Genomic DNA, 72,089 nt, shown 5'->3' on the forward strand with positions numbered 1-72,089 from the left:
TATTTTTAATTCATGAATAGGAGGCAACACTTGTGAAGTGTTGCATTATGTAGTTTGTATTTTGAATTAAGAAATAGGAACACTTCTTGAAGTATTGCAGAATCCAAAATAGTATAACCTTTTAAACTTTTGTTGTAGGTGAAACAGTGCAATATTTGGTAAAAGTGTTGCTTTAGGTGAAACTGTATAACATTTGAAAAATATTGTTGTAGGCGAAACCGTGCAAAATTTAGCAAAAGTATTGCTGAAAGTGTGTGTTTCATCAATGGTCGCAACCTTATGAAACAACATTAGTTTGAACTATAAATTGAGCATTCTGGATTCAGAAAAATACATTCAGAAAAACCTATCCTTTTCACACAAAATTCCAAATTTCATCTTTCCTACATTCGAGTTTTTATCGGTCTTATACAAACTTGGGTATAAGTTGAATTATCCTAATTATTCACGTGTACAAACTCTAATATAATTTAGGAGTGTTTGCAATACTAAAATCGATTTAAATCGGACCGCGATTATTAACCATTAAGAAGATATGATATTAGTGTCACTCATTTGGTATTACTGCACTACATTATGCATATTTTTTGGTACAGTTTAATATAACTTACCTGCTTCACTGCTTTAAACATAAATTTAATTTGAAGTTTATTTTAAACAATAAAAATTACTATCATACAAAAATCAAATTTCATTGAACGATTAATAAGTAAATTTAAATTCTAAAATTTGCATTATGTAAACTATATTTAAATAATAGAGTATAAATTACTTATTTTGATTTAAGTATAATTTGTTTCATTTTTTTTATATTTTACTATAATTGTGTGTAAAATACTTTTGAAAATAATTTTTATTTTAAAAATAGAATAGTTGTTTTGATTAATATTAAATTATCATTTTATTATATAAAAAATGCTTATAGAAAAATATTGAAATGAGAAGTCATAAAGGATTTTTTATTAAAAAAATATAATGGTTTAATTCATGGTTTTTTTAATAAAAAAATTTAGTAACGGTTGATACGGTTTAAAATTTAAAACTGGTGCATCGAACCAATAGTTTGATTCAGTTTTGTTCCCTTTTGTATTGGGTTAACACCCCTTGTGTTTTATTAATACAAGTATTTATTGAAAAAATATTGAGCAAACTTTTGTTATAGCTCGGTTAGGTTGGATTTGTTTTTTTTTTACAAAACTGTACATGAACATTTCTAATTTACGTCGTCAACATTTTTATTTATCAATTATCTTTCTCAAAACATGAATCTTATGTCTCTTTAAATCGGAGAACATTGGTTAAACAATATTAATAATTCATGATTGTATTGAAATAATTGTTCATTTAATATTTCAAAGAAGAAAAAACAAGAAATAAAGTAAACTAAAGATTAAATATCTTTAGAATGATTACTGCTTCAAGTAACCCACACCCCGATAATAAAAAAAACAAGAACTTTGTCAGAGTTAGAACTTTATTAACACACACATTCTATTCATGATCAGTTAAGAGATTCTATCGACATTAATCACAATTTCACATCGGGTTACATTCATCACATTCAAATACTAATACCAATTACATCAACAAAATATGGAATTTTGAAGTGAGACTAGAATTTCCATGAAGAAATGAACAATTTGAATGCGAAATTTTTTTTATTTCTTAAAGAAGGAATCTTTTGCAGCCATATAAATTTTTATTTTTCATGAATGCACTAAACTCAAACACAAGAAAGAGCCATTGGTGGTTATATGGTTTAATTACAAAATAATCACATGTTTATTTTTCATAATAATAACATGGTTTAAGACGTTAATTGTACGATGATTGGACTCCTGACATTGTGGGTGCCATCTGACCAAACAAGTGACGAAGTGAACTCAGTTTGACTTGATCCTACACTTCCAACAACTGTGACGACAAATGATTGTTTCTCATTTAATGATTTGAATGAGAGGAGATTTGGCGCCACGATAATCTTGACATTTGGAATTGGAGTGACAATAGCCTTATAGGTTGCAGTAGGAGAGCCAACATTGGTAACAGTTCTAGGAAACTTGATATTGAATTGTTTTTTCGGTACAACAGGAATCACTAGTGCAGGATAATTTAGATCTTTTACTAATGATGGGTTAGAAGTTCCACGACATCTTGAGTTTTCGCCACTAATTTGTTTAATTTTTTCATCATTGTAACCATAATTGCAAAGCATTTGCACATAATCATCCTTTGTGATGTTATAAATAAGTCCCGGGTTAACTGCTAGTGGCGGATTGGCATTCCCTGATCCATAAGAAAACTCCCCGGCCAAATTATTATAAGTACCATTCACAGGTTTTGCTGTGGTCATGATAGCAGATTTGATAGCAGCGGGTGACCAATTTGGATGAAATGATTTCACATATGCAGCGATTCCGGCAATGTGAGGACACGACATGGAGGTTCCAGATTCTATATTATAACTAACCTTTCTGGTGTCATAAACACTAGAAGAAGGTGGGGATAGAGGTGAAAATGCAGCCAAGATATCCACTCCTGGGGCACTTATATCTGGTTTCATTATATCTGGAACCACTAGATTTGGACCACGAGAAGAGAAAGAAGCAACTCTAGGCGCAGTTGTGTCATGTAAGATCTCACTCTTCAAAATTTCACCTTCAGGGGATCTAGTGGAATTTATGTAAGATTGAGCAAGTTTAAAGTCTTTTGAGTTCAAGTTAGTTGAAGGCATACTAGAGACAAAAGCCACGTCATTCAGAGACTCTTCAACATTTGATACTAAACCATATGCACCATTTTGAGAAGCTGGAGCTTCGAACCCCGATAATTCGCACAAAACAATCTTACCTTCGACCAATATTGTATCTAAGCCTTTAGAGCAAGTGGTCTTAGCTATTGGAATTTTTGTGCCATTTGAGGGGAAAGGATTAACTGAACTACCAAGGAAAGTTTTTCCATTTCCAAGAATGAGCTTACTAATGAATTTGCGATCTATGGTAGTTGCTGCAACACTAAATAACCAAGGTGCTACACTTGAAGTAGTACTCACGTCAGGACCAGAGTTTCCTGCAGAATGTGATGTGAGTATTCCCTTCTCCATGGCATGAAAAGAAGCAATGGCAATAGGATCTTTCAAAAAATCTAGTGCAACTTGACCCCCAACAGAGAGTGAAATGATGTCAACACCATCTGCAATGGCATCATCAAATGCACCTAATATACTAGCACTACTGCATGCACCATCTGAACCACATATTTTATACATAGCAATCCTTGAAGATGGGACTCCACCTCTTGCGGTGCCTTTTGCAAGATCAAAAAAGCTCACACCTTGCACCTCTCTTCCACCTGCAGTTGATGATGTGTGAGTTCCATGACCAGCCTCATCTCTTGCACTATCTGTGTTACCATAAAATCGTGCTCCAATGAGTTTGTTGTTGCAAGTGAAGTTAGCACCACCTTTACAAACTCCCTTCCACTTTTTGGGAATGGGACCAAGACCTGATCAATCATAAAACTCAACGGCTTTAATAAATAAATACACTCAAATATATAAATATTGTTACTCCTCTTATCATTTATTATTTCTTCCTACCATATAAACAATAATTTTGCTCAATGTTCTAAGTTACAAAAACAATTTATAAATATGAAAATGTAAAGTTGGCTTAATAATTGAAACTGAGCAATGTTCTGGAATCTGGAAGAGTGATAAGGAAGTTAATGGTTAATCTTCATTCAATAGATATATACCACTTATAATTGCTAACATCTAAAAAAAATATACATTGATAAACAAATTTGCATACAATAGGAACTAATTAAATATAATAATTAACATATAAAGATAATTATACTAATATGTTTTAATTTGACTGATAAAATATATACCTTTGTCATTGAAACTTTGAGACTCTGGCCATATTCCGCTATCTATGACTCCAACTATCAAATCACTCTCAATAATCGGATCTCTTTTGATTGTTTGAGGTAATCCAATAAAATTCCAGGATCTCGTCGTTTGTATGTGAAAGTTTTGATTTGGAAAAACTGAGACAACACCTTTCATGCTAACAATTTTTTCTCTTTGTTGATCATTGAGTATCGCAACAAAACCATTGAAACTTCTCTTATAACTTCTAATTAAGAAATTTTGTATGTTGCCACCATCAAAGACTTGTTGCAACATGTTCAAATGATGAGAGGTTGGAGAATATGATTTTTCTTTAGGAAGTGAGCCCATGTATACAATGTATTCATTACCATTTTGAGTGGCATCACAAACCAAAAAAATTATAGACACACAGAAAAAGAATAGAAAAATATTATGCTTAGACATTGTTTGTAATTTTGAAATGATGAATTGTTAGCTCTAACCCAAATTATTATATACACGTAGAAAAAAGACAAAATTATATTTTATAATAGTAATTTATGTAAAATCTTATCTTTAATATAAAATTACCAATTAAAGAGGTCAAATCTGTTTTATAATATAAATAAAATTCTGTTTAATTTGGTTAAAAAGAAAATTTTAATAAGTATTTTTGATTTCATGAGATAATACTAAAACTAAATATTATAAAATAGTTATAATAGCTATTTATGCTATCCTAATTTTTATTGACAGTTGTATCCTAAATCTGTTAAATATGATTTAATAAATAAACAAATATTTAAAATCTAGGAAAATAAATAAATACTTACGTATATTGGGAGGTATATTTAGTAAAATCTATATTTTTTTTAGACATATAGTTGTTAAACTCTTTATATATTTTTGAAAAATATTAAAAAATAATTTATTGCCTAATATATAACAATTTTGAGTTAAAGAAATATTTGTGATTATTAATTATTTAAAACCACAAATATAAAATCCACTCCCAAATCGTATAATTATGTAACAAGATCCAAAATATATATATCTAACTTCAAATTCAAAGATTTCAAATTCATTACATGCTATAGCTTTATGAACATAAAATGTTTTTAGAATCTTAAATATCTTACTTTTAATCCAAAGATTTTTTTTCTAATATTACACTACATTTTGAATTCTCACGTCACAAATTATTAAAATAGATATCTTTGAAAAATTATCGTGTCAATTAAATCAGATTTTCTTAGCTGTTAAAAAAAAAGCTTTGAATGTCTTTATTTCCGCCAAGTAAAGAAAATTTTAATTAATTGAAATTTATTTTTAATTATTTTTATATTTAAATGACTTTTTATAATCTTTTTTCAATTTTTCTTTATCCGTAAATAAATAATGTGATTATATTAACAAATTTAAATTATTTTTCCATTTCGCTGTAACCTTTTGTTTTTGATCTATATATAAACATAATACAATCATATAAAATAAATATGTTATTTTTTCATTTAAAAAATATATAGACAAGATAAAATGTATATTTGGCTTTTATATTAATTTTTTTTTTACTCATTCTATCATAATCATAAGTTCTAGATTAGAATTCAATTCAAGAAGTACTATGATATAATCCAAGTTAGTTAGTTAGTTAAGCGGATTGAGATAGACATTGAGAGAGAATGAAAAGTAATTATATTGATTGATTGATTCTCAAGTAACTACCATAATAAACTAACTTGTTAACAAAGTAACTAACTAACTTAGATTATATCACAACACACCCCTTTATAATTCAAGTTGTAGAACACAAATTAATCATAATCGATTTGAACTATTCTTAATTTCTTTCTCAAAGTCAAGAATCTGTCGATCTTCAATCCTTTGGTGAAAATGTCGGTCAATTATGCTTCACTCAAGCAATATCCCACTTCAAGTTCACCTTGATTTACCTTCTCCCTTAGGAAGTGAAATTTAGCTTCAATGTACTTATCCTTTCATGCAGAACTGAATTATTTGCAAGATTGATGATTGACTTGTTCTCTATAATGTCCCAATTTTATTTAAATTATTTTTCATAATTTAATTATGTTATAGTTGTGGTTGTGTTGTGTTGATGGATGTTTTGATGTACTCTTGGTTTCTTAATCATGAATGTAAATGAACTATGTATGAGTTAAGAAATACTCTTGATTTCTTAGTCATGAGAATGTAGATGAATTAAGAAATACTCTTGATTCCTTAATCATGAATGTAAATATGTTGAGAAATGCTCTTGACTTCTTAGATGCTATGCAAATGAATTAAGAAATACTCTTGATTCCTTAATCATGAATGTAAATGAATTGAGAAATGCTCTTGATTTCTCAGATGATATGCAAATGAATTAAGGAATACTCTTGATTCCTTAATCATGAATGTAAATGAATTGAGAAATACTCTTGATTTCTCAGATGATATGAAGATGAGTTAAGAAATACTCTTGATTCCTTAATCATGAATGTAAATGAATTGAGAAATACTCTTGATTTCTCAGATGACATGCAGATGAGTTAAAAAATACTCCTGATTTCTTAATCATGAGTGTAAATGAAATATGTATGAGTTAAGAAATACTCTTGATTTCTTAATCATGAATGTAAATAAATTGAGAAATGCTCTTGATTTCTCAGATGAAATGCAAATGAATTAAGAAATAATCTTGATTTCTTAATCATGAATGTAAATGAATTGAGAAATGCTCTCGATTTCTCAGATGAAATGCAAATGAATTAAGAAATAATCTTGATTCCTTAATCATGAATGTAAATGAATTGAGAAATGCTCTTGATTTCTCAGATGACATGCAAATGATTGGGGATGAGAGAATCACGTTCAGTTGCTCTTGACTGACAAAAGACTCTGGGATGGATCTGTTATAAGGTAACATGCACGACTGGTCTTCAGACGTTCTTCGTTGAAGGCAGACACTCCTGGGGGAATAAACGATCATATTCAACTGCTTTTGGCTAAAGATGTCATATTCAGAAACTCTTGGCTGAAACTGATGCATTCAATGATTGTAAAACAAAATAGTGTTCAGCTGTTTTTTTACTGAAACCACTGCATTCAACTGCTCATGGTTGAAGCAAAACTGGGAGATAAAAATAATGTTCAGCTGCTCTTGGCTGAAACTATTGCATAAAATAAAATGGTGTCCAACTGCTCTTGGCTGAAACTAAAGCATTCAACTGCTCTTGGTTGAAGTAAACTGCTGGGAAATAAAATAGTATTCAGCTCCTCTCGGTTGAAACTAATGCATTCAACTGCTCTTGGTTGATGCAAATTGCTGAGGAATAAACAAAATGCTTTCTTTGGTAAATAACCGTATATTCAGCTGCTCTTGGCCGACAAAAGACTCTTTTGGGGAATGAGAAGATCCCAAAGACTTGTTGGGGATGAAAAGTTAATGATATTCAAAAGGATTAACCTTACTCCCAATTATCGAACTGACAGGTCCAACCTAATGCTCCATCGCATAGTAGATCAACATGGAACACTAACTCTTCCCTGGATTGATTGAAGAAACCTGTTGGGGAATACAAGAGACTCTATGGGAAATAAACACACATGAGGCTCGCTAGAGATATACTGAGGAACATTCAGTAAAGCTTATTTGTTCATGGAACTCTTGTCCATTAGACTCATTGGGGAGATTGCTTACTTGCAAAGAGATGTCCATCTTAGACCTCTACTCCAACGAGACTTGCTGAAGATAAAACTATTGGGGATACCTTTCTCAAGGAAGCATACTGCTATGAAACTCGCTTGGGAAGTTCATGAAGTTTTGTTGGAGAAAATACAATGTTGGAGAAACTCTGTGGGGAGATATCTACTGGGGAAACCAAGCAGAAATTCCGTTGACACCAGAGTTCCAATGGGAGAACATCAATCACCTTGCTAGGGAAGAAACTCATCTTAAGAATCAATGCCAACAAGGATCAAATTCTGAAAGTACTTACTGAAGAGAATAATTGTTCTACTTCTGAGAACACACACCCCTTGAATCTTGGTTTGTTGAGGATTATATTGAACTTCCTTGAGAAGTTGCTGAATTCGGCTGAGGTTTATGCATGATCTGTTTTTGTACATGATATGCAAAATGAATGTGAGTGCATGAATATATTAGTTTATGCATTTTGTGGGTATCAAGCTCGGATTCCCCAACGCCTTGTCTTGGATAGTTTTGTCACCATGAAGATGATTTTTTTGTTGCAAAAAATTCTGATTTCTGCTTTTCCGCCAAGCGGCTTCAATGAGGACTTCTTGCTTCCGGAAGAAAATCCACTTCAAACTTGCTTTAGATTACAATGATCTAGGAAATGTCCCACGTCTTGTGAACCAGATGCATTGTTGTAAACCAACAAACGTTCCTTTTATACTTTCAAAATCAAAACAAATTAAAGTTTTCAAAAGCTTTGTCGTTTCCACTATTTTAATGTTTTTATCTTATCAAAAATAAAAAGCGACATTAAGCAGAAAAATAGAAATAATTGGTAAAGCAATGTTTAACTGAACAATTTTATTTGATGAGAAGAATAACTCATACATGGTATTCATGAAGATGTAAACCCCTCTAAGAGAAGATTACAGAGAAAGAAAGCAAGTAAATGGCAACAAAAATTTAACTGATTTTCCAACGAAATACAACTTTGCTACTTTCCCCTATGTCCTCTAGTCCTCATTACTTTGCTTTTGGAGATGGTAATTGGACTGTTTTCTTCCATCTGAGCTTTGTTGCGGTGTTGACTTGTGTCGCAGCAGTATTATGCCTTTGGATATTCCCTAACTTTTGCGCTAACTGCTCCTTAAGAGTTTCAATTCACCGGGAGATTTTACCCTTTTTTGCTTAAGTCGCCCTTTCGGGTTTTCGACTTACCGGGCTTAACTTTTTTTTTATCCCTAATTTTTGCCTGAGCCGCCCTTTCGGGTTTTCAACTCACCGGGATGCTCATTTTTTGCCTAAGTTGCCCTTTCGGGTTTTCAACTTAGCGAGCTTTTATTATCCATCTCTTTTTCTTAGGCATAATACTTTCTGACTGCGTCAGAATTGACGGGGTGTGTCAACTCTTCTCCGTCCATGTTCGTGAGAACTAAAGCTCCACCAGAGAAAGCTTTCTTTACCACAAATGGTCCTTCATAGTTTGGAATCCACTTGCCACGTGAATCCTTTTGGAGGGAGATTATCTTTTTCAAAACTAGTTCACCTACATTAAACTCTCGAGGTCGGACCTTCTTGTCAAATGCCCGCTTGAGTCTCCTCTGATATAACTGACCATGACACAATGTCGTCATCCTCTTTTCTTCGATTAGATTGAGCTGGTCAAACCTGGTTTGAATCCATTCTGCTTCTTCTAATTCCGTCTCCATCAAGACTCTCAACAATGGGATCTCAACCTCTATCGGTAGCACAGCCTTCATTCCATAGACTAGCGAGAAAGGGGTTGCCCCTGTTGAAGTGCGAACAGCTGTTCGATATCCGTGCAAAGCAAAGGGTAGCATCTCGTGCCAATCTTTATAAGTTTTCACCATCTTCTGAATGATCTTCTTGATATTCTTGTTAGTTGCCTCTACAGCTCCGTTCATCTTTGGCCTATAAGGTGACGAGTTATGATGTTCAATCTTGAAATTCTCGCACAACTCCTTCATCATCTTATTATTCAGATTTGATCCATTATCAGTGATAATCTTTCTAGGAGTTCCGTAGCGACAAATTATCTCTTTCTTGATAAACCGAGTGACGACTTGCTTTGTCAAATTGGCATAAGAAGCTGCTTCTACCCACTTAGTGAAGTAGTCAATGGCAACCAGAATGAACCGATGTCCATTTGCAGCTTTAGGCTCAATCATACCAATCATGTCTATGCCCCACATTGAGAATGGTGTTAGATGCCCAAAAGTGCTTATTTTAGCTATCAAATGTGGGCATCTTTCACTCCTTTTTGTCGTTAAAGTGTTCGAAACCGACTTTGCCTTTGATGATTTGCAATACAATGTTAAATGATCTTGGTACCCTTAATTTGTGTGTTATTGTGCAGAAATTAGGCATGAAAGAATAGAAAACAAAGGCACATGAATGATGGCAAAGGGACCAAGAAAGGAAGCATTCATCAGCATGCTCGCTAGGCGAGTGCTGTAGCGAAGTGCTCGCTAGGCGAGCGCCCAGCGAGCTTCCAGCGAACATCCCCAGAATTTTACAGTAGCAAAGTCAGCAAACTCGCTAGACGAGCACCCAGCGAAGGAGGTAGCGAACACTCCCAGACTTGGGCAAATTCACAGCTAGCACTTACTCGCTAGGCGAGCACCTAACGAGCTCCCAGCGAGCAATTCTAGTAGCAAAACCATCTAAATTCGCTGGAGCGAAGGAGGAAGCGTGGGCTTCGCCTAGCGAAGGTTTCTTCGCCTAGAGAAGATGCAAGCAGGGCTTGGAAGATTCTTCTGGCACAGGTGCCTCAGGTGGCCTATTTTGGGGCTCGCTAGGCGAACCAATCTGCTCGCCTAGCGAGCATGACAGCTCAGACAGCAGTACTATAAGTAGCAGGGGCTAATTTTTGGAATATACTTTTTAGAACTTAGATATTTTTCAGATTTTCTTGGGATCATACGTTGTAACCTAGAAACACTTTTTCTTCATTTGTCTTCATCTCTTAACATTATTCTACAAAAAGAAGGTGGATTCCCATCCAATCTCAATTCTTCGACTTGGATGTTGATCAACCTTCAACCGAAACTTGTTGTACAAGCTACCATGAAAATGAGTAGCTAAGTCCTTCATTTTGTCAAGGTTAGATGTAGATGATCATAAGCTTTGTGTGTATATGGGATGATTTTCATTTGTAAACTCTTTAATGATGAATATATGGTGAAAACTTTGTTTTACGATAACTCTTTGTGTTGGTTTATGATCGAGAGATGTTTACCAACTCTTTACCTAGGTTTTCATCGAATCTTGTTTGTTAGCTAGAGATAGTAATGAATGATTTTGTTCACCATAAAGTTGAACCAAAAAGTTGTCATTTTGATAGATTATGTGAGAGATCAACAATGGATCAAAATGGGAAAACCCACAATGTGTTTTAGAGATAAACACATTGGGAGGACTTTGTGAAATAGTTTATCATCTAAAGGAGATTATAAGTTTTGTTGATCGAACATATGCATGCAAAGTGATCGTCGAACCCTAACTTTGACAATCTTTCTCAAATAGAAAAACCAAAACTTTTATCGCCTTTTCTCACACTTTTATGCAAGCTACCGTGACTAAAACCAAAACCCCCCTTGTTACTACGAGTTAAGAATTAAAACAACTGTCGAACGGCGGCGATATCTCACAATCCCTGTGGAGACGATAACAAAAACCCGACATACCAACCCTATTCCAACAAAATGGCGCCGTTGCCGTGTGGTTGGCAAACTGAGCTATGAAATGTGGGCATCTTTCACTCCTTTTTGTCGTTAAAGTGTTCGAAACCGACTTTGCCTTTGATGATTTGCAATACAATGTTAAATGATCTTGGTACCCTTAATTTGTGTGTTATTGTGCAGAAATTAGGCATGAAAGAATAGAAAACAAAGGCACATGAATGATGGCAAAGGGACCAAGAAAGGAAGCATTCATCAGCATGCTCGTTAGGCGAGTGCTGTAGCGAAGTGCTCGCTAGGCGAGCACCCAGCGAGCTTCCAGCGAACATCCCCAGAATTTTACAGTAGCAAAGTTAGCAAACTCGCTAGGCGAGTACCCAACGAAGGAGGTAGCGAACACTCCTAGACTTGGGCAAATTCACCGCTAGCACTGACTCGCTAGGCGAGCACCTAGCGAGCTCCCAGCGAGCAAAACCATCTAAACTCGTTGGAGCGAAGGAGGAAGCGTGGGCTTCGCCTAGCGAAGGTTTCTTCGCCTAGCAAACATGCAAGCAGGGCTTGGAAGATTCTTCTGGCGCAGGTGCCTCAGGTGGCCTATTTTGGGGCTCGCTAGGCGAACCAATCTGCTCGCCTAGCGAGCATGACAGCTCAGACAGCAGTGCTATAAGTAGCAGGGGCTACTTTTTGGAATATACTTTTTAGAACTTAGATATTTTACAGATTTTCTTGGGATCATACTTTGTAACCTAGAAACACTTTTTCTTTATTTGTCTTCATCTCTTAACATTATTCTATAAAAAGAAGGTGGATTCCCATCCAATCTCGATTCGTCGACTTGGATGTTGATCAACCTTCAACCGAAACTTGTTGTACAAGCTACCATGAAAATGAGTAGCTAAGTCCTTCATTTTGTCAAGGTTAGATGTAGATGATCATAAGCTTTGTGTTTATATGGGATGATTTTCATTTGTAAACTCTTTAATGATGAATATATGGTGAAAACTTTGTTTTATCGATAACTCTTTGTGTTGGTTTATGATCGAGAGATGTTTACCAACTATTTACCTAGGTTTTCATCCAATCTTGTTTGTTAGCTAGAGATAGTAATGAATGATTTTGTTCACCATAAAGTTGAATCAAAAAGTTATCACTTTGATAGATTGTGTGAGAGATCAACAATGGATCAAAATGGGAAAACCCACAATGTGTGTTAGAGATAAACACATTGGGAGGACTTTATGAAATAGTTTATCATCTAAAGGAGTTTATAAGTTTTGTTGATCGAACATATGCATGCATAGGGATCGTCGAACCCTAACTTTGACAATCTTTCTCAAATAGAAAAACCAAAACTTTTACCGCCTTTTCTCGCACTTTTATGCAAGCTACCGTGACTAAAACTGTAACACCCTTCTAAAATACCCCAAAAGTTTAATTAAAATAACAACATATATCAATCAGAGTAGATATGCAATTAAGGGTGTCACACAATTACTTCACACCATTCACCATGATAACTGTCATGCTCTTTTATTAATTCAAAACATAAAGCATTTGCACAATACGCAGCGGATAGAGATTAAATCAATCATGCAAAACATGTAGCATATTACATGTAAACTGGTTCACAACCAACAATAAACATTTAAAACATCCCATCCCGATGTTACATCTACCAGAGCATGACCCACTAAGGAGCTACACTAGACTCCAAGCACTAGCTCCTACTCAATTACTGCTCGTTACCTGAAAAATAGTTGTAAGGGTGAGTTCCTCAATCGATATAATAAGCATTATAAAGTATCATGCAATGTTAAGTAATTTAACACATTTCATCACCCTAATCATAACACACATTCAGTAACGGCACATCAACTCAAGCATCATACTCAACACCAACATAAAGCACACGTATAATCTCAATTCATACTCAACACCAACACAAAACACACGTATAATATTGGAATACATCCATTCATATTATACGTCATACATACATTATGCAATGAGACTCCATGCATGCGGTACCGACTATTCGTGAACATATAGTTCAACTTTATCGACCAAATCCAGGTACGGCTACCAAGCTCACTAGTCCCACTCATTTGAGACCTAGTGACTCACATCACTAATTCCTCACCATGGGAATTAGCTACCACCCCAAGGGCCATGCTATGCACGCTAATCACCTAGCATGCAAACATCAACAACAGTCCAAAATGACTAACATCACTAATTCCTCACCATGGGAATTAGCTACCACCATAAAGGCCACATTATGCTATGCCAAATCACCTAGCATGCAACATCAACAACAATCCACAATGGATATATGCTCACACTTTAAGCCATAAAACAGTCCATCCACAATTACATACATAATATATACATTCACAACATTATGCATATTTTCACACATCATCAGCATATTTATCACATAATCATATCATGTCATGCCAAATAATTCAATCACAGTATTAGCACACTCTACTAATACCTATCCTACTCAAAACAACGGGAAATAATCCTTACTATATCACACACCGATATAGGCCAATCACCAATTATGTTCACAACATTAAAATATCAATTTTTCCAATTTCCAACAGTGTTAACCGGTTAACGCCCTGGGTTAACCGGTTAACGCAACACAGAACACGCTTTCTGGCAAAACTCAACAGTGTTAACCGGTTAACGCCCTGGGTTAACCGGTTAACGCAAGCAAAACAACAATACTTCACAATTCCTAACAGTGTTAACCGATTAACACCCTGGGTTAACCGGTTAACGCAAGACAGAAAGCTGTTCCTGCGCTAACACGAAGCAGAATGCAGAATTCTCCGCATTTTCCGCCGTTGGAGGACTTCCGGACCTCCGATTTCAATTCCGTAAAAAGCTACACTTTCGGGAAATCAAGACTCATCCAATTACAGAGTCAATTACAGCTTTAACACAACTTATCCAACACCATTTTTCAGCATTCAACATCCCAATTAGGGTCAAATCAATGGCTTATCACTACCCATTACATGTTAACCCATAATACCCATTAAACGACGATAAACCCCCTTACCTGAGTTAATCCGGCGAATCTTTTAGCTTCAAGCTTTTCTCTTCTCCAACCTTCTTCCTCTTGCTCTGTCTCTTTGCCCTTTTCCTCTTTTCAGCCGCTTCTCTGCTTTTCACGTGAAACCCTTTCTTTTTACCAAATGGGACTCTTTTTCTTATTTCCAACTTATATATATTTTCCAATAATTATTATTCCAATAATTATAATAATAATAATCCAATAATTCCAATTATTTAATTAAATTAATAAATATAATATTAACTTAAATTAAATAATTATCTTATTTTTTTATCGGGGTGTTACAACTCTCCCCCACTAAAAGAGTTTTCGTCCTCGAAAACATACCTCAAGCGAATAACTCCGGATAAGACTCCTTCATCTGACTCTCAAGTTCCCAAGTCACATTGCCACCTGCTGGTCCTCCCCAAGCTACCTTTACCAAAGCAATCTCTTTACCCCGCAACTGCTTCAACTCTCGATCCTCGATCCTCATAGCTGATGTTTCAACAGTCAGGTTATCTCTCACCTGTACATCATCTATTTGGACTACATGCGACGGATCAGGAATGTACCTCCTCAACTGAGACACATGAAAAACCTCATGCAAATTCGCAAGTGACGGCGGTAAAGCGATACGATAGGCTACCTCCCCTATCCTCTCCAAAATCTGATAAGGACCAATAAATCGAGGTGTCAACTTCTTCGACTTCAAAGCTCGACCAACTCCAGTTATCGGAGTAACACGGAGAAACACATGATCCCCCTCTTGAAACTCAGGTGACTTCCTTCTCTTGTCGTGATAACTCTTCTGACGACTCTGAGCAATTCTCATCTTCTCCTGAATCATCTTAATCTTTTCCGTAGTCTGTTGAACAATCTCCGGTCCAACCACAGCGCTCTCACCGGACTCATACCAACATAAAGGTGTCCGACATCTCCTACCATACAAAGCTTCAAACGGTGCCATACCAATGCTCGAATGAAAACTATTGTTGTAGGTAAACTCAATCAAAGGTAAATAACAATCCCAAGTACCTCCCTTTTCCAAAACACAAGCCCTCAAAAGATCCTCCAGTGTCTGAATCGTCCTCTCAGTCTGACCATCAGTCTGCGGATGATATGCAGAACTCAATCTCAGCTTAGTTCCCAAAGCCCTCTGCAAACCTTCCCAGAACTTCGATGTAAATCTAGGATCTCTGTCCGAAACAATACTCGAGGGAATACCATGCAAACTTACAATCTTCTCAATATACAACTCGGCTAATCTCTCTAACGGATAATCCATTCTGATCGGAATGAAATGAGCCGATTTTGTCAATCTGTCGACAATCATCCAAATAGCTTCAAAATTCTTAATTGTCCTCGGTAAACCAGAAACAAAATCCATACTGATATTATCCCACTTCCACTATGGAATAGCCAACGGTTGCATTAGCCCAGACGGCTCCTGATGCTCAATCTTTGACTTCTGACAAGTCAAACAAGAATAAACAAAACTCGCAATTTCTCTTTTCATTCCCGGCCACCAAAATAACTTTTTCAAATCATGATACATCTTCGTAGCTCCAGGATGAATACTCAGGCCACTACGATGTCCTTCCTCAAGAATACTCTTCTTAAGTTCGGTAACATCCGGAATACACACCCGATTACCAAATTTCAAAACACCATTCTCATCAACTCTGAATTCACCACCTTGACCTTGATTTACTAAAGTCAACTTATCAACCAAAAGCACATCGGATTTCTGACCCTCTCTAATCTCATCCAGAATACCACTCGTTAACTTCAACATTCCCAATTTAACACTATTGTGAGTACTCTCACACACCAAACTCAAGTCTCTAAACTGCTCAATTAAATCCAATTCCTTAACCATTAACATAGACATATGCAATGATTTCCGACTCAATGCATCAGCCACTACGTTTACTTTACCCGGATGGTAATTCAAACCAAAGTCATAATCCTTCAGAAACTCTAACCATCTCCTCTGTCTCATATTCAGCTCTTTCTGATCAAACAAATACTTCAAACTTTTATGGTCACTGAAAACTTCAAATCTTGACCCGTACAAGTAATGCCTCCATAACTTCAGAACAAATACCACAGCTGCCAACTCTAAATCGTGTGTCGGATAGTTCCTCTCATGAACCTTCAGTTGTCTCGAAGCATAAGCTACAACCTGCTTATTCTGCATCAACACACCACCCAAACCCAACAATGAAGCATCACAGTAAACCTCAAATGGTTCTGACGGACTTGGTAATATCAGAACAGGAGCAATAGTTAACCTTCTTTTTAACTCTTGGAAACCTTCTTCACATTTTGAGTCCCAAACAAACGCTTGCCCCTTTCTAGTCAACATCGTTAACGGTAACGCCAACTTAGAAAATCCCTCAATGAACTTCCTATAATAACCAGCCAAACCAAGGAAACTTCGAATCTCAGCAACAGACTTCGGAGCTTCCCACTGAGATACCGCTTCTATCTTAGAAGGATCAACAGCAATACCACCTCTTGAAATCACATGACCAAGAAAACTAACTTCTTCTAACCAACAACACCGGTGCACCCCACGGTGACACACTCGGACGAATAAATTTCTTATCCAACAGATCTTCCAACTGACTCTTCAATTCAGTTAACTCAACAGCAGACATACGGTACGGAGCCATTGACACCGGCCTAGTACCAGGTACCAAATCAATCGAGAACTCAACTTCACGCTCTGGCGGTAATTCGTTCACTTCTTCCGGAAACACATCAGGAAAATCGCACACCACGGCTAGATCGCAAATCACTAGTTTATCTTTAGCCTCCAAAGTCGCTAACAGCATAAACAACTCTGCCCCATCTGCTACTGCCTCATTCACCTGCCTTGCTGACAGAAACAAACTCTTTCCTTCCTCAATCTCAGGAAAGATCACAGTTTTATCAAAACAATTGATATAGACTCGGTTAAACACCAACCAGTTCATACCCAGAATAACATCAATCTGCACAAGTGGAAGACACACTAGGTCCATCCCAAAGTCTCTACCAAAAATACTCAAAGGACAATTTAAACAAACTGAAGTAGTAGTCACTGAACCCTTCGCAGGAGTATCAATCACCATACTTCCATGCATCTCAGATATCTCTAATTTAAGTTTCACAGCACAATCCAAAGATATAAAGGAATGAGTCGCACTTGTGTCAATAATAGCTACAAGAGGAAAGCCATTAATATAACACGTACCTCGGATCAAACGATCATCTGCATAAGTCTCAGAACCCGGTAAAGCAAAGACCTTGCCTCCCGACTGATTCTCTTTCTTCGGCTTAGGACACTGTGGACTGATATGACCCACCTCTCCACAGTTGAAACAAGTCACAGTCTTCAACCGGCACTCTGCAGCCAAGTGACCACCTTTGCCACATTTGAAACACTTCCTCGCAGCACTGGTACACTCATGGACATGATGTCCAGCCTGACCACATCTGTAACACTTAGCAGGGGCACTAGAGTCTCCCCCACTAGGCCTCTTCATCCCACTCTGTCTCTGAAAACCTTTGCCAACTGCATACGGTTTTCCATGGTCATTCTGATTCTTGCCTTTCCTATCAACCCTCTGCTGATAGCTTTCCGCTCTGGCCTTGGTATCCTGTTCAAACATTCTGCAACAGTCGACCAAATTAGAAAACACTCTAATCCGCTGATACCCAATAGCCTGCTTGATCTCGGGACGTAACCCGTTCTCAAACCTCACGCCTTTTGAAAATTCTCCAGTAGCCTCATCATAGGGAGTGTAATACTTCGACAGCTCTGTGAACTTAGCAGCATACTCAGTAACAGACCGGTTGCCTTGCTTCAATTCTAAGAACTCTATCTCTCTCCTTCCTCTGACATCCTCTGGAAGGTACTTCCTCAGAAATCTCTCTCTGAACACCGCCCAAGTGACCTCAGCACTCCCGGCAGCTTCCAACTCAGTGCGGGTAGCAACCCACCAATCATCTGCTTCCTCTGACAGCATATGCGTACCGAACCTGACCTTCTGGTTATCGGCACACTCAGTCACTCGGAAGATCCTCTCGATCTCCTTCAACCACTTCTGAGCACCATCTGGATCGTATGCTCCCTTGAACATTGGAGGATTGTTCTTCTGGAACTCACTCAGTTGACGAGCAGCTCCCATTCCCACAACATTCGGATTTCCCCCAAGTACTCCAGCTAGCATACCTAGAGCCTCAGCAATCGCAGCATCGTCTCTACTTCTTCCAGCCATCTCTATTCTGAGAACCCAACAAGATAAAACAATAAGTACTGATAGGGTTATACAACACCTATCCCGTACAGGGGAAACAGAATAATTACGACTCGACTCGACCGACTATGCTCTGATACCACTTATGTAACACCCTTCTAAAATACCCCAAAAGTTTAATTAAAATAACAACATATATCAATCAGAGTAGATATGCAATTAAGGGTGTCACACAATTACTTCACACCATTCACCATGATAACTGTCATGCTCTTTTATTAATTCAAAACATAAAGCATTTGCACAATACGCAGCGGATAGAGATTAAATCAATCATGCAAAACATGTAGCATATTACATGTAAACTGGTTCACAACCAACAATAAACATTTAAAACATCCCATCCCGATGTTACATCTACCAGAGCATGACCCACTAAGGAACTACACTAGACTCCAAGCACTAGCTCCTACTCAATTACTGCTCGTTACCTGAAAAATAGTTGTAAGGGTGAGTTCCTCAATCGATATAATAAGCATTATAAAGTATCATGCAATGTTAAGTAATTTAACACATTTCATCACCCTAATCATAACACACATTCAGTAACGACACATCAACTCAAACATCATACTCAACACCAACATAAAGCACACGTATAATCTCAATTCATACTCAACACCAACACAAAACACACGTATAATATTGGAATACATCCATTCATATTATACGTCATACATACATTATACAATGAGACTCCATGCATGCGGTACCGACTATTCGTGAACATATAGTTCAACTTCACCGACCAAATCCAGGTACGGCTACCAAGCTCACTAGTCCCACTCATTTGAGACCTAGTGACTCACATCACTAATTCCTCACCATGGGAATTAGCTACCACCCCAAGGGCCATGCTATGCACGCTAATCACCTAGCATGCAAACATCAACAACAGTCCAAAATGACTAACATCACTAATTCCTCACCATGGGAATTAGCTACCACCATAAAGGCCACATTATGCTATGCCAAATCACCTAGCATGCAACATCAACAACAATCCACAATGGACATATGCTCACACTCTAAGCCATAAAACAGTCCATCTACAATTACATACATAATATATACATTCACAACATTATGCATATTTTCACACATCATCAGCATATTTATCACATAATCATATCATGTCATGCCAAATAATTCAATCACAGTATTAGCACACTCTACTAATACCTATCCTACTCAAAACAACGGGAAATAATCCCTACTATATCACACACCGATATAGGCCAATCACCAATTATGTTCACAACATTAAAATATCAATTTTTCCAATTTCCAACAGTGTTAACCGGTTAACGCCCTGGGTTAACCGGTTAACGCAACACAGAACACGCTTTCTGGCAAAACTCAACAGTGTTAACCGGTTAACGCCCTGGGTTAACCGGTTAACACAAGCAAAACAGCAATACTTCACAATTCCTAACAGTGTTAACCGGTTAACACCCTGGGTTAACCGGTTAACGCAAGACAGAAAGCTGTTCCTGCGCTAACACGAAGCAGAATGCAGAATTCTCCGCATTTTCCGCCGTTGGAGGACTTCCGGACCTCCGATTTCAATTCCGTAAAAAGCTACACTTTCGGGAAATCAAGACTCATCCAATTACAGAGTCAATTACAGCTTTAACACAACTTATCCAACACCATTTTTCAGCATTCAACATCCCAATTAGGGTCAAATCAATGGCTTATCACTACCCATTACATGTTAACCCATAATACCCATTAAACGACGATAAACCCCCTTACCTGAGTTAATCCGGCGAATCTTTTAGCTTCAAGCTTTTCTCTTCTCCAACCTTCTTCCTCTTGCTCTGTCTCTTTGCCCCTTTCCTCTTTTCAGCCGCTTCTCTGCTTTTCACGTGAAACCCTTTCTTTTTACCAAATGGGACTCTTTTTCTTATTTCCAACTTATATATATTTTCCAATTATTATTATTCCAATAATTATAATAATAATAATCCAATAATTCCAATTATTTAATTAAATTAATAAATATAATATTAACTTAAATTAAATAATTATCTTATTTTTTTATCGGGGTGTTACAAAAACCAAAACCCCCCTTGTTACTACGAGTTAAGAATTAAAACAACTGTCGAACGACGGCGATATCTCACAATCCCTGTGGAGACGATAACAAAAACCCGACATACCAACCCTATTCCAACAAAATGGCACCGTTGCCGTGTGGTTGGCAAACTGAGCTATCAAATGTGAGCATCTTTCACTCCTTTTTGTCGTTAAAGTGTTCGAAACCGCCTTTCCCTTTGATGATTTGCAATACAATGTTAAATGATCTTGGTACCCTTAATTTGTGTGTTATTGTGCAGAAATTAGGCATGAAAGAATAGAAAATAAAGGCACATGAATGATGGCAAAGGGACCAAGAAAGGAAGCATTCATCAGCATGCTCGCTAGGCGAGTGGTGTAGCAAAGTGCTCGCTAGGCGAGCACCCAGCGAGCTTCCAGCGAACATCCACAGAATTTTACAGTAGCAAAGTCAGCAAACTCGCTAGCCGAGCACCCAGCGAAGGAGGTAGCGAACACTCCCAGACTTGGGCAAATTCACAGCTAGCACTTACTCGCTAGGCGAGCACCTAGCGAGCTCCCAGCGAGCAATTCCAGTAGCAAAACCATCTAAACTCGCTGGAGCGAAGGAGGAAGCGTGGGCTTCGCCTAGCGAACATGCAAGCAGGGCTTGGAAGATTCTTCTGGCACAGGTGCCTCAGGTGGCCTATTTTGGGGCTCGCTAGGCGAACCAATCTGCTCGCCTAGCGAGCATGACAGCTCAGACAGCAATACTATAAGTAGCAGGGGCTACTTTTTGGAATATACTTTTTAGAACTTAGATATTTTTCAGATTTTCTTGGGATCATATTTTGTAACCTAGAAACATTTTTTCTTCATTTTTCTTCATCTCTTAACATTATTCTACAAAAAGAAGGTGGATTCCCATCCAATCTCGATTCTTCGACTTGGATGTTGATCAACCTTCAACCGAAACTTGTTGTACAAGCTACCATGAAAATGAGTAGCTAAGTCCTTCATTTTGTCAAGGTTAGATGTAGATGATCATAAGCTTTGTGTGTATATGGGATGATTTTCATTTGTAAACTATTTAATGATGAATATATGGTGAAAACTTTGTTTTATCGATAACTCTTTGTGTTGGTTTATGATCGAGAGATGTTTACCAACTCTTTACCTAGGTTTTCATCTAATCTTGTTTGTTAGCTAGAGATAGTAATGAATGATTTTGTTCACCATAAAGTTGAACCAAAATTTTGTCATTTTGATAGATTGTGTGAGAGATCAACAATGGATCAAAATGGGAAAACCCACAATGTGTGTTAGAGATAAACACATTGGGAGGACTTTGTGAAATAGTTTATCATCTAAAGGAGTTTATAAGTTTTGTTGATCGAACATATGCATGCAAAGTGATCATCGAACCCTAACTTTGACAATCTTTCTCAAATAGAAAAACCAAAACTTTTACCGCCTTTTCTCACACTTTTATGCAAGCTACCGTGACTAAAACCAAAACCCCCCTTGTTACTACGAGTTAAGAATTAAAACAACTGTCGAACGGCAGCGATATCTCACAATCCCTGTGGAGACGATAACAAAAACCCGACATACCAACCCTATTCCAACAAAATGGCGTCGTTGCCGGGGATTGTGAATTGATATTGCGAGCATCGCAATAGTTGCTTAATTTTTAGCTTTCGAATTTTTGACTTGTGCTTGTTAATCTGTTTGGTTTAGTGTGCAGCTATCGTTTTATGCGAGGGCAGGTTCCTGAGGACCAACTTCTTTTTGATCCCGAGATAGAAAGAACCGCAAGGAGACTGAATAGCAGAACGAGACGAAGGAGGCAGCAAGCTAGACAACGACAAGAACAAGGAGAAAGTTCTTCTACAACACATCCACCACCTTTCACACCTATCATGGATCAACCACCACAACCACCGCCCATTTCCACACCATGTGTCAACAGTCCAAGGAATACTGCTCAGTTTGCCAACCACACGGGAAGGCAAGCCGAGATGAAGATGGGAACTCTTAATTTGCTATATGGAAGTCCATTCACCGGAATGGACCATGAAGACCCCTTTGCTTTTCTCACCAAATTTTATGAGATAGCATTGGCGGCCGGAGTTGATCAAGCTCAAGAGCTACCGTTGTTCAAAAGACTTTTTCCCCATGCTTTGCTCGGCAAAGCCAAAGATTGGTACTTGGATCAAACACCTGCAGTCATGACGGATTGGAACGTGTTGGAAGAGAAGTTCATTGAAAGATTTTTCTCCAACAACCGTTTCATGGAATCCAAAACGGCAATCTCCGTGTTTTCGCAAGGAACCAACGAATCATTGAATGAGGCGTGGGAAATATTCAAATCCATGCTTCGGAAGTGCAAAGGGCACGGTTTTGATGAATTGACGCAAATCCACATTTTCAAGAATGGCCTTCAACCAAATTGCAAGACTTTGTTGGATGCTACTTCAGGTGGTTCTTTGTTGTCTAAAAGCGCCGAAGAAGCTACTGACATCATTAACCGAATGGCTCTAAATGATCTCCAAAGTCAAAGTAGAGGCAACACTTTAAAGAAACTGGGAGTGCTTGAACTTGGGACGAACGATGTTATTCTTGCCCAAAACAAACTCATTTCTCAACAAGTTAAATTCTTAACTCAACAAATAAAAGAGTTGAGAGAACCTTCAAAAGCTAAACAAATAGCTTGTTGTGAGATTTACAAAGGTGAGCATGACACCGGATTTTGTCCACCTCCCGGGTTCGAAGAAGTGAATTACATGGCGAACCAACGAGACTACCAACCGAGGCAACAACAACAACAACCGTATCAACCACATCTTTAAAATCAACAACAAAACTTTCAAGGGAATCAAGGGTTCCAACCAAGGGCTAACTATTACCATAACCAAGGTTATGGGGGTGGTTCTTCTAGCCGTCAAAACCCTCCCCAAAATCCTTACCAACCTCAACAACCGCCGGTCGTGACTTCAAAGTTGGAAGAGACATTGACACAATTTATGCAAATGTCGATGGCTAATCAAAAGAGCAACGATGCGGCAATCAAAAATCTCGAGACTCAAGTCGGACAACTTGCTAAACAACTAGCGGAACAACAACCCGGTCCATCTTTTTCGGCGAACACGCAAACGAATCCTAAAGAGCATTGTAAAGCGATAACGACGAGAAGTGGAAGGGAGTTGATTAGTGAGAATAAAAAAAGAGATGAGAGTGAAAAAAGAGAGGAAGAAAAAAATGATGAGGAGAAAATAATAGAGGAGAGCATTGATGGTGAAGTTGGGGAGTGGAGTGAGGAAGAAGTTGAAAAGAATGAAAAAAATGGTGAAGTTGAAAATAAAGAAAGTGTGGAAGTAGAAAAAAATAAGAGTGATGAAGTGATGGTGGAGGGAGTGAAAAAGAAAAGAGCGAGGAAGTCTAGAGTTTCTAAAGGAAAGGAGGTAGTGAGCGCTACTCCAATCCAAAACCTTCCGTATCCAAATGCTCCATCTAAGAGGGAGAATGAACGACATTACGCCTGGTTCATGGATATTTTCAAACAACTGCAAGTGAACATTCTGTTTGCCGAAGCATTGGAGCAAATGCCTAAGTATGCAAAATTCATGAAAGACATACTTACTAAAAAGAGGAGGTATACGGAACCGGAGACCATTGTCCTAGATGCGAGTTGTAGTGCAATCATTCAACGGACGCTTCCGAAAAAAGAGGTTGACCCGGGACGAGTTACTTTGCCGGTTAAAATTGGTGATGTCTATGTCGGAAAAGGGCTAATTGATTTGGGGTCAAGCATTAATCTAATACCATTGTCTATTGTGAATAGGCTTGGCAACATTGAAATGAAGGCCATCCGGATGACTTTGCAATTGGCTGATAAGTCGACTACCCATCCTCATGGCGTAGCCCAAGATATTTTGGTCAAAGTTGACTAATTTTTCTTCCCGGTTGATTTCATTGTTATTGATATGGAAGAGGATGATGATGCTCCGCTCATTCTTGGCCGACCGTTCATGAAAATCGCACGCATGATGATAGACGTTGACGACGGTTTGATGAAGGTAAGGATCCAAAGTGAAGAAGTTACTTTCGATCTATTCGAAGCCATGAAGCATTCAAAGGATAGAAGTGATAGCTTTCGCATTGATGTGATCGAAGAGGCAACTTTTGAGGTTTCTAAGCATATTCATGAGATATCTCCTATGGAGTTAGCTCTTTATGACTCATTTGAAGTTTTCACAGTTGAAGAAGAGCAAGCTCTTGATGAATGTCTAAGGGAACTTGATAGTCTAGAAGAGTTGCATCCATGGGAAGTTGAGGAGGAAGACTTGAAGAAGGAGGTTAATGAAGAAAAATCGCCGATTGAATTGAAAATGTTACCTTCCACTTTGAAGTATGCCTTCCTCGACGAGACCGAAGCAAAGTCGGTTATCATAAGCAACCTTTTGACAAAGAATGAAGAAGCCCATTTGATCAATGTTTTGAAAAAAAATCAAGAAGCCATGGGTTGGACTCTTTCCGATCTCAAAGGAATTAGTCCTTCCTATTGCATGCACAAGATCTTAATGGAAGAGGATTTTAAGCCGGTAGCTCAACCACAACGCCGCTTAAATCCTACTATGAAGGAAGTTGTTAGAAAGGAGGTTGTTAAGTTGTTGGATGCGGGAATGATTTACCCGATTTCGGATAGCCCATGGGTTAGTCCTGTGCATGTGGTTCCGAAGAAAGGTGACATTACCGTGATTCGAAATGAAAAGGATGAGTTGATCCCGACAAAAGTTGCAACGGGGTGGCGTATGTGTATTGATTATAGGCGGTTGAATACCGCAACTCGAAAAGATCATTTTCCACTCCCGTTCATGGATCAAATGTTAGAAAGACTCTCGGGGCAACAATACTATTGTTTCTTAGATGGCTATTCCGGGTATAACCAAATTGCGGTTGACCCGGCCGATCATGAAAAGACGGATTTCACATGCCCCTTTGGAATTTTCGCATACCGTAAAATGCCTTTTGGGTTATGCAATGCACCGGCGACTTTCCAAAGATGTGTGCAAGCTATTTTTGCCAACCTTATCAAGAAAACAATGGAAGTCTTTATGGATGACTTCTCAGTATTTGGTGGTTCCTTTAGTCTATGCTTGGCAAACTTGGAAACGGTTCTTGAAAGATGTGTGAAGACCAATCTTGTGCTTAATTGGGAGAAGTGCCACTTCATGGTGACCGAGGGGATTGTGCTTGTCCATAAAGTCTCTTCAAGAGGGCTTGAAGTTGATCGTGCTAAAGTTGAAGTGATTGAAAAGTTACCTCCTCCGGTGAATGTGAAGGGAATCCGAAGCTTTCTGGGGCATGCCGGTTTCTATCGGCGCTTTATCAAAGACTTCTCAAAGGTAGCTAAGCCTTTGAGTAATTTGCTAGCTAAGGACCAGGTATTTCTTTTAACTGATGAGTGTTTACAAGCTTTTGAGATTTTAAAGGAAAAATTGGTTACCGCTTCAATTATAGTCGCTCCATATTGGAATTTAAATTTTGAGCTCATGTGTGATGCGAGCGACTATGCAATCGGAGCGGTATTAGGCCAAAGAAAAGAGAAAAAATTTCATGTGATACATTACGCAAGTAAAGTTCTTAATGAGGCTCAAATTAACTATGCCACCACTGAAAAAGAATTACTTGCGATAGTGTATGCGCTTGAAAAGTTTAGGTCTTATCTTATAGGGTCCAAAGTCGTAGTGTATACCGACCACTCGGCGATTAAATATTTGCTCACCAAACCGGACTCGGAGCAAAGGCTCATCCGTTGGATCCTCTTGTTGCAAGAATTTGATGTTGAAATCAAAGACAAGAAAGGATCGAAAAATTTGGTGGCAGATCATTTATCTCGCTTAGTTAATGTGGAGGTTACCGCTTCAGAGAAGGAAATCCAGGAAGAGTTTCCTGATGAAAAACTTTTCAAAATTCAAGTTAGGTCGTGGTTTGCAGACTTTGCGAACCACAAGGCTAGTGGTTTGGTGCCTCCCGACCTAACTTCGAACCAAAAGAGGAAATTTCTCTCGGATGCCAAGTACTACGTATGGGATGAGCCATATTTGTTTAAGTTGGGTGGTGACAACCTTTTGAGAAGGTGTGTTACCGGCGATGAGGTGCAAAGCATTCTCTGGCATTGTCACAACTCGCCTTACGGCGGACACTATAATGGGGTAAGAACGGCCACTAAAGTCCTTCAGTCAGGATTTTATTGGCCCACTATTTTCAAAGACGCACATGCTCATGCGCAAAGTTGTGATAGTTGCCAGAGAAGCGATGGGATTGGTAAGAGAGACGAGATACCTCTCCAAAACATCCAAGAGGTTGAAGTATTTGATTGTTGGGGTATCGATTTTGTAGGACCATTCCCACTCTCTTATGGTAACGAGTATATGCTTGTGGCGGTTGATTACGTTTCTAAGTGGGTTGAGGCGATTGCCTCACCTCGAGCGGATGCTAAAACGGTAATAAAATTCTTAAAGAAAAACATCTTCTCCCGTTTCGGAACCCCCCGAGTGTTGATTAGTGACGGAGGGTCACACTTTTGTAATGCACCGTTAGAAAACGTTTTAAAACACTACGGTGTATCACATAGAGTGGCGACTCCGTATCACCCACAAGCTAATGGTCAAGCCGAAGTCTCTAATCGTGAGATTAAGAGAATTCTTGAAAAAACCGTGTCAAATTCGAAAAAAGAGTGGTCACAAAAATTGGATGAGGCGTTATGGGCATACCGTACCGCTTTTAATGCTCCAATTGGGCTAACTCCTTTTCAATTGGTGTTTGGTAAAACTTGCCATTTGCCGGTTGAATTGGAGCACAAAGCTTTATGGGCTCTGAAATTATTAAACTTTGATAAGGATTTGGCCGGTGAGAAAAGGAAAGTGCAATTGCTTGAGTTGGAAGAGATGCGCAATGCCGCATATCACTCGAGTTGGTTGTACAAAGAGAAGGTAAAAAAGTATCATGACAAAAAGCTTCGAAAGAAGGAATTTGTGCCCGGACAGTTGGTCCTATTGTTCAATTCCAGGTTGAAGCTATTTCCCGGAAAATTCAAATCTAAATGGTCCGGGCCATTTCGGGTCAAAGAAGTCAAGGAATATGGAGCTATTGTCATTGAGGACATGGAAAAGAAAGAGAGTTGGACGGTTAATGGCCAACATTTGAAGGTTTATCTCGGCGGTCATGTGGATCGCGGGAGCTGCGCAATTTCCTTGGATGCTCCTCTGTGAGCATCGAACCGTCGAGCTTATCCGACGTTAAACAAGCGCTCGTTGGGAGGCACCCCAACATTGTAAGTATTTACAGTTTTTTGTTATGTGGTGTTGGTGTTCAATTTGAAGAACCTTGATGAAATGTGCTTTGCATTCTGTTTTGAAAAGCAAAATACTGTCATGCTCGCTAGCTGCTCGCTAGGCGAAGGCAGTAGCGAGCTGATTCGCTAGCTGCTCGCTAGGCGAAGCAGTGGCGAGCGCTGCGTGGCAGAAACTCATTAAATTCTCAGCAGGCCACTCAATTGAGCCCAAAACCCATTTTTAAGTGTTGTAGTCAGAACCTCACACACTCACAATCACGCTCTCACTTTCCATCTAACAACTCTTGGTGTTCCCAACTGTTACATTGCAAACCCTAACATTGCTTTGCAAACCCAACCGTGCATTTCAATTTCAATCGATCTCTCAAATCAGGTTTGCCCTTTCTCCATTACTTTATGCTGTCATGTTGAAATTTCTGAAGTATGAGACATTTAGGGTGAATTTGGGAGAGTGGGTATCATTAGGTTTTACATGTGGGTCTAGATTTGCATGTATCTTAGAACTATGCCTTGCATGATATATCACTTAGTTTCTGAAATGGATACCATGAGACTTAGGGTTTTCAGGAATTTGGTTGTTAAAGAATGCAGAACCCAGAACCCGTAACATTCGCTAGCACCTCGCTAGGAGAATCAGTGGCGAGCATTCGCTGCCACTTCGCTAGGCGAACCTGTAGCGAAGCTTCGCTAGGTCCTTGCTAGGCGAAGCAGCAGCGAGCATGACAGTAGTTGGATTTTCTGTTTTGCTTTCTAATCTGTTCTGTGGTTTTGTGTATTTCTTTTTTATAATTTTGCAGATGGCATCCAGGTCGAGCGCTTCTAAAAAGAGAAAGGTCGGGAGCACTTCCCGTACCGTGCCCATACAGTTCGACACCGACAAATTCGTAGGTGCAAAGCAAGCCGCTTGCTATGTGGCTTTGGAAAAGAGAAAAAAAATTCCAGAGAAAAGGTTTATAATCAACCCCGAAGGCAAATACCGTACATTTGCTGGGTTGATTCATAGCAAGAAGTGGGACCGGTTGATTGCTCCGCTTGAGCACTATGACATCGAAATAGTGCGTGAGTTCTACACGAACGCACTACCTAACGACGACGAGCCATTCACATGGACGACTAGAGTGTCTGGCCGTCTGGTTGCTTTCGATCGGGATGCAATTAACCGTATACTGGGTGAACCGCTCCATCTGGGGAAAAATGAGAGGGGCACATACCATAGGGATTTGAGGCTTCACCGGGATACCGATTCTATTTCTGCTGCCCTATTATTTGAGGGGAAATCAGTTGAGTTGAACCCATCTGGGGTTCCGATGAGATACCATAGGGAGGACATGATTCCCATGGCTCAGCTGATACTAATGTTGGTTCTAACAAATATTAAACCCAAGTCCCACACTTCAACCGTGCCGATCCCAGTGGCACACTTGGTTCACTGCATTCTCACGAATATTCAGATTGATGTGGCGAGGATAATTGCTTTAGAGTTGAAGTCCGTGATTGAGAGCGGGCTAAAGTCGGAGGCACGAGTTAACTGTCCCCTTGCTTTCCCGTGTCTCATCATGGCTTTGTGCCAACATTCGAGGGTGAAGCTACCCTCCCGGAGTCAAGTGAGGATCCCGCCAGCTATCGACGACAGATATGTGGCCAAGTACTGCAAACCGAAGAACTTCAGGAGTAGTTCAGCTGCTGATGTTACCGGGGCTTCTGATGGTCCTGGTACTTTTGCTCAGGGATCCGATCCTTTCCAGCAGGCTGTCTGCAACTATAATTGGGATTGGATGGCGGTAACTCAGCGCGCCATGCTTGATATTCACGATTCTATGTAGTTGTTACAGTTGCAGGTGTGTGACCCCTCCGGTGAGCATTCGATGATGACACGTGAGCAGTTTCTGCAGCATGCTAGCTGGCCTGTGGACAGACCTGTGTTCGGAGAGAGGGCGGGTGCCGATGCTTCTGGTGCTGATACTTCTGGTGGTGCTGAGGATGGTGATGACGATGATGATGATAGTGATGATGCTACCGGTTCTGAAGCCGGTAGTGATGAGGGTTCTGAGTCCTTTGAGGGCTAAGTTTGTTTTATTTTATTGTATTTTCAGATTTGTTGTATTTTGGTTTTGGTTATGTACTTTTGGGGGTGTTTTGTCCCCCACGCACATTTTAAAATTTTTAAGTAATAGTTATTGTTTATGTTTTTAATTTGTGTGTTTGGTTTAAATTTCTTTTGTTTAATAAATTTTTGGTTGCTGAGTGTCAAACCTTCTAGATTGGTTGCTCCTCAAAGAAGTATCCAATGAAGGTGCATCCGAGCTTGGATGGCAATGATAAAAATAAACAAGCGAATAATGCTAAGGTACATAGTTACCTCCGGTTAGAATTTTAGAATGCATTAAGAACTTTACTCTTTTTTGTAATTGAATATTGTTCTTTTTGCAACATAATTGAATGAATGTTTCATCTAGGACTTAAAACCATAAATTGTGAGGAAACCTCCATTGTACACTTAAATGCTGGATTCTAATAAACTTTGTTGATTCATTTGATTCATGCTTTGTCTTTTATTATTGTGAATTTGTGGAAGCAATTAGAAATGATCAAGGCGCTTATTTTCTTATGAGCACAACCAGTTCCAAATACAACTTACCCGTGAGCAGAGAGAGTATTCGTTAACCCCTTTGAGCTTAAACAGTTGAATCTCAACTTGAAATAAAGCGAGATGTCAAAAATATTTTTTCTTGAAACCTAGAAAATTTTGATAATTGTTCTTTTGCCGTAAAAAGTCAAGAGCATTCACTTAGGGTGAGTAAGAAATAAGTTGGGGAGAACGAAAAAGAGAATCGGTAAGTGCCACAACTCTTAAAAACCGAGCAAGCATTGAAAAAAATAAAAAAAATAGAAAAGAGAAACATCTGTTTTGTGAATACGATGTGAAAAGAAAAGAAAAAAATAGAGAAAATGAAAATGAATGCTTGCTTGGAAGAAAAATAGTGAAAAACAAAAATTGAGTTGTCAAATAAGAGTTGTGAAGGTTTCAAATGAGAAACAAAGGGAACGAAGTTGAGATGTGTGAATAGTGTACAGTGAATGTCTTTTTTGCATCGACAATTTCATTTTCAATGGCCTTAGAAATGATCCTTGTTTGTTAACCTAACCAAGCTACAACCGGAAAAGTCCTTAGTGATCTTCGTGCTTCCGCATTTTCATTTATAATTGTTAGACATTGTATGAATTGAATTGTCTTTTGCATTGTTTGTTGGAGAGAGAGATTGTCCCCGCGGTTGCAAACGCGTAATTTCTTCAATCCTTCTTCGAAGAGGAGAGATAGGGTGATTCATTCAAGACAATATTTTGTGGGTTGTTACATGTTTTACATTGTTATAAAGTTTTAGTTCTTGTGTATTATGTTATTCTAACCATTGGGAACTTGTGCCTGGTTGATTTTCTTGTGTTTGAGCCGTTTTATCCGATTTCAGAGAAACCTTTTTCTTAAAGCAAATCCTCTTGTCCTTCAAGAGGCATACTTTGCTTGAGGACAAGTAAGAATCTAGTTGGGGAGAGTTGTTAGATGCCCAAAAGTGCTTATTTGAGCTATCAAATGTGGGCATCTTTCACTCCTTTTTGTCGTTAAAGTGTTCGAAACCGCCTTTGCCTTTGATGATTTGCAATACAATGTTAAATGATCTTGGTACCCTTAATTTGTGTGTTATTGTGCAGAAATTAGGCATGAAAGAATAGAAAACAAAGGCACGTGAATGATGGCAAAGGGACCAAGAAAGTAAGCATTCATCAGCATGCTCGCTAGGCGAGTGCTGTAGCGAAGTGCTCGCTAGGCGAGCTTCCAGCGAACATCCCCAGAATTTTACAGTAGCAAAGTCAGCAAACTCGCTAGGCAAGCACCCAACGAAGGAGGTAGCGAACACTCCCAGACTTGGGCAAATTCACAGCTAGCACTTACTCGCTAGGCGAGCACCTAACGAGCTCCCAGCGAGCAATTCCAGTAGCAAAACCATCTAAATTCGTTGGCGCGAAGGAGGAAGCGTGGGCTTCGCCTAGCGAAGGTTTCTTCGCCTAGAGAACATGCAAGTAGGGCTTGGAAGATTCTTCTGGCGCAGGTGCCTCAGGTGGCCTATTTTGGGGGTCGCTAGGCGAACCAATCTGCTCGCCTAGCGAGCATGACAGCTCAGACAGCAGTACTATAAGTAGCAGGGGCTACTTTTTGGAATATACTTTTTAGAACTTAGATATTTTTCAGATTTTCTTGGGATCATACGTTGTAACCTAGAAACACTTTTTCTTCATTTTTCTTCATCTCTTAACATTATTCTACAAAAAGAAGGTGGATTCCCATCCAATCTCGATTCTTCGACTTGGATGTTGATCAACCTTCAACCGAAACTTGTTGTACAAGCTACCATGAAAATGAGTAGCTAAGTCCTTCATTTTGTCAAGGTTAGATGTAGATGATCATAAGCTTTGTGTTTATATGGGATGATTTTCATTTGTAAACTCTTTAATGATGAATATATGGTGAAAAATTTGTTTTATCGATAACTCTTTGTGTTGGTTTATGATCGAGAGATGTTTACCAACTCTTTACCTAGGTTTTCATCCAATCTTGTTTGTTAGCTAGAGATAGTAATGAATGATTTTGTTCACCATAAAGTTGAACCAAAAAGTTGTCATTTTGATAGATTGTGTGAGAGATCAACAATGGATCAAAATGGGAAAACCCACAATGTGTTTTAGAGATAAACACATTGGGAGGACTTTGTGAAATAGTTTATCATCTAAAGGAGTTTATAAGTTTTGTTGATCGAACATATGCATGCAAAGTGATCGTCGAACCCTAACTTTGACAATCTTTCTCAAATAGAAAAACCAAAACTTTTACCGCCTTTTCTCACACTTTTATGCAAGCTACCGTGACTAAAACCAAAACCCCCCTTGTTAGTACGAGTTAAGAATTAAAACAACTGTCGAACGGCGGCGATATCTCATAATCCATGTGGAGACGATAATAAAAAACCCGACATACCAACCCTATTCCAACAAATGGCCATGGAGATGATAAAACATTCAGAGGAGTAGGTGGCACGTGCACCTTGTCAGCATAAATTTGGCACTTGTGGCATTTCCTAGCATAGTGGTAACAATCTGTTTCCATTGTCAACCAATAGTAACCAACTCTAAGGATTTTCTTTGCCATTGCATGTCCGTTTGCATGAATGCCGAAAGAACCTTCGTGGATTTTTTTGATGAGTAGGTCGGCTTCGTGTCTATCCACGCATCTGAGCAGAACTAAATCAAAGTTTCTTTTGTATAAAACACCACCACTTAGGAAGAAATTGGCTGATAACTTTCTTAAGGTCTTTTTGTCTGTGATGGATACATCATTTGGATACTCGTGCTTCTCAAGATATCGTTTGATGTCATAAAACCAAGGCTTGCCATCTGTTTCTGCTTCAACTGCCAAGCAATGTGCTGGCTCGTCTAGACGTTGAATTGTAATAGCAGGTGATTCGTTAGCCCACTTGACCTTGAACATAGATGACAGAGTAGTCAAGGCATCGGCTAGCTGATTCTCCTCCCTAGGAATATGATGGAAATTAATCTCATCAAAGTAAGGGATTAGCTTCATGACATACTCTCGGTATGGGATCAAATTGGGATGGCGGGTCTCCCAATCTCCTTTGATTTGATAGATGACAAGTGCTGAGTCCCCATACACTTCAAGAATCTTTATTCGTAGGTCAATAGCTGCTTCAATTCCCAAGATACATGCTTCATACTCCGCCATGTTATTGGTGCATTGGAAACATAACCTTGCCGTGAAGGGAAGATGAAAATCATATACTGTCTCAGACGACGAGCAGCCCATGCTAATGCACAACAAGTCTTTTCTAGCATGGAGTACCTGATTTCACATTTTGTAAACTTCTTGCTCAGGTAGTAGATATCATGCTCTTTTCTACCCGTCTCATCGTGTTGCCCCAGTACACATCCCATGGATTCATCGAGTACTGTCAAATACATAATGAGAGGCCTTCCTGGAACTGGTGGCACTAAGATTGGTGGTTCTTGCAGATACTGTTTGATTTTATCGAATGCACTCTGGCAATCATCGTTCCACCTAACAACTTGATCTTTTCTTAACAACTTGAATATTGGCTCGCAAATGGCTGTCAGATGCGAGATAAATCTGGAAATATAGTTCAATCTGCCTAAGAAACCACGGACTTGCTTCTCTGTCCGAGGTGCTGGCATCTCTTGAATAGCTTTGACTTTGTCAGGATCAACTTCTATGCCTCTCTGGCTCACAATGAATCCTAGAAGCTTTCTAGATCTGACTCCAAAAGTGCATTTAGCAGGGTTTAAGCGCAGTTTGTATTTCCTCAATCTTACAAACAACTTCTTCAGATGAATAACATGCTCCTCTTCTGTCTGAGACTTGGAAATCATGTCATCCACATATACTTCAATCTCCTTGTGTATCATATCATGGAAAAGAGTCACCATGGCCCTTTGATAGGTTGCCCCAGCATTTTTCAGGCCGAAAGGCATTACCTTATAACAGAAAGTGCCCCATGGTGTAACGAAAGTTGTTTTCTCCATATCTTCGGGAGACATTTTAATCTGATTATATCCTGAGAATCCGTCCATGAAGGAGAATACAGAGAACTGAGATGTGTTATCTACCAATACATCAATGTGAGGTAAAGGAAAATCATCTTTGGGACTAGCTCTATTCAGGTCTCTGTAGTCTACACACATTCGATCTTTCCCATCTTTCTTCGGAACTGGCACAATATTAGCAATCCACTGTGGATAAGTTGCAACAGCTAGAAAACCTGCATCAAACTGCTTCTTGACCTCTCCTCTGATCTTGACAACCATGTCTGGTCGAGTTCTTCTCAACTTCTGCTTGATGGGAGGGCATTCCAGCTTCAACGGCAGCTTGTGCACAACTATGTCGGTGTCGAGTCCTGGCATATCCTGATATGACCAAGCAAACACATCCACATATTCATGTAGTAGCTTGACTAGTTCCTCCTTCACATTTTTTTTCAAAGCAGTTCCGACCTTGACTTCCTTTCTATCCTCCTCAGTCCCCAGATTGATCACATCCACTGGTTCCTGATGAGGCTGAATCATCTTTTCCTCTTGTTTCAAAAGTCTGGTCAACTCTTCTGGAAGTTCGCAGTCTTCCTTACCATCCTCTTCCGCTTGGTTAATCGGGAGGTCGAAGTCATAGGGAATTATATCATTGTCGTGTTCAATGGATCCAGTTATTAATGATCTGCATGGAAATGATTTTTCTTTTTAGAGGAAGATTTTAAAAAATGAAAGTGATGTGAAATAAAAATTGCCATTTTTTGTTGTTTATTTGTTTGTAAAAAAAATAAATAAATTAAAAAGATGAAAGACAGGGATCTCAAAAAATTGTGCTTTGTATTGATGATAAGGCTTAAATATTAACACAAAATGGGCCCTAAACAGCTATCCATATGCCTTGGGCATGACATTGGATGTTTTAGAAAACAGTAAATTACTTTGAACAAGAAACTATATCCGGAACATCTGTTGCCTTCCAGTTAGTGAGAGCAGCCTCCGGAGGTCCACAAAACACCATCTTGGACAAATCTAGATCTTCATCTTCAAGAGCATTCACTTGATCATCACTTCGGAAACCAGCTTTGGAGAATACTTCCTGGATGCTAGGAACCTTCCCCTGATGTATCTTCTGATCTTTGAAAAGTTCAATAGACGAATGATATCCTAACCCGCACTTGTCTTTCTTCTCTGGTAGTTCAATCATTGTGCCCCAACTTCCAGGGCAACCAGCTTCAATTGCAGCTTTCACACTCTTCCACGAGGTCATGACCCCCTTGGGTTCTTCAACAAGTTTCGGCTTAGTCTGGACCACATTGACCACTTCAAGGGCTTGGAGAGGAGTTTCAACAATGTCTTCACCTACTTCAATGCATCTGAAAGAAGTCAAATGGCTGACGAAAATATCTTCCTCTCCGGATACTGATACCAGCTTACCAGAAGTAACAAACTTCAGCTTCTGGTGAAGTGTCAAGGTGACAACTCCAGCAACATGGATCCAAGGTCTACCTAACAGACAGCTATAGGCAGGCCTAATATCCATTACCTGGAAGGTAATACGGAAAGTTTGAGGGCCAATCAGGATTGGGAGGTCAATCTCCCCAATAACTGTTCGCTTAGACCCATCAAAAGCTTTCACTATCAAAGCAATGGGTCTCATCTGCACCCCTTCAATATTCAATTGTGCCAGGGTAGTATTAGGTAACACGTTCAAGGATGAACCTGTATCTACCATTACTCGAGCCAAAGTGACATCTGTACACTAAATGGAGATATTAAGCGCCATATTATGTTCTCGCCCATTAGGGGGTAAATCATTATCAATGAACATCAAACAACTACTAGCATTGAGATTAGCAACCACATTATCAAACTGAATAACACTGATATCTTTTGCCACATAAGCTTCGTTCAAGAACTTCAATAGAGCAGTCCTATGAGCCTCAGAACTCATAAGTAGAGAAAGAATGGATATTTTTGAAGGAGTTTGGTTGAGCTGATCTACGACCTTGTAATCACTCTTCTTGATGATCTTCAAGAATTCTCTATCCTCTTCAACAATCACTGCTTTCTTAGATGAGCCTTCTCCTGCTTCTGGAGGATTCACCTCTTTCCCATTTGTTGGTTCAACTGTTAGTGCACTTTCTTTGTTTGGGATCACTTCAGGAGAGAAAACCCTTCCACTTCGAGTCACACCACTAGCTCCAGCGATGTTAGTCATATCTGGCTCTTTCAAGATTACTAGTTTGTTACCCACATAAACTACAGGCTCATAGTTCCAAGGCACGACTTTGGTACTGTCAAATGAGAATGGAGCGGGAACATGGATAACCATGGGCTTAATCTTCTTCACTGGCTCTAGGTCAACATTTCTCTGATAAGGGACCACAAAAGGCTTGGGAAGCCTCTCTTGATCAAACACAGGCACAATCATAGCAACATCCTCATCAATCTTTCCTCTAGTGAACTGAATAACCCGCTAATCCATCAAACGTTGAAGATAAATTTTGAATTCACCACACTGATCAGGGTTTGACGAACACACCACACAACTATCATGTACTTCATTCATCAATTCTGCTTCCATCAATCTAGCATGGACCACTGTTAAAAGAGTCTTCAACTTGAACACATCCTTTATCAATCCATCATCAGTTGAACTTTCTATAGCATTGACACTTGAACTATCATGTTTAGGCAAAGGATTGTTCCCCACATTTGGAACATCAGCAAAATACAAAATTTTCTAATCTATCAACTCTTGGACCCGAAGCCTGAACACCTTGCAATTTTGTGTTGTATGACCCTCTGAATTAGCATGAAAGGAACATCTAGCATTCTCATCATACCAAGGCTTATGCGGCTTCGGCATTGGAGGTAATGCCCTTGGCATGACAGTCCCATTCTGAATCAGATACGGTAGCAATTGAGTGTAACTCATTGGGATATGAGTGGTATTCACATTATTATACTGTTGATTTGGTCGTTGCTGCTGAACTGGACGTGGTTGATTATTCTGTTGATTTCTCTGTTGATGTTGAGGTGGAGGAGCCTGGAATTGAGGTTGTGGAGCTTGATATTGAGGAACTGGAACTTGATAGTGAGGTACCGGAGCTGGAATAGGAATAGGAGCAATTGGACGGTAAGGCATGGTTGGATATTGAGCAGCCGCTACGTAAGGGTACTGATAATAAGGCACAGAAGCAGGAGCTTTGTATGGTGGTCTCCCCCTCTGAGAAGAAATGGCACTAGTCTCACCCTCCTTCCTCTTGAATCCGTTGAAAGGCTTCTTCAAGATTGGTTGACTGCTGGAACCTCCCTGGATTTTACCACTCTTCAGTCCTTCTTCTACTCTTTCTCCCACGATCACCATGTCATAAAATCCTGTAGACACACTACTAATCAATCTTTCATAATATTGGCCCTGCAAGGTTCCCATGAAAATGTCAATCAATTCACGATCAACCAGCGGCGGGTGCACCCTTGCAGCCAATTCTCTCCAGCATTGTGCGTATTCTTTAAAAGCTTCATTGTCTTTCTGGGCCATACTCTGAAGTTGAGTACGGTTTGGTGCCATGTCAGTATTATATTTGTATTGCTTTGTGAATGCTTTAGCCAACTCATCCCAAGTGTGGATGTTGCTATATTCCAACTGCATGTACCAGTCCAAAGATGCCCCAGTTAGACTGTCCTGAAAGCAATGGATCATGAGCTTATCATCTCTGGCATAGGCAGCCATTTTTCTGCAATACATTTTCAAATGTATGTTAGGACATGTGAGTCCTTTGTATTTTTCAAATTCAGGCGCTTTGAATTTTAGAGGAATCACCACGTCTGGGACTAGACACATCTCCAAGGCACTTAAACGGGTTGAGTTATGTCCTTCCAAGATTCTTAGCTTTTCGGCCAGAGCACGACACATCAAGATAGCCTCAGAATCTTGGGCAGCAGTAGGGATGTGATAAGTGCATATTTATGCACAATTCTCCTACTTTTTACTTAGGCATTTCTTTATTTTACTTTGTTTATTTTTATATTTTATTATGTTTTCATATTTTATTTTATTTTTAGTTTAATTTAATTTTCGCACTTATTTTTCAGCTTTAGCAGTCTGCGCGGAAACGATCATAACTGGAGTTCCGGGAATCCGTTTGAGGCGTTCTAAAAATCGCCGGAAAGCTAAGAGAGAGAGCTACGACTTTCGTGTTGGAGTCAAAGTCAGATTCGGAGCTCAAAATTCCAGAATTTCGTTTCAAGTTGCAGCATTAGTTTTATTTAAGTTTTGGGTCATTAGTTTTGGGCTTGAGTTATGTTTTCGATCCAGTTGGGTTGTAAACCAAATTCCTTATTTTCCATATACCTAGTAGCTGCATAACATAATCACTATTCACGAAATACTTGAAAGCTTTGGCAAGAATTCTCATGAAGAACTAATCAATCCAAACAATTTGCTGTATTCGGGTTCCGATACCTTGAGATTTTAGTAATTCTTATTTAGGTTTTTTATTCCTTTCAATATTAATATATGTATTTTGTTTGCTTAATCCGATTTACATATGTTATATTGATTTAATCCGATTGATTGTGTGATCCTAACTATAGTCACGATTTCGTTTGCTTAATTCGTTATCGAGTCCGTTTAATTCATGTTTGCTTAATTCATGAAACTTAATCCCGTTTGCTTAATTCGGATAATAGGAACATACAACTTATACGATCAATTACGCTTGTCAGTTGATATTATAATCGAATAGGAATAGTTAATCTGCGGTTGGAATTACGATAGTCGATGATAGGCAAAGACCGAATCAGTAAATTGTTGTTACAGCTTATTTCAATAATCACTTATTTTAATTTAATTTTTTTAATTGAATCCTAAACCAACCAAAACCCCATTAATCATTACTATCATTGGTTAATTCATTCAAGAATCCTTGTGAGAACGATAATCCGAGTCAATTTGTCGTTAAACTACATTTTTGAAAAACCACTCGTTTTTGATCCGCGCGCGACAGCGGGTCAGGATGACCACTGGAGTAGCTCCATTGTAATTCTGCATTTCAAACTCATCCTGGAGCTCTTCATCAGTGTGGGGCATGACTACTTGATTGACTATCGGATGTCCTTGTACAACGACTCCATCAGCTACTCCAGAAGTATGCGCAGGTGGAGGCACATGATTTCTTTCAGGCGGTGGAACAAAGCCTGGAGGAAGACCGTAGATAACGGGATTTGGAATAGGAACTGAAGGTCCTTACTGAAGAGCAACCCCTTGAACTAAAGCATCGTTCCTTGCAGCAGCGGCAACACGAGCCTCTTCTTCCCTTCTAGCCAGAGCTTGTATAGCCTCAAAGATCTGCTCGATCTTGCTTTTGACAGAGTCCATCTCCTCTCTGAAGGTAGCTTGTTCTTCTCGAACTACATCCATGATTCTTCTTGTGTTGGAGCGGGTAGCGTATGCACGTTGAGGAATCAGCTTGAACTACTAGAGACGAGGAAAAAATGAAATGAATTTTTATTTTGAGAAATGAAATGCATGATGCATACTTTGATGCACGTGGCTATAAAAATGTCTTTTATGCTTATGTTCAATTTTATTTTCAGGGAACCGTGTTAGATTCCTTGTAACTTAGCAAGCATTCAAAGAGATTACGGGGAATAAAACAAGAATGGAACCAAACTTTTTTGTACAAAAGAAACTCAAAATCCTTCATTCATCAATTCAAAATAGAGTACAAGGATTGAGTACAAAATTCTTTCAAACATAAAGGAAGGTATAACATAAAAAAAAGGTCAAACTGCAGGCTTCTGTTTGTTGAGATCTTCCAACTCTCCTTTGAACCTTTTCATCATGTCTTCACAAAGATAAATAAATTCAGTCACTGAATGAGGGATGTTGTCATTGTCTATGTCTTCCAAAGCACATCTTAGCATCAAAGGCACATTCGTAGCCATGCCATTATAGAAGTCTATCAAACTGGCAAACTTGTCTCGATACTCATTTCTTTGTTCATGTAAAAACTAGATGGTTTCCTCGCAGGCTGCCAAACTAGCATTCACATTTTCCCTTACGTTCATCCAATCTTCACCTTCTTATAGCAAAGAGTCATGTCGGCCTCTCCAGTATCGTTCCCACTCATTAGCATTTTCAGCCTCCTGGCACTTTCCTTTCCACATTTCAGGTGTAACCTGAGTAGCAGCCAGAGCACTCTCTTTACTGTGTCATTCTCGTTCTTCCCTTTCTTTTGATTCACAGAGTGAAACACTGAGGTTGGCTATCTCAGCCTCAAGCGTCTCTCTTATCTCCTTCTTTTGTTTTGTGGCGAGCTTCCACCATTTCTCTTTCTCACGACAATCCCTCTCAGCCTCTTTCAGTTGGCTTTTGATGGTATTCAAGCAGCTGTCAGCTTGATCTAACCCCTGTTTGACTCTTTTTCTCTTATATTCCTCCTTATCAGTCCTTTCCACATTTGCTTGAAGTTGTGTTTTCTTCCGCCCAAGCTCCCACTTATGATTATCCCTTTCTTCATTAATTCGGAGAAGGTTCAACCGTAGCTCTTCATTCTCTTTTTCCAAACTTTGGATGACAACTTTGAGCTCTTTAGCTTCCTCCATAGTGACGTGAGTAGGTTCTGGAGGATTTATATGCATTGGAGGCTCATAAGGGTATGGTAGTTTGTCTTGAGAAGTTCTGGCTTGGACCCAACTTGTATATGGCTCTCTAGCTATATAATTCTTCTTTCCACGCTCCCTTTTTCCTTCTCTATGAACTTTAGTCCAGGCACGACCTATCCTCTTCACCAGATCAAAGTCCTTCACTCCTTCTCCCAACAAGAAACCTTCTAACAACTTGTCTTCTGGTTTGTCATTCATAGGAAACCCAAGTTGTCGCATAGCAAGCTCAGGATTGTAATTGATGCAACCTCGAGTTCCTATGAGTGGCACATTATGGAAGTTGCCACATTTGACGATTATGTCCACATCATCATAAACACGAGAGTACCAGGTGATGTTATTGGCAGATAGAGAGATGATTTTTTGAGACCACTTGAGGTTATCCTTGTTCTGAACAAAAGGCCCTTCGCTTGGTAAGTGAGATAAGAACCATTTATACAGTAAAGGAGCGCAACACTGGATCATCCCCCCCTTCTTCTCATTTCTCCAATGGATAGAGTGATAAACATCTGCAAGCAAGGTGGGAATGGGATTCTTGAGCAAGAAAATGCGTATAGCAGTCATGTCCACGAAGTAATCAATGTTTGGGAACAAGATAATCCCATAGAGTATCAACGCTAACACAGCATTGAAAGCGACCCAATCTTCTTTACTTTTGAAATCTGAAGCTTTTCCCACTAAGAACTTCAAAGTGAAGCCCAAAGTGTCTCCTTTTGGTCCAAGATTAGCTTTCACTTCCGCTTTATCTAGATGTATAGATGAACCTATTTGTTGATGTGTAGGAAATTCCCCTAGACCGGTATAAGGTACTTCATCCTTGATACTAATGTTTGCTATATGTGAGAACTCTTTCAGCGTTGGCGCCAACTGGAAGTCCTGGAATGTGAAACACCGCAAGGGAGGATCATAGAATTGTGCCAAAGTGAAAATGGCCCAAGCATCCACCTCAGTGTTCATGATAGTCAACAGGTCACCATACTCAACACAAAAGTTGTTCCTTCTGATTTTTTTCACATCTGAGATCAACCCCTTAATCAATCCTAGCTTTGGATTCCTGAACTTGAATGAATAAGTACTTTTTTGATTGCTACCCATGTCTTCTGAATGCCTGCAATCAAACGAGTCTTTAGGTCCCTTGAAAATATGCACATGTCATATGTGTTATGATTATGAAATGTTTTATGTTTATGTATGTACAGTTGGGTAGGTGATCATTGGAACATTCTGATTAATTATGTCATGGAGGAAAGGTTCCAGGAATAGGAAAACCAAACAGGTAGGCTCTAGGGTTTAAAAGGTTTCTAGAGTCATGGACCCAATTCAATAATATTATCGTCAGAACAACTAATCGTAAGACAATAATATCTTAAAAAGGATCTATTCTAGGTTAGGTCTTTGTATTAACCCAACGAGTCCTAAGTCTCGTAGGTCAATACTACAAAACCATCGAGTCCACGGTTCTAGACACGGTTCCCAGAGTCATGGATCACACCTGACAATATTATCGTCAAAACGACTACTCGTAAGACAACAATATCCTAAAAAAATGATCTATTCTGAGTGAGGTCTTCGTATTAACCCAACGAGTCCTAAGTCTCATAGGTTAACACAACACAACCATCGGTCCTAAAAGCCATAGGTTCAGGGTTCTACAAAAGGTCCTCAGAATCATAGATCGAGGTTGAAAGTATCACCGCCAAAACGACTAATTGTAAGACAGTAATACTTTCAAGGGATCTCATCTGAGTGGGGTTCTCGCATCAACCTAACGAGTCTGATGTCTCGCATGTCAATACTACCCAACCACCATCCTAACTTAAGCTTTTCTCATAGCTCGGGTATAAAGCTTTTCCTCACACAAATGGCAATAGTCCAGAAAGTTCCAATGATACCATATATCAATAATACAGTAATTGGAAATACAGATAATAAAGGCATATATAGATAAAACAAATAAGAATTAAATAAACAGATAAAAGCAAAAACTCAAACACAAAATAAACTAAATTAGGGTTGACTCGCTTAGGAGAAGTTGGTGTCCCTAGCAGAGTCGCCAACTGTCGCGGCGCGAAAAATACCCGAGCGTAAGGAACGCTCAAAATATAAACAAAACAGAGTCGCCACCGAACTTTATTTATTCCCAAAGAGGGAAAGGGGAAATATCGATAAAACCCACAAAAATAAAAAAAGAAATGGTCGTCACAACCAAATCGGGTTCGGGAGTCGGTTATGCAAGGGGAAGGTATTAGCACCCCTCACATTCATCGTACTCGATGGAACCCATTTAGCTAGTTTCGTGTTAGAGTGTTAGCGTGATATCGTTTGTGATCTTCTACTTATCGGGTGAGAAAATAGAAATAAAGAAAGGAAAGACTTAGGGGTGTTTTAATATTAATGTGCCTGACAAGATTTCACAATCCTGCTCCTACGTATCTCCAGGTGCTATGAAGAACTCAAGGCAAACGTAGTTCTACCCAAAGAGAATTACTAGATGGATTGCTTTTAAAGAGAGTGATGCTTGGATCACATTTGAGCGATTAAACCTTTACTTGCTGCTCACTCTTGGAGGCTGAAGTCTTTGTTTGTTTCGCATCAAAATGGATGTTGCATACTCGTTTCTCAAAATGTTTTCGGAGTCGCACAAGGGCGGAAAACAAGTTTGATGAGTTTGAGTTGATTTTAAGCGGAGACAAGCATCTAAGCAGGGAGCTCTACTGCAGTACTCAGATGCTCGAAAAGGAAGAGGCCTAAGCCCAATCACTCTCTTTTCATCCAAAAGTTTATTATGAAAATGTATGGCAAATTAGGCCAAAGTTCATTAACGGAAGACGATTAGTCAGACAAAGCGCTCTACAGCAGTGTCCAAATAATCAGGAAAGAGAAGGTCGATACCCAATCAATCTTTTTCTTCTATAAGAGAAATGACCAAATTCTGGTAATTATTGTATGTTAATATGGAAGACGAATGTTTAAACATTGAGCTCTACAGCAGTATCCTAACATTCGAAAAAAAGAAAGTCTAAACTTAATCAATTTCTTCCATTTTTATTGTGAAAAGATTTTAAAAACAGGGGGACGACTTGACGTTGGATCAAGTGTCAGAAGTTGACTTATGAAAAATAATTTGGATGTGGCGGGGGTTAAAAGTTTTTTTAACATATGACAATTACTCGAATGGCCGAGTAAGGCTACTCGTATCCAAGTAATTGAGGAGAGGAATCGAAGGCTCAAGACCATCTCCTCTTTCATCCATTTTAAAACAGTTTTTAAATATGATTATGTATTTTGGATTTGATTAGGGAAAATGCACTCAATGTTTGATCGAGGTTCATATCATTTGCGTTTGAAACGAAAGACATGAATTATGAAAGTGGTTTTGAATAGGAATGAGATGGAATTGGCTTGGTTTGAAAAAGATTGTGAAATGATAGTGAAATTAGTCGATCAATTTTTTGTTAACAACATTAATTGACTAAAATTCGGTTAAATAGATTAATTAAGTTAATTAAGATTAATTATCAAAATTATTTGATTAAGTCAAATAATTAAGTTAATTAAAATTGATTACTTAATTTAAACGACATAAAATTTTCGAATCCACATATGACAAACTTGACTTATCGCAATGAAATAACATAATAGAACCATATTATTGTATATTATATCACCAATTACGCTATCTTACGAGTCTCCACCCAAAAGTTCAATGAAACTGGAAAAAATAAGATTAATTGCTACAGTAGATTGCACCAAAATATGAATCAATGCTAAAAAAAACTTAAGTTCTATTTGATCAATACTTCAAACCTGTATTTTAAAAATAAATAAATAAATATATATATATATATATATATATATATATATATATATATATATATATATATATATATATATATATATATATATATATATAATATTTAACCACTAAACTCAACCAACAATTACATTACTATAACAAAACAAAAAATCTAAATAATAATAGAAAATATTCTATAAACTAATCAATGCTAACAATATTAGTGGATAATAAATTGTAATTTTAAGATCTCAATACAGCAGCAATTATATTATTATAAGAAAAACAAATCTAAATAAATAATAGAACACATACTACTAACTAATCAATCCTAACAATATAAGTTGATAATAAAAAGTAAATGAGTTGTAATTTCAATATTTCAATACAGTAGCAACTATCTTACTAAAACAAAACAAGTCTCTATAATAGTAAAACACATACCACTAAGTAATTAATCCTAACAATATCAGTTGATAATAAAAAGCATATGAGTTGTAATTTCAAGATCTCAATACAGTAGCAACTATCTTACTAAAACTAAATAAGTCTCTATAATAGTAGAACACATACCACAAAGTAATTAATCCTAATAATATCAGTTGATAATAAAAAGCATATGAGTTGTAATTTCAAGATCTCAATACAACAGCAACTCACAACTTAATATGCACAAACAATATCAAAAATTAAATGACAAAAATGAAACAATCCGAAATCAAATCGAAAACTAAATGCGACAAACAAACTTAGATTCTAACATCAACACAGAAAGCACAATCCAGAATGTAAAAACTGACCACCGATGGATCTAAAACTCGGAATTGAATCATAACATAATTGGAAACTAAATCAAGCTAGCAAACAAACAAGAACATAACCAGATTGAAATGATACACAACTCAAACAGAATGAAATTCGGATAGAAATATACCGAACACTATGCGAGTGAAACCGTCAATGGAAGCTGCAAGTTATTGTTGTTGTTTGGAAATCTCCTTTATTGTTAAGCCTGAATCTCTTCCTGATAAAACCTGACTGAGTTGATTCAAATGATACTTAATGCATTTATGTTACTAACCATGGAAGTGAAATCGCGTTGCTTCAACATGTGCGGTCATATGAAGCATGGTCGTTGTGTTATGCGTGTCTAAGGTCGGTCGGACATGGTGTTGGTTCATGTATGACGGATCAGGGTGGATTTCACTGTGGTTGAAGAATGGAGAGGTTATGGGTGGGTTGTTGAGAAGGCAGAAAAGGATGTCATGATGATGAAGGCGGCGTGGCAGAGCAAAGGAGAAGAGGAAGATGGAGTGTGGCACAGTTGTTTATGTGAAAGAACAAAGATGTAGTGAGATTTTAGATTTTTTTTTATGATGAGTTGAAGGTATCAGTTTGAAGAGAGAGGTCTATGTGATTAGATTTAAGAGAGAAAAAAACAGTGTCCTTTGCTTGCTGATGGGAATCGAATATATGAAGGAAATTTCATGTCAGCAAAGTTGTGTTATCTTATCAACCAAAAAGACAAAATTAATTTTCCTTTGCCAGCTCATCTGATCATTACTAATGAGGAGGAGATATTTTCTTTTCTTAATTTTTTTATTTTAAAAAAACTTAATTTCTAAAATAAAATAAAATCAAAGTCTAAAATAAATAAAAATTAATAAAACAAAATAAAATTACATTTATGAATATAATTGATTCTAATTAATTAGACTAATTAAAATGGCTAAAAATAAAATAAAAATAATTGGATAGAAAGTAAATAAAACTCAGATCCAAAAGTGTCTCAAAAAATAAACTGAATGCGTCTAAATTATCAGTGTGAAACAAACTTCTCGAAAACATATAGATTTTGGTCAAATTTTGAAATAAAAATTGACCGGTCAAAACACTCAAACTGATCAGAACGCGGTTGAAAAAGTAGTCGAAAAAATAAAATGAGCACCTCAGGTTGAACTATGTGAACTGTAGATAAATAAAACTGACGTCTGAAAGCCAATATTTAAAATTTTCATCCGCTAATTCGACATACAATTGAGAAACGATTCGACCGGTCTTTCTGTAGATTCGAAAAATTATTCCGAGCGATATTTTAAGTGTTATGCAAAACAAAAATTCATGTTGTGATGAGTATACAAATGCAAACATCTTGTAAATGCACCGAAATGTTAACTGAATAAACGTAAACAGACAATCAGATGCAAATGAATCGCTCTTGGACCATTTGTTACTGATTTTCAAACACAAACAAAACTTATAAAGATTCAGACGATGACAACACTCTTGATTATCATCTTTTGAACCTCTGAAACAAGATGCAACATAATGAATGATGCATGGAGATTTGAGAAATCAAGTTTTTTTTTATTTCTTAATCAACAGATGACTGAATGAGTGTCATCAAGACCAGATAAAATGCCAGAATTCATAACTTTTTATCTAAACTCTGATAAATGATTTTAACTTATGAAATGCACGACAAAATGGATCAATTTTACTATAAGGATGCAAGTGAAAACTCAGGGTAAATTTTAGGGTATGACACACCCGTGTCAGATGACACGGGCCGTGTCAGAAGAGGAAAATTTGGAAAGGATGGTTGAAAAAACAGTGGCCTGACACGGCCCCCCGTGTCAGCTGACACGAGCCGTGTCAAGAGCACTGTAAGAAAAACGATTTTGATTATGAAAAACAGTGGCCTGACACGGCCCGTGTTAGGACCACTGTAAAAGAAGCTGAAAAAAGGGTAAAAACAGTAGCCTGACATGGCCACCCGTGTCAGCTGACATGGCCGTGTCAGGCGTGCGAATTTTTTGAAATTTTGAAATTTTCATGGGGCCCACCCATTTAAACCACTCTTAACCACTCTTTTTTCCCTTAACACTCATCATTATCAGATTTTATCATCATTCTCTCTCATACTTTTTCATCTTCTTCTCCCTCTCTCTCAAACTCCATTAAAATACACTCACCTCACCACACAAAACCCCACATGCAACCAAGTTCCACTCACCTATAGCCTAAACACCCTTCACAAATATTTCTCACCTCGCCGTCCCGGTCGCAACCACGGTTTTAGATTTTTCTAACTCGAAAGTTCAGAATTTTACTATTTTTGCAGGTCCGAAATGTCCTCAAACAGAATCCTAACCGGAAAGCAACAACGTGCAGAGATGGCAAAGTCCCGGAAGCGTCCGATCCGGAATCCTAATCCGCATAATATTGTGTTTGACAACCCGGAGCAAGAGCGACGTTACCAAATTCACCGAAAAAGCAAGCTCACGCCGACCCGGTATATGTGTAAGAAGACTCTGACCGATCTTGGGCTGAAAATTGAGGTCGACCGAATGTTCCATGTTTTGGGCATGCCCGAGTTTATGAGTTTGGAGGCGCCGACCTACGAGCGTATTACTCTCGAGTTCCTCAGCACCTTGGAGTTTCAGCTCGAAAAACGGTGGGTTAACACAACCAGGTATTATTTCGGTACTCTACGCTTCCGGTTGTTTAACAATTACCATGAATTGTCTGTGGAGGAGTTAGCTGCAATACTCCGACTCCCGCTGAACTGACCTGGATCGGTCCCAGACGAGTTTTCTCCTAAGGATTTCTGGATCTCCATAACTGGGAGGATGAATTACTCCTCCAAAGGTGCAAAAGCATCGGGCATCCAGAATCCCTATTTCAGGTACGCCCAAAAAGGTTTAGCCTACACATTATTTGGTAGAGGCGACAACACTAGAGTAGCTACTCAGAGAGAGCTATTCTTCATGTACTCGATGGCTCAGAACAAGACCATCAATGTCGCTGCCTTTGCAGCAGACTACCTGGGGAGAGTCGGCCGAGCAAACTCCGGAGGCATTTCCGTGGGAGGTATGATCACCCAGATTGCATTGCATTTTGGGTATCAGGCTGTTTTACTCGAGGACACACCAATCGCAAGTAATACTAAAATTGACATGTCTGCTCTAATTGCCCAAGGTATGATTGTGGTTGCCCCTACCTATTATTCTGTCCTCATTCATAAACGGTTTATCATCGCTCTGCTGGATCCGGACAGAGTGGCTATCACTGATTGTGCGAATTGGCTGTATGTGAGCGCCGATCCCGATGCGGATGAGGGCCACGACACTGACCATTTTTATGCAGGTGACCAATTTGTAGATGACCAGGAAGAAGGACAGGAAGAAGAATATCCTCAAGCACCTGCTGAGCAATTTGTTCCATAGCATCAGGAACCCACCCAGCAGGCGGCGGGTTCCTCATCTTGGTCAACTGACCAATGGGGCTGGATACATACCGAAATAGGTTACTTGAGGACTGAACAGCAAAGGCAAGGCATCGAGCAAGCCCGTCAGGGGGCGATGTTGGATGAGATGAGCAGCATGATGCGGCAGTTGATGTTGCATTTTCCGCAACCACCTCCTCAGTAGGACCCTGTAAGTTCCCTCCTACGCGCTTGGTCACAAACATTGTGGACAATGTTGAGTTCAAGTGTGGGGGAGATTTTATGTCTTTTATTTGCAATTTATTTGTTTTATTTTTACTTTTTAATTTTGTATTGAATTTGTCTGTTGAATGTATATTATGCTGCAAGTGTGTGTGTCAAGTCTGTGTTGACAGGTTGGAAAAGTAATGATCACAAGTGAGAATGGATCACAAGTAAGAATGGATGAAAGATCACACCTCTCACCATAGCTTGTTGTGAAAGATCTCCCCAGAAAGTGACAATGCTGAAAGTAAAGATCGGACGCAACGTATATAGCTTAACCGACACAAGTATCATGCACACTCTGAAGTAAGAAAGCAATTGCACCAAATTAAGAAGCACTGTGGATCCTGTCAAAGCTGAACCAAACCAAGTGAGTCAAAAAAGGCCAAACACATTAATCATCATGGGCGCCATTCATGTTTGTCTTTATCACTCTAAATTTGCGTAGACTCTCTGGGACTGTCACTGCATGATACACACACTGAGGCACGTTGTTTGTAATTAACCCCGAGCCTTTCTAGCCATCCCGCATTATTATATCCTTCGTTAACCCCCTTTGAGCATATATCCATTTTTTTGTTTAAAACACCATGAATGTAACCATTGGCCAAAAACACTTCCTCACTGTAACACCCCAAAATTTTCCCCCCTCATTCATGCATTCATTTTTAGGTCATTTAACATTTCATATTGCATTTCATCATGTCAATCAGAATCAGATCCAAGAAGCTTGAATGTCATCCAAGATACTTTGTGGGTTCTATCTGTGTGACCTGTCAACACAGGGGAATGACTTGAGTTACTTCCAACATGTTCAAATGGGGTCTATTCATCAGTCAAAACGCTAATCTTGAAGGAACAAAAAGCAGAGCCTGAGTTGTCATGCTCGCTAGGCGAGCAGCGTGGTTCGCTTAGCGAAGCTGAACTGTCATGCTCGCTAGGCGAGCAGCGTGGTTCGCTTAGCGAAGCTGGACTGTCATGCTCGCTAGGCGAGCAGCGTGGTTCGCTTAGCGAAGCTGAGTTGTCATGCTCGCTAGGCGAGCAAATTCTTCGCTAGACGAAGCGCACGCGTTTTAGAATATAACTGAAAAATCTTGGACTTGGACCTCTCTCATTTGAGCCCACAAAGCCACGAAAATTAGGTTATAAATACATATTTCCATTGAGCCAAACCCTATTCTATTCCTATTACCCTGGCAGAAGAGAAGAGCTGACAGAATTCAGAGCAACCTCCAAAGACTGAAGGGAACTCATCTGCAAAAAAACCAATTCCCTCTCATATAAACCCTAAGATTGTTCTGCGAACCCCAACGGTGCAATTCAATTTCATTCGATCTCTCCAGTCAGGTTTTCCTTATTCCCATTACTTTATGCTTTTAATTTGAATACTCTGAATGTATGAGGTATTATCGTGAGGTTTCACATGTGGTTTTAGACGTACATGAATGTGTAAAACAATGCCTTGAATGTTTGATCACTTAATTTCTGGAAGGATACCATAGGGTTTGGAGTCCCTGAAGTCGTGTTGTTACCATGGAAAATCCAAAACCCACAGGCGTTCGCTAGCATCATCGCCAGGCGAGCCTGCAGCGAGCCTTCGCTAAGCGATGCAGTAGCGATCGCGACAGTAGCTGCCTTTTGCTCTCTAATCTGTTTTGTGTTATTATGACATGCTTTCTCTTGCATCCGTGCACTGTTTACCTGACGCTTTGTTGTCATATTTCTTTTGTTTGGTGCAACTCTTGATTGCACCCCATCTTGTTTCTCTAACCTGTTTGTTGAGTTTTTGTGAGGGCTCACATGACTCTGAAAGGATAGCTTGCTTGGCATTCCACTTTATTTGTGGGATACCATTTGGAGATCTATTCCGATTACCTGTGCTGACTTGCTTTCTTTGATGGTGCTAGCTTGAGAGATCTCCGGGTTTCTTATTTCTTTAATTGTTGTTGCTTTGGATCTTTATTCGTGTGGTAGATCTCTTGATCCCTTTATCTTTCCCGTATTTTACCGTTTTCTTAGCTGGAAGACCTCGATAGGAGGCAATGTTTTTGTATGTTTACTTTTGTGCCCAAAGACCTCCAAGAAGAGGCACCAGTGCTAAAGACCTCCATGGAGAGGCAATTGACGGATAAAAGGGATTAGTAATCGATCCCCCATTATTCAGTGTGTCGTTCTTTATGCTCGCACTACGTGTCGATGCTTCAGAACAAAAGCCCAAGATCTTTTGTCCGGTCAGTCAGTGGAGAGGGTTCCACCTTTCTGAATCCCCACTTTTTGTCATGAGCTCACCCTGTCCAGGGTTAAGAGCTATGAGGTCTTATCCTCATTACCCGCTTGATCTGCTCACCCTGACGTTCAATGTCAGTGGTTAGGAGCCCCTTTGATTACCTTTCCATGGCTTGTTTGTCGAGGTTGATATGACCCCTCTTGACTAAAGCCCTACCCATGTATATTTGAGCCCCCTAGTTGGCGCGTTTACTTTATGCATGTTCGTTTTGTATGGTGTGATCGTCTCCCCATAGGATTGCTAGGCTTCATATAGTCTCTCGTTTGCATGTCAATTAAGGTAGCACTGTTCCTTCGTCTAGGACTTCCTTTTTGCATGAGCATTCCTAAAACACAAGCAAACTCATTGATTTTTCTTCTCCTAAGAACATGTTTACTCCTTCTACTACAGGCGAGTAAGTCTCCAAAGGTCGAGCATCCGGTAGATTGCGTAGTAACGTCGTTCATCCAACCCTTAACCCGTAGTTAGCCGAACTACGGCTTGCTATGATTCTCATTCCATATGAGATACGTAGGCATAAGACGCGATGTCTTAGCGAGCACACTCCTCTTTAACCCCTAGGCAGCCGAGCTACAAAGACTCTAATTCTCATGTTCAGATGAGATACGTATGCAGTGGATGCGACATCCGTGCGAGTCATTTTCTTTTAACCCCTCTTTTAGTAAATAGTACATTAGATAAACCCACACCCTTTGGACAAGAACAACAAGAGTGGATCCCGTAGAGTACTACGGATGCGTAGGGGTGCTAATACCTTCCCTTCGCATAATCGACTCCCGAACCCAAGATTTGGTTGCGAGACCTTGTCTTTTCCTTTCCTTTTTCCAGGTTTACTTCAAGCGTTTCCTTTCCCTCCTTTGGGATAAATAACGCACGGTGGCGACTCTTCTGTCATTTCTTTTTTGCCGGTTGTTTTTTCGCAGGTTGCGACAGCTGGCGACTCTGCTGGGGACCCGGTTTCCCTAAGCGAGTCCTTCCTAGCTTTTGTAGTTTTCTTGTTTGTTGGGTGTTCATTCTTTTGTACAGTTGTTTATTTATTGCTTTGCATACTTATCTGCTTGCATTGCATCCTATGTGCGCTTTACTGTTTCATGCATACTGTGCTGGCTGTGTATCTGTTTCGCTGTTGGGTGGGAATCACAAGAGGTAAAAGGCCCAATACACAGGCTATGAGTGAACTTTAGGACACCTAGGAATAGAGTGATTTATGGGAAGCGGGTGGTATGGCGCCACTTAGCGGAACATGGTATCACGAGCAGTTCAAATTCTGATGGGGTATTATCGTTGCATACACCTAGTGTGCATATGATGATATTCTTGAAAGGATTGTTTATCCTGCGTTTCTCTTGACCTTACCCTGGCTTAGATTACACCCGTGAGTGGGGCGGGAATGAACCATTTACAGGTACTGATGGTGACTTGTTCTGTTGGTGACCGCATCCTGTTGGTGACTGTTGTTTGGTTCCTGTTGGTGACCGTTGGGTCTGAAGTATGGGTTCTAAGTTGATGACTGTGTTCTATGGTTCCCGGTTCCGAATTCATGCTGAAGTTCTGATCCTATGTCTCGCGATATACAGCCAACCAACCATTGTTTCATCATTTTGCATCATAGCATGTTTATTTTCAAAAAATAATGCATAAAAAAATTTTTGAAAAGAAAATTTCTCGCATACGCATATCATTTTCCATGATAAAACATAGCATACGCATCATACACATATCATTCTCGCATCATCACAGGTGTTCTTGAAGAGGGTTATAAGCCTTTTCAATCATCAGAGCAGGGTGTCCAGAATCAGAAAGGGTTGTGTACTCTCACTAGTGCTGGATTGATGAATCACGGGGATGTCTGTGCAACAGACAATGATGAAGATAGGGATAGTGATTGCGACATCGATAACTGGGTGCGTCCGAGGATCCCGGGTGAAGTCATCAACAACTGGTCTGCTGAGGAGATTGTCCAAGTCACTTTTCTGGAGGAGTAATTTTCTTTGTTTATTCATGCATATCCAAGTCTTACGTTCCGCCCAGGGTGTAATGACTCATTGTAGGGATCATCTATGTGATACCTGCATTTTTTATCATAAATAAAGGACGTCTTTTTTGCATTCAAATATTTTGTTCACTGTCTTTCTATTTTTGCAGTTTTCAAAAAAAATCATCAAAAAAAAATATTTTGGCAATGTTTTGTTTAGTTTTCACTTCTTGTTCACACTCATAAGCACATACCATCACTCATGCAGATGCACATCACCGGATCCTATTGATAACGGTTCTGCTATGGCTCGCTTCGACTTTGAAAATCCAATCTTTCAAGCTGAAGAAGAGGGTGATGAAGACTGTGAACTCCCTGAAGAACTTGCCAGGTTATTAAACAGGAGGAAAGGGTCATTCAACCGCATCAAGAGTCTACTGAAGTGATTAATCTCGGCACCGAGGACGCCAAGAGAGAAATGAAGATAGGGGCTGTTTTGGAAGAAGATGTGAAGAAGGGGTTGATTGAATTGCTGCAAGAGTATGTTGACATCTTCGCCTGGTCTTATCAGGACATGCCAGGGCTTGACACAGACATCGTGGTACACCGCTTGCCTCTCAAAGAAGGTTGTCCTCCAGTCAAGCAGAAGCTCAGAAGAACAAGACTAGAGATGGTTGTCAAGATAAAGGAAGAAGTGCAAAAATAGTTGGATGCAGGGTTTCTAGCAGTCGCCAATTATCCGCCATGGGTTGCAAATATCGTTCTGGTACCTAAGAAGGATGGAAAGGTACGGATGTGCGTCGGCTACGGGGATCTGAACAGAGCTAGCCCTAAGGATGATTTCCCATTACCTCACATTGACGTTTTGGTGGATAACACAACTCAGTTCTCGGTATTCTCCTTCATGGATGGCTTTTCTGGCTATAATCAAATCAAGATGGCGCCAGAAGACATGGAGAAGACAACTTTCATAACCCCATGGGGCACCTTCTGCTACAAGGTGATGCCGTTTGGTCTGAAAAATGCTGGGGCAACATATCAACGAGCTATGGTAACTCTTTTCCATGATATGATTCATCATGAAATCGAGATTTATGTTGACGATATGATTGCCAAATCTCAGACAGAAGAAGAACATTTGGTGAATTTGCAGAAACTGTTTGAGCGTTTGAGGAAATTCAAGCTGAGGCTTAATCCGAACAAGTGTACTTTCGGGGTGAGATCTGGAAAACTACTGGGTTTTATTGCTAGTCAAAAAGGGATTGAGGTGGATCCAGCCAAAGTGAAAGCGATACAGCAAATGCCTGAGCCAAGAACAGAGAAACAAGTCTGTGGTTTCTTAGGGAGGTTAAACTACATTGCAAGGTTCATCTCTCACCTAACAACCACGTGTGAGCCAATATTCAAATTGTTGAGAAAAGACCAGGCTATCATGTGGAATGATGATTGCCAAAGGGCTTTCGAGAAGATAAAAAAGTATTTGCAGAATCCTCCAATCCTTATGCCTCCAGTCCCAGGAAGACCGCTGATTATGTACTTGACAGTACTTGACAATTCTATGGGTTGTGTTCTCGGTCAACACGACGAGACCGGTAGGAAAGAGCATGCCATCTACTACCTGAGTAAGAAATTCACAGATTGCGAGTCGAGATACTCAATGCTTGAAAAGACATGTTGTGCACTTGCATGGGCTGCTAAGCGATTGAGACAATACATGCTGACTCACACGACCTTACTGATCTCCAAGATGGATCCAGTCAAGTATATATTCGAGAAGCCAGCTCTCACCGGAAAGGTTGCTCGTTGGCAGATGGTACTGACAGAGTACGACATCCAGTATACATCCCAGAAAGCCATCAAGGGGAGTATTTTGTCAGACTATCTTGCTCAACAGCCGGTTGAAGATTATGAACCGATGAAGTTTGATTTTCCAGATGAAGACATCATGTTCCTCAAGATGAAAGACTGTGAAGAGCCAGTTGTTGAGGAGGGACCTGATCCAGACGAAAAGTGGATCTTGTTGTTTGATGGGGCTGTCAATGCCAGAGGAAGTGGAATTGGTGCTGTCATTACTACTCCGAAAGGTGCCCACATGCCTTTCACCGCTCGTCTGACTTTTGAGTGCACCAATAATGAAGCTGAGTATGAAGCCTGTATCTTGGGTATTGAGCAAGCCATTGATTTGAGAGTCAAGACTCTGGACATCTTCGGAGATTCAGCTCTAGTAATCAATCAAGTGAATGGTGATTGGAACACCCTTCAGCCTAACCTGGTCCCTTACAGAGATTACACGAGAAGACTGCTGACTTTCTTCACAATAGTAAAGCTATATCATATACCTCGTGATGAGAACCAGATGGCAGATGCACTTGCCACTCTATCCTCCATGATTAAGGTGACTAGGTGGAACTATGTTCCCAGGATTGATGTTATGCGCCTTGATAGGGCCGCGTATGTGTTTGCTGCTGAACTGGTAGTTGATGACAAGCCCTGGTATCACGACATCAAATGCTTTCTGAAGAATCAAGAGTACCCTGCAGGGGCATCCAACAATGATAAAAAGACTTTGAGAAGATTGGCAGGCAGTTTCTTCTTGAACAAAGACGACGTGTTGTATAAGAGGAACTTCGACATGGTTTTGCTCAGATGCGTGGATAGACACGAAGCAGACATGTTAATACAGGAAGTTCATGAAGGCTCCTTCGATACTCATGCCGGCGGACATGCAATGGCTAAGAAATTGTTGAGAGCGGGTTATTACTGGATGACCATGGAATCTGATTGTTTCAAATATGCTCGGAAGTGTCATAAATGCCAGATTTATGCTGATAAGGTGCATGTGCCGCCAAATCCTCTGAATGTGATGTCTTCGCCGTGGCCTTTTGCTATGTGGGGCATTGATATGATTGGAAGGATTAAGCCGACCGCCTCCAATGGGCATCGCTTCATCCTTGTTGCCATCGACTATTTCACCAAGTGGGTTGAAGCAGCGTCATTTGCGAAGGTCACCAGACATGTAGTTGCCTGATTCATTAAGAAAGAAATCATTTGTCGTTATGGGATTCCCGAAAGAATCATTATTGATAATGGTTCTAATCTCAATAACAAAATGATGAAGGAGTTGTGCCAGAACTTCAATATTCAACATCACAACTCTTCCCCTTATCGCCCTAAGATGAACGGTGTTGTTGAGGCAGCAAATAAGAACATAAAGAAGATTGTGCAGAAGATGGTCGTCACGTACAGAGATTGGCATGAGATGCTACCCTTCACCTTGCATGGGTACCGTACTTCAGTACGTACATCGACCGGGGCAACCCCTTATTCCCTTGTGTATGGTATGGAAGCAGTCCTACCTGTTGAAGTGGAGATTCCTTCTCTAAGAGTCCTGTTGGATGTCAAGTTAGACGAAGCCGAATGGATTCAGACAAGGTTCAATGAGTTAAATCTTATCGAAGAGAAACTAATGGCAGCCATTTGTTATGGGCAGTTGTATTAGAGTCGGATGAAGAGAGCCTTTGATCGGAGAGTGCGTCCTCGATGTTTCCAAGTTGGAGATTTAATGTTGAAAAGGATCCTTCCTCCTCAGACAGATCACACGGGCAAGTGGACGCCTAACTATGATGGACCGTATATTGTCACCAAGGTTTTTGACGGTGGAGCCTTAATGCTTGCAACTATGGATGGTGAAAACTTCACTTCCCCTGTGAACTCGGACGCAGTAAAAAAATACTTCGCATAAAATAGACCTGCTGGACAATAAAAAGAATAGTCCAGGCAAAAAATGGGCATCCCGACGAACCAAGAAAATGAAAAGGTTCGGACAAAAATTAGGGATTAAAAATGAAAAGATTGTACACCCGGTAATTTGAAAACCTGAAAGGGCAACTTAGGCAAAAATGGGTATCCCGGTGGATTGAAAACCCGAAAAGGGCGATCCAGGCAAAAGTTAGGGATTAAGCGAATGATTGTGTTCTGAGTAGTTCTGAATCTCATCTCGTGTCGATAACTGGAAACTTCCGAAGGATAGGAAACAACCCAATCACTCTTTTCAGAAAGTTGATCATCTGGAGGATCTTGAAGACGAGCGAGTCATAGCAGAATCGGAACCCGATAGAAATCCATTTCACATTGCCATTAGATTAATTTTTGTTTTTATCTGTTGTGCGATTACCTCTTTCTAGGGATCGCTTCCTGATGTAAATGCCTATTCAAAGGCCATCCAGTCAATAAAATCATGTTATTCAGTACATCACTGTGTTCATTTTCATTTTTACTGTTTTGTTTGCAAAAAACGACGTCCGAATTTTTGATAAACACACATAAGAGCTTTACAGGTACATGCTTAATAAACATTTAAAATTGCTGTAAATTTTAAGTGTCTTGGATCGTCTATTCAGAATAGATACACTCAGGGCATTTCCTTAAGGTACCCAGCAGATGATCGCATGTGTTTTTCTTCAACAGATGGTATTTGGTATCTTATCCCTGCAGAGCTGGTCCGAGCATTGGATTCTTCAATCCCCGACAGACTCTCACTATTGTACTTCCCCAAGCAATTGTTCCAGACTACGCACTCCCCGGTAGAGTCGACAGCGCCTGACTGTATATCCCCAGCGGAGTTGACAGTGACAAACTGTATCTTCCCAGCAGAAGCAGCTGCTCCTTAGAGTTCGATGCCAGATCGATGATCTCGACGCTAGATTCATGATCTCTTTCCTGGAAGCAGAATCTCAGTACCATATCGGTGTTTGCTTCCCCTGTTGAGTCGTCTCTCTCGCAGCTTATGGTTTCCAGAACCACTGTCGCTTTCCTCAACAGCCAGTTTCAGTGTCATTCTCTCCCCAGGCAGAGTCTTGGTATCTTGTTATTTGCCAGAACACCGTGTGGCGGGTCATTTCCCCACAGAGTTCTTTGTGTTATGCATCTCCAGCAGTCTTTCCAGGGTCCAGAAGATTGTGATCATTTCCCCAGCAGAATTCCTTGTCTCAACTTGGCGTTCTCTCTAACCTAGCATTTTGCATCCCTGCATGTAGAATCATATTGCATTGCATCCTCCCATATTGCGTAGCATTTCTATTTTCATGGAGCATTACGCCATTAAAAAAATTCAAGCATACGCACATAAAGCATAAAACATTCTCGGTATCCCAAGTGATAAACCAGAAGCCTGTTTCCAGTACTCAGACTGAAGATTATTCATGACTTATCTCTACTATCCCCAGCATAGGGTGTTGGCCCACGCGCCGCCTCAATTATCATTTTCCCTATTTCTGTCGATGCTGACAGGCATGAAAGTTTCCGGTATTCAGACCGAAGTGGCGTTCAGGCCAATTTTCCGATGTTCAGATCGAAGAAGTTTCCGACGTTCAGGTCGACGCAACTTGTGGCATTCAGGCCAATTTTTCCGGTATTCAGACCGAAGCGGCATTCAGGCCAATTTTCCGATGTTCAGATCGAAGAAGTTTCCGACGTTCAGGTCGATGCAACTTGTGGCATTCAGGCCAGTTTTTCCGGTATTCAGACCGAAGCGGCATTCAGGCCAATTTTCCGATGTTCAGATCGAAGAAGTTTCCGACGTTCAGGTCGACGCAACTTGTGGCATTCAGGCCAATTTTTCCGGTATTCAGACCGAAGCGGCATTCAGGCCAATTTTCCGATGTTCAGATCGAAGAAGTTTTCGACGCTCAGGTCGATGCAACTTGTGGCATTCAGGCCAGTTTTTCCGGTATTCAGACCGAAGCGGCATTCAGGCCAATTTTCCGATGTTCAGATCGAAGAAGTTTTCAACGTTCAGGTCGACGCAACTTGTGGCATTCCGGCCAGGTTTCCGGTATTCAGACCGAAGCGGCATTCAGGCCAATTTTCCGATGTTCAGATCGAAGAAGTTTCCGACAGTCAGGTCGACGCAACTTGTGGCATTCAGGCCAGTTTTTCCGGTATTCAGACCGAAGTGGCATTCAAGCCAGTTTTTCCGGTATTCAGAACGAAGTGGCATTCAGGCCAGTTTTTCGGTGTTCAGACCGATATTAATAATCTCATATCTTCCGATGCTCAGACCGAAGTCATTTCCAGTATTCAGACTGATGAGCGGCATCCAGGCCATGGTTATTTCTGTGTTACCATTTATTTTGGTATCCAAGTTGACATTCTTTTTCGGTATTCAGACCAACTCTCACCGTACCAGACGAATTCTTCTTTCAAGACCACCTTTTTGCCGATTCTGACAGGCATTGTTACTTCACTTCACTTCAGTGCAAATTTTCAGGTTTATTGTATTCAATCCCTTGATACCTCGAAAGTGCGAAAGTCGCCGCTATCTTCTTTTCGGGTCTCCAGTTGATTGAATAGGGGCAGCTGTAACACCCCAAAATTTGCCCCTCCCCCTCATTCATGCATTCATTTTTAGGTCATTTAACATTTCATATTGCATTTCATATTGCATTTCATCATGTCAATCAGAATCAGATCCAGGAAGCTTGAATGTCATCCAAGACACTTTGTGGGTTCTATCTGTGTGACCAGTCAACACAGGGGAATGACTTGAGTTACTTCCAACATGTTCAAATGGGGTCTATTCATCAGTCAAAACGCTAATCTTGAAGGAACAAAAAGCAGAGCCTGAGCTGTCATGCTCGCTAGGCGAGCAGCGTGGTTCGCTTAGCGAAGCTGAGTTGTCATGCTCGCTAGGCGAGCAAATTCTTCGCTAGACGAAGCGCACACGTTTTAGAATATAACTGAAAAATCTTGGACTTGGACCTCTCTCATTTGAGCCCACAAAGCCACGAAAATCAGGTTATAAATACAGATTTCCATTGAGCCAAACCCTATTTTATTCCTATTACCCTGGCAGAAGAGAAGAGCTGACAAAATTTAGAGCAACCTCCAGAGACTGAAGGGAACTCATCTGCAAAAAAACCAATTCCCTCTCATATAAACCCTAAGATTGTTCTACGAACCCCAACGGTGCAATTCAATTTCATTCGATCTCTCCAGTCAGGTTTGCCTTATTCCCATTACTTTATGCTTTTAATTTGAATACTCTGAATGTATGAGGTATTATCGTGAGGTTTCACATGTGGTTTTAGACGTACATGAATGTGTAAAACAATGCCTTGAATGTTTTATCACTTAATTTCTGGAAGGATACCATAGGGTTTGGAGTCCCTGAAATCGTGTTGTTACCATGGAAAATCCAAAACCCGCAGGCGTTCGCTAGCATCATCGCTAGGCGAGCCTGTAGCGAGACTTCGTTAAGCCTTCGCTAAGCGATGCAGTAGCGATTGCGACAGTAGCTGCCTTTTGCTCTCTAATCTGTTATGTGTTTTTATGACATGCTTTCTCTTGCATCCGTGCACTGTTTACCTGACGCTTTGTTGTCATATTTCTTTTGTTTGGTGCAACTCTTGATTGCACTCCATCTTGTTTCTCTAACCTGTTTGTTGAGTTTTTGTGAGGGCTCAGATGACTCTGAAAGGATAGCTTGCTTGGTACCATTTGGAGATCTATTCCGATTACCTGTGCTGACTTGCTTTCTTTGATGGTGCTAGCTTGAGAGATCTCCGGGTTTCTTATTTCTTTAATTGTTGTTGCTTCGGATCTTTATTCGTGTGGTGGATCTCTTGATCCCTTTATCTTTCCCGCATTTTACCGCTTTCTTAGCTGGAAGACCTCGATAGGAGGTAATGTTTTTGTATGTTTACTTTTGTGCCCAAAGACCTCCAAGAAGAGGCACCGGTGCTAAAGACCTCCATGAAGAGGCAATTGACAGATAAAAGGGATTAGTAATCGATCCCCCGTTATTCAGTGTGTCGTTCTTTATGCTCGCACTACGTGTCGATGCTTCAGAACAAAAGCCCAAGATCTTTTGTCCGGTCAGTCAGTGGAGAGGGTTCCACCTTTCTGAATCCCCACTTTTTGTCATGAGCTCACCCTGTCCAGGGTTAAGAGCTATGAGGTCTTATCCTCATTACCCGCTTGATCTGCTCACCCTGACGTTCAATGTCAGTGGTTAAAAGTCCCTTTGATTACCTTTCCATGGCTTGTTTGTCGAGGTTGATATGACCCCTCTTGACTAAAGCCCTACCCATGTATGTTTGAGCCCCCTAGTTGGCGCGTTTACTTTATGCATGTTCGTTTTGTATGGTGTGATCGTCTCCCCATAGGATTGCTAGGCTTCATATAGTCTCTCGTTTGCATGTCAATTAAGGTAGCACTGTTCCTTCGTCTAGGACTTCCTTTTTGCATGAGCATTCCTAAAACACAAGCAAACTCATTGATTTTTCTTCTCCTAAGAACACGTTTAACGGTCGAGCATTCCTTTTTGCATGAGCATTCCTAAAACACAGGCGAGTAAGTCTCCAAAGGTCGAGCATCCGGTAGATTGCGTAGTAACGTCGTTCATCCAACCCTTAACCCGTAGTTAGCCGAACTACGGCTTGCTTTGATTCTCATTCCAGATGAGATACGTAGGTATAAGACGCAATGTCTTAGCGAGCACACTCCTCTTTAACCCCTAGACAGCCGAGCTACGAAGACTCTGATTCTCATGTTCAGATGAGATACATATGCAGTGGATGCGACATCCGTGCGAGTCATTTTCTTTTAACCCCTCTTTTAGTAAATAGTACATTAGATAAACCCACACCCTTTGGACAAGAACAACAAGAGTGGATCCCGTAGAGTACTACGGATGCGTAGGGGTGCTAATACCTTCCCTTCGCATAATCGACTCCCGAACCCAAGATTTGGTTGCGAGACCTTGTATTTTCCTTTCCTTTTTCCAGGTTTACTTCGAGTGTTTCCTTTCCCTCCTTTGGGATAAATAACGCACGGTGGCGACTCTTCTGTCATTTCTTTTTTGCCAGTTGTTTTTTCGCAGGTTGCGACACTCACCCTGTTCAGAGTCATGAGAATATATTCCAACTGTGTTGAAAAGCTAAGTTTGGGGTAAAAACCCCAAAAGCTCTCAAAGCCCTAGAAAGTGCAAAAACAAGAGAAAAAAAGTGATGAATCGAGAAAAAGGAAGAAAAATAAAAATCAAATACTCGATGATTCAAAAGAAAGAAGCACGGAAAAGGGTAGTCGGTAAAAAAAATTCAAGAAATAAGAAAAGAAAACCGAGGAAATAAAAGAAACAACACAGGATATAACATCGACTATGAGCCAAAAGCCCCTTGTTTTCCTTTTTTTGTGAATCCATACCCTAACCCAAGCCAAGATACAACCCTAAAGACCTCAAAAGTGTGTGTGTTATGTATATGTGATGAGAAAAGAGAGACTATTCAAACTTGTGAGTGATATTGCATACTTCGAATTATGAGTGTAAACAGTTAACCCCGAGAGAATTAGTGAGAATGTGAAATAAGCTGATAGGTGAAACAGTGCTTTAAAGTGGAAGTGTGAATGATGACTTACGAGGATGGGTAGGACTTGTGGAAGGAAAAGGGAAGACGTTTGCGAATTATCTCAGCAGTGGTGGAAAGTGTCGCATCGCGCGAAAAACCGGCGGGAAAAGAAAGAAACAACAGAGCCGCCACCGTGCGTTATTTATCCCAAAAGAGGGAAAGGAAACGCTCGAAGTAAACCTAGGAAAGAACATGGTCTCGCGACCAAAGAGGATGGGTTCGGGAGTCGGTTATGCGAAGGGAAGGTGTTAGGCACCCTACGCATCCGTAGTACTCTACGGGATCCACGCACACTAGGAAGGAAAATTGGTTGCTAAACACTGCTCAAACTCACACACACTGGCTGAAAGAGACGAAAGAAACTGACTGAGACTGACTCGGCAGGATATCGTATCCTGGGCCTACTCTATCAGGCATAGACATCAGAGTCGAAGTAGTTCGGACTGGGGAAACGACACATGCTCGCTAGGATGTCGCATCCTATGCATACGTATCTTCTCGGACGAGAGAGAAGAATCAGAGCATTCGTAGCTCGGCTGACACGCACACAAACAAACAAAACACAAGCAATCATGGAGCCCGACTGCCAATCACTGGACTTATGTCAGCATCCGAACCAAACAAACTCACACTGGCAAACGTGGAGCCCAAATGCCAATCACTGGACTTACATTGACATCTGAACCTAAACAAACACAACAGATGAGTAGGGAGTCGGGGACTCAGCCTACAACTGTCAAACACAAACAAACAGACAGACAGCAAATGCTAAGGAGTCAGAGACTCAAGCCTAGCAAAGGTCAGACAACACACACAAAAGAAAGAAAAGGCGCCCGGAGAGATCAGCTCAATCTCCTGCCTACATACTTCATCTGGTATGAAGATCAGGGCGATGTAGTTCCCCTACGCAGGGACAAGGATCTAGCCTAACCAGATAACAGAGGGAGACACAACTCTAGGGAGACTACGACTCGAGCCTAGATGTTGTCATGCAAAATCAACCCTAAGTTAAGGTTTCTAGCTAAATGGCACAAGGGCCAACCTATCCTAGACAAGGCTTGCACAGGAAGCAAGGGTCTCGATTGCAACTAGGGCAAGAGAAAGGGGAGGTCTCAATCGCAACGAGGGCGAGAGAAAAGAATTAGTGTTAGTGGTTAGTCAAACTCGGCAAGACATCGCGTCTCGTGCCTACGTATCTCATCTGAACATGAGAATCAGAGTTGCCGTAGTTCGGCCGGCTGGGAAAAAGGACTCGATTGCAGCTAGGGCAAGAGAAAGGGAAAGGCTCGATCGCAACGAGGGCGAGAGAAAGGAAAAGGCTCGATCGCAACGAGGACGAGAGAAAGGATCGCAACGAGGGCGAAAGCAAACAAAGATTAGCTGTTAGTCGTTAGTCAAACTCGGCAAGACGTTGCGTCTCGTGCCTACGTATCTCATCTGGATCTGAGAATCAGAGTTGCCGTAGTTCGGCTGGCTGGGAAAAAGGACTCGATTGCAGCTAGGGCAAGAGAAAGGGAAAGGCTCGATCGCAACGAGGGCGAGAGAAAGGAAAAGGCTCGATCGCAACGAGGGCGAGAGAAAGGATCGCAACGAGGGCGAAAGCAAACAAAGATTAGCTGTTAGTCGTTAGTCAAACTCGGCAAGACGTCGCGTCTCGTGCCTACGTATCTCATCTGGATCTGAGAATCAGAGTTGCCGTAGTTCGGCCGAACAACTCTAAGCATGGCTCACACAGGAAGCAAGCCACACAGACTTGACTTGCACAGGAAGCAAGTCAAGCACAACCTACCTTGCACAAGGGCAAGTCTAAGCTAAACCTAAAGAGGCAAAGCAAACAGGCAATCACAAAAGCACACACTATATACACACAAGAGGCTCACACAAGGGTTAGGTTTTAGTTGAGGGGTCATATCAACCTCAACAAACAAACCTCTGGAATGGGGTGAAGTGTGCTCTTAACCTTGCCATTGAGAGGCTAAGGTGAAGCGGATGAAAGGATGAAGTGAGGATGAGACCTCACAGCTCTTATCCCTGGCCAGGGAGAGCTAATAGACAAATGAGCATGGGTCCAGAAAGTGGGAACCCTTCTATACTCGAAGACTCTGACACTGTACACTTTGTACAAGATCTTGGGTTTGTATCCCAATGCATCAACACACAGCAGTGTGAGCAGAGGGATGACACAACAAGAGTAGTGGGGGATAGATTGCATATCCCTACCTTCCACCAATTGCCTTTTTGAAGGACTTTCAATATGTACAGGGACAAGATTTAAACATACACAAACATTGCCTCTTAAGGAGGACTTCAGACAGTTTGCCCGGCCAAGTAACAAGCCGGGTCTCCAGACTACATGAAGTAAAAGAGATTATACCTCAAAAGCAATTGCTAAATAGCAAAGCAAGCAAAAAGCAACTAAAGTGTACCTGAAAAAGTCAAACCAATTAGTAAACAGTTCAACAGTTAAAAGCAAGAGGAATGGATAAACAGACAAAACAAATGATCAACTGTGCAAAGCAAGACTCAAACACATGAGTCAAACCATCTGCAAAACAAAGGTTAGTTCATATGTAAACAAATCCAATTACATTTGTATGATCTCAATGGCAATGGTGCTTAACCTGAAACAGGAACTCAATAGTAAGCACAGAAGACCACTAGGACTAGCCTAGGGTCAAAGATGAAAGAAAAAGTCAAGGCAGCAAAGAAAAGTCAACCAAAACCAAAGTCAAACATTTGAGAAGCTATCACAATTGGGCCCACAATCAAATCATGCATCATTGTCATTTCATATACAAAAGAAAGCAAAGCATGGCAAAGGAAGCATACAAAAGGTCAACAGCAAGACCTCATTCAAAAGTCAACTCAAACAATCTCAAAAATCATCAAATAAATCACACTCAATCCTAACATCTAACATGGTAGACATGTAAAATTTCATGGCATTTGGATGAGAGGAAGGCAGTCAATTAAAATCAAGAAGTCAACATAATTTCAAGTAAGCACAATGAAAGTCAACAAACATGGGTCAACTTCAAAAATCATATCAAATTGAAAACAGATGAGAAATGGATGAGATTAACACCAATGCAAAGCTCAAGATGTCTAGTTATCACATATGAAATTTCATGATCATACAATATGGTATGAGAATTTCACAAAAGATTTGGCAATGTATAGCACAAAAAGTCAACAAATGACTAAGCATGGAAGAAAATTCTCAAATAAATTGGAAACAGAACAATTAATTCCAGGAAAATTCATACACAAACTAGACATGTGATAGATGATTCATGCAAAAAATGGGGTCAATTGGATGCAAGGAAGCATGTCAACAAAATTAGGGAAAATGCATGTTCATGTTGTGACACCAAATGTACACTTCAACTTCAAAAAATCATATCCAGCAAACCACAAATGGGAAATCCACAAACTTTATATCAAAATGAAGGTCAATGTGTCTAGTTTCTCCACAAAAAATTTCAAAGGCAAAGGATGCATCATGAGTATTTCACAATTGAAATGGCAAGAGATATCATTTATGCATACATGTTGGGGAAACAATTGCCAATTAAAATCCAGCCAATGAAAAAATGATTAAAAATCAAAATCAAATACTAGACACATTCATGAACATGATGGAAAAATTCTCATGATTTTTGGATGAAAATTGAGTGAGAAATTAATTTTTGAAGATGAGGAAATAATTGGATGTAACATGATCACAATATATGGCAAACGAGTCAAACATGGTCAACACAGTGGCAAAGTTGTAAATAAGTGTGCCACTTAACTAAACTGCAGCGTTTTGAATGGCCAAGCGAAATGTTCTAATTGGCTAGCTTCCAATGTAACAGTACACACAACAACAACAGCCAATCGATATTCAAGTTCTGGGTTTTAAAATTCAGGGTTTATGCCCTAGGGTTTTGGCTAAACATCAGCATGCATCCACTTATCCAAAATCAACAGACAAAATTCGAAGCAAGCATCACTTAAAGGCATGGCATGGGAATGATTCATGCAGGATTTAAACAAACATAAACCAACATAATCATGAATTCTGGGCAGATAAAAAACATGAACGAACAGGGTATTCATCATCATCACTCCAACATGAACAAAATCAAACCACCCAGAAGTCCAAATTAAGCATGGCAATACACTCAGCAAAGCATAAACATCACAAATCCATAAGTAAAATCCATTGAAACATGCTGAACAGCAAGCATCGAGCAAGTTGTCATTGAACACAAAACTTCATTTCCAAATATCTCAAGCAATACTCAATCATTTCAAGCAAACTATAGTTCCTTAGAATCAGTGAAGCAGGGCCTACCTAAAGCATAGCATCATTTGATAAAACAAAACACTCGAAAAACTTACTTGTTTGAAGGAATCAATGGAACAGTGCTTATTTGAAGGTTTTAAGCTGAAACAGAAGCCAAAGATGGTTGGTAGTGATGTATACTTGAGGAACCTTGGCTCAAAAATGCTTGCAAGTGCTCAAATCTACAAGTGCCATTGCTGGTCCATGGAGAAAGCAGAGTATGAAAGGGGCTTTACAGTTGGTAATTGATGGTGGAAATGGACTCAGTATGTTGTCCAGATCATGAAATAAACAAGGAAACTCGTGGTGCTTTGGGAATTTTGAGTGAAAATGGTGCCCGAGCCAAAATGCAAGAAGGAAGAAATGAGGAATTTCTCTGTGTTGCAGCTGCTACTAGGGTTGGCAAATGGCAGAAAACTTCATTTATATTGTCTGTTTAGGGTCCTCTAATCAAATGTTAAGCTTGCTTAGCTTAAAGAAAACAAATTGCAAATTACTAATTTTGGCATGAGTGGAAAGAGAGGTGTATGTTCTTGCACGATTGGGCCTTGAATCAGACTGCTAAGGACCAAACAATTTGCTGTTTTTGGTTGTACATGTCTTACTTACTTTGTTTGGTTCAAATGAAGCTTTTTGCCAAAATTACTAACTTTGCATAAGTGAGAGTGGAGGTGTAAGCTTGCACGATTTTGGGCCTTAAACCAGCTGCTCATAACAAACATAAATGCTGTTTTTGATTACTTCATGAATTGCTAGCTTGAATTCTCACTTGTGAAGACATTTGCCAAATTTTTAAATTATGCACCTTGGTCAAAAATGGTGACATGATGATGAAATGAACATGGAATTATGCTTGGAGCAAGTTTCAAATACCATATAAAGTGAGTCCCAATTGGCCAATTGTGCAAAAAGTCAATGAATCAAAAAGTCAAAGTTTGGTCAAACTTTGATTTTTAATGGAAAAGGTCAAAAAATGCCATTTTGATTGGCAAGGTTTTGGAAGATGAAATTTATATTTTTGGAAAGAGGATGAAAAATGTGGTTTGTAGGAAAAAACCCCACCAAATTTGGCCTTATGGTTTGAGAGATATGCCCCTTGAAGTTCAAAAATTGGTGAAAATGAATTGATCATATCTTGACAACCACACATGGGATTTGAGAGTTCTTGGACTTTTTGAAAATGGGAAGACAAGATCTTCAACTTTCATGTTGGGCAAAAATTCATTTGAAGCTTGTATCATGATGTAAGTTGAGGATCAAGAAGTTTCCATTTTTGGCAGTTGAAATTACAGGTCCACTTTCTATTTCTGGAAAATTTCTGATTGGCTTGATTTTCTTCCATGATGAGGTTTGACATGATAGATGAGACTTATATAAGCATGAATGAGCTCCTTCAGATCAATTCTATCCATCAAATCATTGATTAAATCAACAGTTGACCAAGTTTGACTTTTCTAGGGTTTTGCACTGACTGAACCTCTTCTGATGAATTCCAAACCCTAATTCCTTGAGAACTTGACTTCCAATGATGTCTCAAGATGTATGATCTCTTGATTATTGATCATGGTGCCCAAATTCTGCAAGAATGGCCACCATCCATTGCTTTGACTGATTGTTGACTGTATAGGGTTTCTGCCTGGCTATGCATTGACTGATGGCTTCTGAACATCCAACCCTTGATTTAAACACTTCAAATAGACCCTCTAGTCATATGAACTTGATGGACAAACCCTAGGGCTTTGATTCCTTGAGAAACACCCTTGCTTGTTTGGTTGACTGATCTCCTGATCAGTTTGACCTAATTTCTTGCTTGCTTGCTCTTGAGGCAACTGGGGACAATGCAAATGCTATGCAATGGATTATGATATGCTATGACCTAATATGAAATGGTATGTACAATGGTAGGTGCAAATTTGAGGTGCTACAGCTTCCCCTATTCAATCAGCTGGGAACCCGAACGGATGATAGCAACGGCTGTCAGACTTTCAGGGTAAACAGGGATTGAATACTAAGAACCGTAGAAATTTGCACCGACTGGAATCCACCAATGGAAACGTCCACTGGGATTTGATTCTTATTACTGGGTATTTTGTTTTTTGCCCAAATGCCAATCACTGGACTTACATTGACATCCGAACCTAAACAAACACAACGACGATGAGTGGGAAACGGAAAATCACAACTAGCTGCCGACGGACAGACAGGCAAATGCTAAGGAGTCAGAGACTCAAGCCTAGCAAAGGTCAGACAACACACACAAAAGAAAGAAAAGGCGCCCGGAGAGATCAGCTCAATCTCCTGCCTACATACTTCATCTGGTATGAAGATCAGGGCGATGTAGTTCCCCTACGCAGGGACAAGGATCTAGCCTAACCAGATAACAGAGGGAGACACAACTCTAGGGAGACTACGACTCGAGCCTAGATGTTGTCATGCAAAATCAACCCTAAGTTAAGGTTTCTAGCTAAATGGCACAAGGGCCAACCTATCCTAGACAAGGCTTGCACAGGAAGCAAGGGTCTCGATTGCAACTAGGGCAAGAGAAAGGGGAGGTCTCAATCGCAACGAGGGCGAGAGAAAAGAATTAGTGTTAGTGGTTAGTCAAACTCGGCAAGACATCGCGTCTCGTGCCTACGTATCTCATCTGAACATGAGAATCAGAGTTGCCGTAGTTCGGCCGGCTGGGAAAAAGGACTCGATTGCAGCTAGGGCAAGAGAAAGGGAAAGGCTCGATCGCAACGAGGGCGAGAGAAAGGAAAAGGCTCGATCGCAACGAGGACGAGAGAAAGGATCGCAACGAGGGCGAAAGCAAACAAAGATTAGCTGTTAGTCGTTAGTCAAACTCGGCAAGACGTTGCGTCTCGTGCCTACGTATCTCATCTGGATCTGAGAATCAGAGTTGCCGTAGTTCGGCTGGCTGGGAAAAAGGACTCGATTGCAGCTAGGGCAAGAGAAAGGGAAAGGCTCGATCGCAACGAGGGCGAGAGAAAGGAAAAGGCTCGATCGCAACGAGGGCGAGAGAAAGGATCGCAACGAGGGCGAAAGCAAACAAAGATTAGCTGTTAGTCGTTAGTCAAACTCGGCAAGACGTCGCGTCTCGTGCCTACGTATCTCATCTGGATCTGAGAATCAGAGTTGCCGTAGTTCGGCCGAACAACTCTAAGCATGGCTCACACAGGAAGCAAGCCACACAGACTTGACTTGCACAGGAAGCAAGTCAAGCACAACCTACCTTGCACAAGGGCAAGTCTAAGCTAAACCTAAAGAGGCAAAGCAAACAGGCAATCACAAAAGCACACACTATATACACACAAGAGGCTCACACAAGGGTTAGGTTTTAGTTGAGGGGTCATATCAACCTCAACAAACAAACCTCTGGAATGGGGTGAAGTGTGCTCTTAACCTTGCCATTGAGAGGCTAAGGTGAAGCGGATGAAAGGATGAAGTGAGGATGAGACCTCACAGCTCTTATCCCTGGCCAGGGAGAGCTAATAGACAAATGAGCATGGGTCCAGAAAGTGGGAACCCTTCTATACTCGAAGACTCTGACACTGTACACTTTGTACAAGATCTTGGGTTTGTATCCCAATGCATCAACACACAGCAGTGTGAGCAGAGGGATGACACAACAAGAGTAGTGGGGGATAGATTGCATATCCCTACCTTCCACCAATTGCCTTTTTGAAGGACTTTCAATATGTACAGGGACAAGATTTAAACATACACAAACATTGCCTCTTAAGGAGGACTTCAGACAGTTTGCCCGGCCAAGTAACAAGCCGGGTCTCCAGACTACATGAAGTAAAAGAGATTATACCTCAAAAGCAATTGCTAAATAGCAAAGCAAGCAAAAAGCAACTAAAGTGTACCTGAAAAAGTCAAACCAATTAGTAAACAGTTCAACAGTTAAAAGCAAGAGGAATGGATAAACAGACAAAACAAATGATCAACTGTGCAAAGCAAGACTCAAACACATGAGTCAAACCATCTGCAAAACAAAGGTTAGTTCATATGTAAACAAATCCAATTACATTTGTATGATCTCAATGGCAATGGTGCTTAACCTGAAACAGGAACTCAATAGTAAGCACAGAAGACCACTAGGACTAGCCTAGGGTCAAAGATGAAAGAAAAAGTCAAGGCAGCAAAGAAAAGTCAACCAAAACCAAAGTCAAACATTTGAGAAGCTATCACAATTGGGCCCACAATCAAATCATGCATCATTGTCATTTCATATACAAAAGAAAGCAAAGCATGGCAAAGGAAGCATACAAAAGGTCAACAGCAAGACCTCATTCAAAAGTCAACTCAAACAATCTCAAAAATCATCAAATAAATCACACTCAATCCTAACATCTAACATGGTAGACATGTAAAATTTCATGGCATTTGGATGAGAGGAAGGCAGTCAATTAAAATCAAGAAGTCAACATAATTTCAAGTAAGCACAATGAAAGTCAACAAACATG

The 72,089-nt window shown here is 39.9% G+C and overlaps 3 protein-coding genes across 3 annotated transcripts; all 3 read right to left on the reverse strand.

Annotated features, from left to right (window-relative positions):
- Window positions 1–1,498: 1,498 nt before the first annotated feature.
- Window positions 1,499–4,342, reverse strand: LOC127121593 (subtilisin-like protease SBT4.9). The gene is made up of 2 exons (XM_051052053.1): window positions 3,895–4,342; window positions 1,499–3,504 (listed from the first exon to the last, which is right to left on the reverse strand). Exons 1-2 carry the CDS (start codon window positions 4,340–4,342, stop codon window positions 1,808–1,810), a joined length of 2,145 nt encoding a protein of 714 aa, XP_050908010.1. The 3' UTR covers window positions 1,499–1,807.
- A 32,078-nt stretch (window positions 4,343–36,420) lies between these two features.
- On the reverse strand, window positions 36,421–38,316 carry LOC127123946 (uncharacterized). The gene is made up of 4 exons (XM_051054116.1): window positions 37,464–38,316; window positions 37,222–37,322; window positions 36,678–37,137; window positions 36,421–36,563 (listed from the first exon to the last, which is right to left on the reverse strand). The coding sequence occupies exons 1-4, from the start codon at window positions 38,314–38,316 to the stop codon at window positions 36,421–36,423; spliced, it is 1,557 nt and encodes a 518-aa protein (XP_050910073.1).
- Window positions 38,317–40,880: 2,564 nt separating this feature from the next.
- Window positions 40,881–46,240, reverse strand: LOC127123947 (uncharacterized). Its single transcript, XM_051054117.1, has 3 exons — window positions 46,211–46,240; window positions 45,930–45,986; window positions 40,881–42,209 (listed from the first exon to the last, which is right to left on the reverse strand). The coding sequence occupies exons 1-3, from the start codon at window positions 46,238–46,240 to the stop codon at window positions 40,881–40,883; spliced, it is 1,416 nt and encodes a 471-aa protein (XP_050910074.1).
- Between the last annotated feature and the right edge of the window lie 25,849 nt (window positions 46,241–72,089).

The sequence above is a fragment of the Lathyrus oleraceus genome, chromosome 2 (genome assembly GCF_024323335.1).
Source record: "Lathyrus oleraceus cultivar Zhongwan6 chromosome 2, CAAS_Psat_ZW6_1.0, whole genome shotgun sequence".
NCBI classification, from domain to species: domain Eukaryota; kingdom Viridiplantae; phylum Streptophyta; class Magnoliopsida; order Fabales; family Fabaceae; genus Lathyrus; species Lathyrus oleraceus.

What these genes read in the sequence shown, in the direction of transcription:
- LOC127121593 (XM_051052053.1), bottom strand. Translation starts at nt 4,342, where the DNA reads ATGTCTAAGCATAATATTTTTCTATTCTTTTTCTGTGTGTCTATAATT. An exon ending in TCAAAGTTTCAATGACAAAG is followed by an intron (nt 3,505 to 3,894) that starts GTATATATTTTA and finishes ATGATTGATCAG; the next exon opens with GTCTTGGTCCCATTCCCAAA.
- LOC127123946 (XM_051054116.1), bottom strand. Translation starts at nt 38,316, where the DNA reads ATGCAGTTGGAATATAGCAACATCCACACTTGGGATGAGTTGGCTAAA. An exon ending in CTTTCATGCTAATTCAGAGG is followed by an intron (nt 37,323 to 37,463) that starts GTCATACAACAC and finishes TCAATGCTATAG; the next exon opens with AAAGTTCAACTGATGATGGA. An exon ending in CTTGAAGATCATCAAGAAGA is followed by an intron (nt 36,564 to 36,677) that starts GTGATTACAAGG and finishes TCTTGAACGAAG; the next exon opens with CTTATGTGGCAAAAGATATC.
- LOC127123947 (XM_051054117.1), bottom strand. Translation starts at nt 46,240, where the DNA reads ATGTTGAAGCAACGCGATTTCACTTCCATG. An exon ending in AACGCGATTTCACTTCCATG is followed by an intron (nt 45,987 to 46,210) that starts GTTAGTAACATA and finishes TTTGTTTGCTAG; the next exon opens with CTTGATTTAGTTTCCAATTA. An exon ending in GAGTTTTAGATCCATCGGTG is followed by an intron (nt 42,210 to 45,929) that starts GTCAGTTTTTAC and finishes TTCACATTCCAG; the next exon opens with GACTTCCAGTTGGCGCCAAC.